General features: G+C 33.2%; 1 protein-coding gene across 1 annotated transcript; it reads left to right on the plus strand.

The window, feature by feature from the left end:
• Positions 1-39213: 39213 nt before the first annotated feature.
• LOC127703928 (uncharacterized) lies at positions 39214-52051 on the plus strand. Its single transcript, XM_052207971.1, has 8 exons — positions 39214-39593; positions 40148-40214; positions 41386-41601; positions 42083-42212; positions 43492-43683; positions 47427-47597; positions 48085-48169; positions 49861-52051. Exons 1-8 carry the CDS (start codon positions 39408-39410, stop codon positions 50911-50913), a joined length of 2100 nt encoding a protein of 699 aa, XP_052063931.1. The 5' UTR covers positions 39214-39407; the 3' UTR covers positions 50914-52051.
• Positions 52052-72089: the final 20038 nt, after the last annotated feature.

The following is a 72089-nucleotide window of genomic DNA, read 5'->3' on the forward strand; positions in this document are numbered from 1 at the left end:
AATCATTCAAGTTTTCTGGTGTGTACCATTATTTTTCCTTAAATATACATAAAGTATGTTTATATAAAGGCTTACTTCATCGATGAATACCTCTTTTGACATTTACCTTTACGTTAGCTATTTATGTATATGTATCTAAATATAAAATTACTCAGTTTTCTTGCCATAAAAAAGACATGTGAACACAATGCAGTCAAAATTTTAATGTATTTAATTATTTATTTTTATGGTTTTTCATATGTCGACTCAGGCTCGACCGGTAACCAAAGGTCGTGTTGCACACGGAACATCTGTATGGGTTATCTCCACTATGCGAATTCATGTGATCCTTAAGGCTGATAGAGTCTTCAAATGAACTACCGCACTTATCACATTTATGCTTCAGTGATTTTCCTCCCTCCGTTTCATTGTGGCGCTTCAAATCCTCCTCAGAATAAAACATTGTATTACAACTATCACATTTAAACTGGACGTTAGGCAACCAACAATCAATCAATCAATGCGGATAAATTACAAATATTGTTTCATTCAAAAAGAAGTTGGAATATATTATAAAATATAAAAATGTATAAAATTAAAATGATTTTAATTTTTCTTGATTTAGACTTGAGTTTTTTTAAAAATATACTTTAAATTGTTAAATATTTGAATTAGCTCTCGCAGCGATAAAGCCTTTTTGCGCTCATGTGTTGTAAAGCAAACACCAATCAATCAATCAATCAATTAATGCGGATATGTATTCAATGCCGCTGGGTTAATTGGTCACATATTTGCGTTAAATGGTTACAATGTTCCCATTTTTAAGTATAAATTTTGTTTATTTAAAAGTTCTAGAAAAATTACAAAAATTATTTTGACATGTTTTTAAAAAAAAAGAAAAAAACTCAAAACTGAATAGTGAATATTTGTACCGTGACTTTCTATCCAACATTCGACATACTCATCATGAGTATGTTGCTGGGATCTGATATAACGTTTGAATGTATGATACATATAACAATATTTTTACACAAGGTCCAAGGATTATGATAATCATATATACTTATATACTGATTTCCATTTTAAAATTTTGTTTGATGTTTAGGTAAAGAACCTTATTGGACTAACTTGGTATCTTAATCTCCAAGTCTAATTACTACCTTTTTGATACACAAAATATAGTGCATTGATCATAACATTCTATATCCTATCCATGAACATTTCCAGATATTTATCTATGTAATATATGCTCTAATATTCAGGGCACACAATGATGTTACACTTGTCAAGAAAATTACATAACTTTTGCATGGTGCGGGAATCTAATGGCTGTTCTAAAAATATAAATGATGTTACTGTTAAAGTCCTCTTAAAAATATGGAATTCCCTTCTTTTGTTTAGAATTGCTGATAAATCAACAACAAAATGTACAACCAATGCAATAATAAATTTTACTTCCCACTAATAAATTGAAGCAATTTCTACCCGTCTTCAGTGCTCCGTTTAGGTTAATTACAAGTCTATCTAGTATTTCATTTTTAATGAAGTAGCTTGATCAAGTGGTTGAATCTTTTAAAATGATTGATTGATTGTTGGTTGCTTAACATCCAGTAGCAAATATTTCATGCATGTTCAGGACGAGAACAAATGAACAATAAATACAATAGGTAGGTCCTGTAAAACAGGTCAACTGGGTTGCAGGTCGGGGGAATTTGGACTGCCACGGGAAAATGAGGGTGTATTGAATAAGAACAGAAATTAAGCCTTGCAACAGGCCACCTGCGGACCCCTCAAAGAGTTGTTGCAAGGGTTCTTAACGTGCAAAGAGCGTGGCACTCTGACTGCTTACTTATACATCCCGCACAGCCAAACAGACGTCCCAATTTGGCAAGGGTTTTACTGCCGGTCGGAAGAAGACATGTAGTGAACATATTTCAATTCCCCAGTCAACCTTGGGGATCTTGTTAAATTTAATAAAATTATCAATAAAGAAAGTGGCCAAATAAAAGTTACATCTTACGCAATTCACTTTAAAAGGTGGCCTATTCAATTTAAATTATAATACGTGTATTAATACAAACGCGTTCGATTTAAGGTTACTTCTAATACAATTATCTAAAAAAAAAAAGATTTAATGTTACATCTTATACAATAATAAAAAAGTGGTCGAATTTATTTAAAATATAGTAAAATAATCAATCAAGAAAATGACCGATTTTAGGTCTAATACATTTATCTTTAAAAAGCGGTCGAACCTCGTAAAATGTAATAAAATTATCAATAAAGAAGTGGCAGACTTAAGGTTACATCAAATACAATTATGAAGAAAAATTACCGGAATAAGGTAAAATATAATTCAGAAATAAAAAAAAATGGTCAAATTTATTTTAGAATCTTGGTAAAATAATCAATAAAGAAAAATACCGATTTAAGGTTATATCTAATACAATTATCTATAAAAAAGTGATGAAGTCTTGTTAAATGTAAAAAAAAAATATCAAAAGACAGATTTAAGGATACATCTTATACAATTGTGAAGAACAAAATGACTGGATTAAGGTAACATCTTTTACAATCATCGAAATAGTGGTCATATTTACTGTAAAATGTCATAAAATTATCGTTAAAGCAGTGGCCAATTATATGTTAAATTAAATACAATTATCTAGAGAGTCTAACGGACTTAAGGTGACATCTACAATTCCAATATAAAGTAGTTGAATCTTATAAAATGTAATAGAATTATAAATAAAGAAACTGACTGACTTAATGTAACATCTTATGCGGTTATCTTTAAAAAGTGGTTGAATCTAGTAACATGAAATGGAATTATCAATAAAATAAGTGGCCGGTTAATTTGGCATCGTTTACCAACTTAGTATGTAGTTTACTCCTTTCATTGTTATTGTTTTCTACAAGTTTATGTCGTACCTATTTGTTTTTAATAGTTCGTTTAAAGCGTCTGGCCATGTTGATTGTAAAGTAGTGAATTGATTCGGTGCACGTGCTATGTGAACCGCATTTCTCGTATTACACAGCGATCACCTGCAGATAATGTTAGGGTCAGATTTGTGATAAAAATAGAATGGCTTGTCGAAAGTTAATAAGGTGAATAGTTTTGTAGTTTGTGGTTTTGCTTAATATAAAAATGTATAAATTTAACATTTTTCTGCACATCCCTGAATAATGGAATACTATACAATTGGTACCGTTGATTTTATTACATTGTAAAGTGTATAGATATTTGTTTGTTGTAATCGTTACTGAAATATTGTTTGTTTACATGTCTTAAGGTAGATTCATGGTATACCGCCATCTTGGATTGTATCTCAGTACAAAATAGGTCTAGTTATTTGCTCAAATCTGCAAATTTGGAGACAGATTTGCAATTTTAACGGTTAGACTGTTTATTTATATAAAGAAAACTTGGTGATTTATTGTATTATTCAAAATATTTAAACAAATATCAAATTTTGTGTTTTTAGAATCATTTTTTTCAAGTAAGCCATTTAAGGGGAGATAACTCTATTAGTAAAAAATTTATACTGGACTGATAGGGAAATTTTTAATTTTTACTTGTAGCAAGAAAACAAGTTCGGTGACACCATTTTTTCTTTATTTTCTTAAAACATATTATAAAACCTATCTTTTTACAATTTATTTCAAAATTCTATCTCATAGAATTTTTGTTATGCACACAAATGTGTTTTTTCATGAACAATCTAACTAAATTTAGGCAATTTTCAACGACTCATTGCTTGGAAAATAGCACGGTGACCCATACTTTTTATTATATTTTTGAAAAAAGCATAGTAAAATCTTCCTTTTGGCAAAGTATAAGAAAATTCTATCTCAAAAAGTATATACTTATGATCTACCTTAAATGGTATACTATGCATCATAGTTAATGTGTGCAAGATTGAGAGATATTATATCGTTTCGTTTTAGGAGTAATAAATCGGGTTTTTATTAAAATATGTACAGTGGTAGTTGATAGGGCCAATATTTATATAATTTTCTCCAAACATTGACTAGCCAGTCGTAGTAAATTAAAAATAGAAATAAATACCAGCATCTATCGTATAAAAGTTTAGTGTTTTAATCTGGAGATAGACTTACATTTGTATAGTGATATAATAGTCCAAAAACTAAGTAAGAACAAATAGCGTAATATACTCAAATGCACAGTTTATCTTCTGATTAAATTGCCGATAGATTCGTGTCTGTTTTAGTAAGGGCGGTTTCGATCCCTATTAAACTTGGTGATGTTACCGGATGTTTAGTTCATTCTCTTAACACATGTTCTGTATTCTTCCGTCCACTTGTTTGAACTCGGTGATAGCCTTGTTACCACATTCAGAACACGAGTTTAGTTCTTTGAACAGCTCCAGTTTAAGTTTATCAGCATCTACGGTAAATTTGGTAGTAAACTCCTTGCAGGATGCGGTTAATTTTTCCATATACTGGTCGGATTCTTATCGTATAGCCTTTAATTTCCATACGCAGATGTCTTTAGCTTCATTCGATCCATAAAATGGTATAAAGTCAATGTTCGTATTAAACGATATGGGTGTTCTTGTTGATTCTTTTTTCATTGTGTATTCTAATGTAAGAATATGATGTCTTTTCTCAAAGATGTTGTTAATGGCTTTGATTGTTGCTCCGACTGTTGGTGTTGTATGTTGCATTGGAGATGTAAAGTCGATGTCAAAAAAGTTTACTTGGTTATCATTTTTAGTGGTATCCAAACTAAGCGATTCTGGCAAAGACATGTCCCTCTGGGTTAGATGTTCTAATGTAAAGTTTTTGTCACTTTGGTCCATGTTGAATTTTCCCAAATGTTCTACTGCTACTGCTGTTTCTTTTTCTGCTTGAGTAAAATAATAATTTTAAATACCTTTTAATGTCTGTCCTAAGTGTGTTTCAGATAACTGGCCACCTGGCATGCCAACAACTTTTGTGGTTGGAAAAACCCATTCAATATCAATTTGAAGCAACATGATTTTGTTTTTCCCTTGAAGCTGCCCTTTTTTGCAGTCAGCCACCTGACAGGGACATATATTGGATGCCCTTCCGAGAGTGGAACATAGCCCTCTGGAATCGTTTCTGTATCCTGATTCATTATCTGCACAAATAATAATAATAATTATTTCTTCAAGTTGTACTACATTTAAAATATTAAATACTACCAGTACATTAGGTTAAAAGATATATTTGGATTGCAGATTTCAGAATTATGGTCGTCTACATTTTTATGCCACGTATAAATGATTAATATGTCTTTAACTGTGATAATTTTTTTATAAAGAATTTTGTATTAATTGTAAAAATGAAGAAGTGAATGATTACCTATGAGAGAACTGTTCACAAGAGACCAATTGATACAGAAATTAACATTTATAGATCACCCTATGGCTTTCAACAATGAGCAAAGTACATACCGCATAGTCAGCTATAAAAAGTTGGTTTTGCATCATTATACAAAATTTAAGAAATAAATTCAATTGAACATCATAAGTATTTATTTTGAACATATTTATCATAAATGAATAGAAAACAAACCAAATATGAATAGCTGATTGATAGCCCCCCCCCAAAAAAAATCAATATATTCACAAGTAAATTATGAAACTTTTTACCTTGCATAGTCTCACTTATTAATACGCATTCCTCTCCTCGAAAGATAATGTCTTTCATTACTGTTTAAAGCCATTTTTAAGAGATTAGCTGGGCCTGGTTGTTAAATGTTGTTTTCTTGACTTTTTTCTGTAATAAAATTGAGAATGGAAATGGGGAATGTGTCAAAAGAGACAACAACCCGACCAAAGAGCAGACAACAGCCGAAGGCCACCAATTGGTCTTCCATGCAGCGAGAAACTCCCGCACCGGAGGCGTGCTTTAGCTGGCCCATAAACAAAAATGTATACTAGTTCAGTGATAATGGACATAATACTAAACTCCGAAATATACACAAGAAACTAAAATTCAAAATCATAAAAGACTAACAAAGGCCAGAAGCTCCCGACTTGGGACAGTAGAAAAATGCTGCGGGGTTAAACATGTTTTCTGAGATCTCAACCCTCCCCTATACCTCTAGTCAATGTAGATAAAACAAACACACAACAATACGCACAGTGAAACTCAGTTCAAAAAAGGTCCGAGTCCGATGTCAGAATAGATAACAAAGGAAACTAAACAAAATGACAATCTATACTGTTAAACGAGAAGACCTCATTTTGTGTGTCGCTTCTCTTCCTTCCCCAATAAATTAATCATCATGCCTCGGTGTCCTTTAGGTATCATGCATATTCGCATTTGTCATCCTCGCTTATGATTATTCAGTTTGGTTTATTTTGGGAGGAAAACGAAAATAAAGGCGTCCGGATATTGTTTCCGTCATCGGAATTCATTGAAAAGACTTCCGTTTAGGACTGCTTTAAAATTACACATAATTTTCATAAGTACTTGGGGACAGGACAATTATTTTCGCGTTTTTCTGTATACTATTTATACATATACTATAAATAAAGTGTATTTGTTATTTACTATGAATTCCAAGTTTACTATCAACGGCAGTACTCTCTATATAATATTTCAGTGACCGCCGTGGATAGTCTCCTAGTCTATATAATATATCAGTGACCGCCGTGGATAGTAAACTTGGAATTGATAGTAAATAGCAAATATACTTTATTTAAAGTATATGTATGTTCATAGTATACAGAAAAAAAAAAAAAAAAAAAAACGGACTGTGGAAAAAGGGGGAGGGCTAAAAAAATTGTCCTGTCCCCAAGTACCGATGACTTTTGATACCTTTCCTAAAATTCTCTAGTCATAAATCTTTTACAAAAATTCATCCTACAACAGTTTACATACTTTCAATTACGCTCGAATGCCCGCGATTTCGCGGGTGTGTTCTAGTAATACATAAATTATCAAAGGTCTACTAGCAGTTTACTGCCTTGCCAGATCCAGACCCCAATTAAACCGATTGCAAGATTATGTCTTTACCATATGAATATTGAGTACAATCCCATCCGTTATGGGTTTAGTATTATTTCATCATAAAATATGAGACCATAACCTGTAGCATGCCAACAACTGGTTTTAGAATAAAAAAGCTTATTTCCGATGTAAAGACCCTATAAGTGAATCAATATTAAAGCCAAAATATGCAATCTTTAATGACCTGACAACAGTATCGTAACTATATCCCTTCTTAATAAGTCTGTTTAAAGGTTTTGTTAGCTTTTGAGGTGAATGCCGACAATGTTGTGCTTTGTAAAGAATATTACCATAAAAATTGGATGCGAAATGCCTGAACGTATAAGATGTCTGCATGTTGAATTATATTTACGAATGATGTCCTTGTACCGATGATAACATTTAGTAAATGTTTTGACTAGTTTGTGATATCGAAAACCCTGGTGTAATAATTTTTCAGTAAAACACAAATTTCTCTCGCTAAAATCTAAAACGTTGTTACATACACAAGATATAAAATACATGAGAACCTAAGTTTTCCATCTATTAATATAAAAATATATTATATAAACGATTGAAATACAATTCCTAAATAATGGGGGGAAATAAGGTCAGTTGGATAACTACATGTGGAACAGTGACTATTTTTTGTTTGTTTGTTAATTATAATTATATATATAAGATGTTGAATAGATTTTAAAATGAGTGACAATTGCATATAGCTGGGTGTTTTGTCTGAATTATTAGCACTATTGACTATTAAGATAACAATTTGCAAACTTAAGTTGGTAAATCTTTCTTTTTATGATATAAGAAAAACAAATTAATGGAAAATCATGATAATTTAACATCATCAAAGTTGTCTTTTAATGAGGTCACAATGGCACTGCAGAAAACCAAAAAATGATTCTTTATTGACAAATTAGTGTTGTGCAGTGCAATTTTGAAAGCCATACAAAGGCATTTTTTTATTCAATATGAGATAAGCCTCAACATTCTCAAGTGTTGTTGAATAAACCTGAAGTGTTGTAGGATACAAAACTGTGTTAAAAAAAAATCCGAAATAATCCCAAGTAAAAAATCTTTGCCAAAATAAAAACAAATATGTCAAAATGCACAGTTGCATAAATGCTTTTAAATCCTAGTATATAGGAAAAAATTAGATACTGAAATTGGAAGAAAATGTCTTCCTTTTACTATAGGTAAGACATCATCAAAATCTTTGAGACTAGCATATTGATCGTCTTTCAGAATGCACTATCTACATTCGGTGTCCATTGCCCTTAAAAGGCTAGCACTGTTTGGTGTAGGCTCTTGAGACTGATATTCACTTTCAATACTTGAGATGTGCACCTCTGAAATGTTGTCACCATCAAAGCGAGTAGATCTTCCAAGGAATTGTTCATCGTATCCAGGCATGAGGCAGATGATTAATGACCTCTTGTAACGAAATCCCACAGGCTCAGGACACAGTGGTGCAACTGATGAAAAAATAGCAGATTCTGAAAGCGAGGATGACCTGGATGTTAATGTTAATAAACTAAAGAATATGAAGAATAGGAGATACATAATCGCATGTTGCCGCATCAATACTGAAAAAGTTATGTAATATAACCCATTATTCACAAGGGGAAGACCATTGATGGGTGCACAATCCATCATCTCACAAAGTTATATTAATTATAATTGTATTAGTCCCCTACCGACGAAGTAAATTCGAAGATGACTTTAGGTTTGCACTCCGTCCGTCTGTCTGTCTGTCCATCCGTCAGTCCGGCAGTTGTTCGCACATTTTCCGTCATGCTTGCCGATATTGATTTGATAATTGTATATAGTTTTATCATGACGAGTAACGATTAAAGTTGGAATTTTGATCCGGTCTTGTGATTTAGGTGCAGAGATAGGTCCTTGGACTTTGAAAATTCACTGAAATAGTCAGTTTTCCGCACTTTTTTCGTCTTGCTTGAAGAAATTGATTGGCTAATTGGTATATAGCTTTATTTTGACAAGTTACAGATCAAGTTACATTTTTTGTTCTGGTCTGATGATTTTGTTATGGTCCCTGGACTTAGAAAATTCACTTTCTTCGTCATGCTTGAAGATATTGACTTGATATTTGTTATATAGTTTACGGTCAGACATTTTATGAACATTTTGCAAGAAACAAAATCTACCATATTTGTTATTTTGAAACCCTTGTCAATGGACTACAATTTCCTTGAACTACAATGAATGTAGTTTGGCTCGATACAAAACATTTTACAACCACTGCGACATGTAATATTGATCTATTCATTTAGAAACAGGAACACGTATTAATATTTCTTTTGTAGGTATATCATCCCAGTTAGCAGTGAAAAGTGCAGGACAATCCTTTTGCAGATTTGTTCTACCCCAGCACCAAGTAAGACTCAGGGCGGTAGAAATTACAGGAATGAGAATTGAAAACGGATTTATTATCGAACGGAATTGTGTTACCAGTTGTTCATATCAAAAAATGCCTCGCTGGTTCTCTTTCTTAAAAAAAACTAAGAAAAGGTTTAGATAGGCCATAGTGTTCAAATCTATTGTACACCTCAATACAGAAATGTAATTTGCTTTACAAATTTAAGACTACAGTGATAGGTTTTATTAACACATTGTTTTTATTTAAAATGTCCCATCCTGATCGGAACTCACATTCACCGACAGAAAAATTTGATACGATGCTCACATGGCTGATGAAGATGTTGATGCACTTAGCACACTTGTAGATAAACATGTCAAATAACACATATTTGTTTCGCAATGTTGACTGTATTTTTATTTAAATGTATTTTGTCTTTTTTATGTAGTCACTGATGTCCACTTCGATCGTTTGTTAAATATATCCGCCATCTCAATCCAAAGTGTGATACACTTTTTGAACGGCCAAAATCAGCAGCTCAAGAGGGAATCTATGACAACACTCCGCTTGGACATAACAAGCTGGGCAACTACATGCATGAAATAAGTAAGGCAGTCAATCTATCAAGAGAGTATACCAACCATTCTTGTAAGACCACATATTTTAGATGAGGCACAAATTCCCCGTCGACACATTATAAATGTCACTGTGCATAAAAATATGTGGCTTCTGAAAGGCATACAGTGGTAAAAATACAAAATTAAACTTTTAAGAGTATTGTCAGAAACATGGATGGAAAGAACACTATGCAACACATCTAAAGTTTCAAAACCGGACACTTTGTTAAGTATTAAAATTGAGAATGGAAATGGGGAATGTGTCAAAGAGACAACAACCCGACCATAGAGCAGACAACATTGAATATTTGTGTCTTTCACAAACAAGTGTGATAGTCGAAACTGAAGCATTGTAAATTGCCTCATTTGGCTCTTTCAATTTACAGCTATTGCAGGACTCCAAAACTCAAAAAACTAATTATGATATTTCTTGATGATCAAGATAATAGTACGGATGAATTGTTGAAATCTTGACGACTCTGCATTCTGTTTTGAATGTTATAGATGATTAAAGTTACCTTCGCTCTCCTAACCTGGGACCATGGGAACATATAACTTGAGTCTGTATCGACCTTTCCGAATTAATTTTCTTGACACTTAATCTGAAACAATGATGCATCTTACAAATGATACACATTGATTTATTGTTGGTTGCTTAACGTCCAGTGGTAAATATTTCATGCATATTCAGGACGAGAACAAATTAACAATAAATACAATAGGTAGGTTCTGTAATAGAGGCGTCCGGGATTAAGGTCGGAAAAATTTGGACTGCCACGGGAAATGAGGGTATATCGGATAGGGGCAGAAATGTAGCCTTGCAACAGGTCACCTACGGACCCCTCGAAGAATTGTTGCAAGGGTTCTTAACGTGCAATAAGCGTGGCACTCTCTTTACATGAGACATCGGATTTAACGTTCCCATTCTGACCAGATATGGCTGCAAGTTTATACATCCCGCACAGCCAAACGGACGCCCTACTTTGGCTAGGGTTTTACTGCCAGTCGGAGGAAGACCAATAGTGACCATACTTCTATTCCCCAGTCACTCTTGGGGAGCAAATGATACACAATGGAAGCTGCTACTGTAATAAAAATCAACACTACTGTTGAGTCAATAATATTCGTTGGATACCAATTTTCGTGGAATTCGTATGTACAGGTTAACCATGAATTTAAATGTTCAACTATTTATAAATTTTCTATATGGTTTATATGCAGAGATTGGCAAAACCACGAAATCAAATATCGACGAAAATGCAATTTTCCGTCAATCCACGAAAACTGATACCCACGAAAATAAATGAATCCTCAGCAATAAGGCCAACGTACAGTTTAACCCCTCTTTACATGAAATTTCGAGATTTAAATTGAATCTTGTTACTTAAGCCTATATTTATTAATGAAGTTCCTGGCCATGGTTTACGGATAATTAAGACAAACTAATTAAAAATCAAATTATTGATTGATACTACCAAGATGAATGTTAAAGTGTAGCCACAAGTAGAAGACACTAGTGAGATAGTTCCATTGCAGATTGTCACAAAGAAGAATATTAAAGTGTAACCCCAAGTAGTTGTCAGTAGTGATATATATGCATTGCATATTGTCAACAAGACGAATGTAAAAGTGTAGTCACAAGTAGGTGTCACTAGTGATATATATGCATTGCAGATTGTCACCAAGAAAAATTTTGAAGGTGGCCACAAGTAGATGTCACGAGTGAGATGGATTCATTGAAGATTGTCAGGAGACTAACTGTGGGCTTCGTAATGTTGAAGATACATCTTACAAACGTGATATAAGTGACTTGCTTTAAAATCGTAATTTTGAACGGTATATGTTGAAATATGGAAGAGGAATAGAAAGAAACAAATACAAAACCAAAGTCATTGGGGATGTAAAGGTCCAGTCATCAATAAATACAATAGGTAGGTCTTATAATAGAGGACATCTGGGATGATGGTCGGGGACATTTTAACAGCCACTGGTAAATTATTGAATAATGGATAGGGACAGAATTGTTGCCTTGCAACAGGCTACCTACCTCAAATACTTGTTGCAAGGAATTTTAACGTACAAAGAACGTTAACTCTCTTTACACGAGGCATCGGATTTAACGTCCCATTCTGACCGGACGTGGCTGCAAACTTGATCCATCTCGCACAGCCAAACGGACGCCCCATTTTGGCAGTGTTTTACTGCCGGTCGGAAGAAGACCGACCAAATGACCATATGTCTATTCCCCAGTCACCATTTAGGGGTCTTGAACAGAAAATGAAAATACTTAATCAGAATCTGCTACTGAACTTGACGGTGAAAGAAGTACTGAATCAGTAGATTTACATGAGATATGGAGGAAATGTTACAAAAGAAATGAAAAAAATGGGGAAGGCAACCAATGCCTAGAAATAATTTTATTCATTAATAAAGGACACAGCAATAGCTGCTAAATTGTGGAAAAATCCTAAATTATTAGATGAATAAGATCTAATGAAGAAACCCCCAAGGGTGACTGGGAATAGAAGTATGGTCACCATTGGTCTTCCTCCGACCGGCAGTAAAACCCGTGCTAAAGTGGGGCGTCCGTTTGGCTGTGCGGGATGTACAAATTTGCAGCCACGTCCGGTCAGAATGGGGACGTTAAATCCGATGCCTCGTGTAAAGAGAGTGCCACGCTCTTTGCAAGTTAAGAGCCCTTGCAACAACTCTTTGAGGGGTCCGTAGGTGACCTGTTGCAAGGCTAAATTTCTGTCCTTATCCAATATACCCTCATTTCCCGTGGCAGTCTAAATTTCTCCGACCTTAATCCCTTAATCTATTACAGAACCTACCTATTGTATTTATTGTAAACTTGTTCTCGTCCTGAATATGCATGAAATATTTGCCACTGGACGTTAAGCAACCAACAATCAATCAATCTAATGAAGAAAGCAAATTTCTTAAAGATATGCACGGAAAAGGTGCCCTTGTTAAGTAAAAAAAGTAGTATGGGGGAGACTTGGTTAGCATCTGCAAATATATATAATTAAGCTACGGGAATTGGAGCAGTTTTGTCGCAAGTTCAAGAAGGACATGAAAGAGTGACAGGATACACAAGCAAAACATTTAACAAACCTAAACGGAATTATTGTGCAACACGAAACGAACTGTTAGGTTAAGTAAAAAAAGTAGTATGGGGGAGACTTGGTTAGCATCTGCAAATATATATAATTAAGCTACGGGAATTGGAGCAGTTTTGTCGCAAGTTCAAGAAGGACATGAAAGAGTGACAGGATACACAAGCAAAACATTTAACAAACCTAAACGGAATTATTGTGCAACACGAAACGAACTGTTAGCAATAGTTTACTTTATTAACTATTTTAGATTTTATTCGTCAATAATCCTGAAAGGAAGAATTGTAGCATATTATTATTGTCATAGTCTAAGCAGTCGTAGCACAATGGATCTGACTAGAACTTATATACAATGTTTGGTAGGTTTGGATCAAGACAGTGACATCTGTAAAGTCATGGTTACCATTCTTGATTAACAACAAAAGGTCTAAAAATTAAGGCATTCAGTTGAGCACATTCTGGTTAACATCATGTAACATATTGATCTTATTCTTTTTTACCCGATAAAAGTAACATACTATTTCTGATTTGACAAAAAATGATTCAGACAACAGTTAAACCAAAGTCAAAGGGATGATTTAGCAACATGATGGTCAATTTCATCTTTTTTTTTAACCCGGATTTGTTTTTTCTCAATCGATTTATGAAATTCGAACAGCGGTATACTACTGTTGCCTTTATATTTCGCAACTCGGTTTCAACATAAAATTTGGAACTGTATGTATATAAATAAAGGATCCAAAAATAGCAGAAAAGGAAAGGTCTGTGTGCTTTTTTTTTTAGATAAAAGCAGTTAAAATTTAAGTCAGGAAATGATTCTGTTTAGATTTTACATCCATTTAACATTGGTACCTTTTTTCTTTCAAATGCGATGAAAAACTAACAAGGATTATCAGATTTTCAAACTAAGATGACATTTTGAACTGTATGTAATCATTTTATGGAAAAAAAAGTAGGGATAAGAAGGCAAAATTTATGAGCATAAAAGAGTACAAAAACTACCATTTTTATAGGATAACTTCATACTGTTTAAATATGATTTTTTTTAATTTTAAGAAATTTTTATATATATTTCCTCCATACAATTACTTATATGAAACGTTCGATAAAAAAAATATTACATTGTAAACTACACAATGTAGAAATCAGTTGACTGTATGGTGCATCTTTTTCCCATGGACTTTCCTTTTGTTAGGCCAATTTCCCTCATTACCTTATTAGAATGAAAAGTTAATACCTCAGTATTGAAACTTAATACTTACTTTTATTGAATGATAAAATAATATGTTGCAATTTCAATTATAATTGATAAATTACAGGATGCTTTTCAAAATGATGAGGATTTTGCAGATACTCAGAATCCCTGCTGGAAACGGTTTATCTGAAGATGGCACGATAGGTATGTTCCCGCTACTCCAAATAAGAAATAAGTTGAAATGCATACAGTGTGATATGGTATTAAATTCTTATTTTATTTTTTCATATGTACATGCATATACTTTGTTGTCAAGTAACCATTATTGCAAAATAGATTTTTGATACTTCTTGTATAGTTTTGTTGTGTTTCTGAAATTATACCAAAACTTATATCCCAATTCATGGCTAAATTAAATCATTTAAACGGTAGTCTTGTATATATATATATATTGCTCTGAATGTTAGTCTCCAGCAAGTCGTCAGACAACAAAATTGCAACATGTATAAGTGTTTATGACCACAAAGGGACCAACGTTTTCAGCTGACAGCAGTGACAAGACAAAATGAGAACGCTGAACATATGGATAACATCAATAAAAACTTACATATTGTCAAAGTTGGCTCTGGTATTGTGAATGATTATAATGAAGCAAAACCATTTACCATACTTGCATAGCTTGCAAAGAGATATGTTATGTAAAGGCATGTCAACAAGAACTTTCAAATATAACAGAATTGATTTCGTCAGCATGATACTTGAAATTGGTATGGCTGTTTTGAATTTATTGCACATTAATTATATATTCATTATTAGCTTGGAAATTTTGACAAAAGCAACATGGCAGTTTTGTTTAAATTATTTCTCTTCATTTCTAGTTATTATCAAACAGGAATACGGCTATATCACATTCACCTTGTCCACTGAACAGTATTTATGACTTCATATTTGGAAAGCAGCTTTACGTATGTAAATTTTTACCTGCAAATGTTTCAAATCTGTCAGACACATTGAATTGCAGGTTGTAATATAATTACATGTGTGTGTTCTTGTTTACAAACTGTTATGTTTTCCTTTTTGATAATTTTTTTCATGAACTTGTTTTTCCTTGCATCAATTTTATTCAAAGTATTTAGATTTTTTGTTTATTTGATCACATATAATTGTGTGTGAAACACCATGGGAAATAAAATTAAGTTTAGCCTCCATGTTTTATAATTTTAGACATGTACAAGGAAACACTTAGCCCACAGTTGGTGTTCATAGCCTATTTTCAACAGGAGGCTTCAAAGTGGAGCATTGTTGTTTTCCCCAGCTCTGTTACAGTCAGCAAGAAATTATCAGAAGATAAACCTGTTTGTCAAATTTCTGAAACTTCCAATTCACTCATCAGTTTCCTATTTAAAGATGCAAAGAACCTATTTTATTCCAACAATTGACGAGATTTGGGCAAATGAACAAAATCAACTTTTTGAAGATTTTCATAATCAAAATCTTATTGTATTAGGTAAGTTCTTAATGTTATAATAAACGACTAAAAGGAGATATTGAGTATCTCTGAAATATACAGCAAACATACGAAATGAAAAAGTAAAAAATATGATGAAGATTTTTTTTAAATTGTTTCATGCAAATTAACATATCTTCTCATTTGTGGACAGCCTATTTTAAAGCCCAATTTATGGGCACATGTTTTTGGTCTGTATCTCATAAACTTAACTGCGATAAATATTCTGTTACCATGTAAATACTATACTCTACATGAATTCTATAAATAGTAATAAACCAAGCAAAACAGTAAAGCATATAGTATCTACATGCAGCAACTAAGCAAAGTAAGGTAAGCAAAATAAGCAAATTATTAACTAAATTATAAAACAACATAATACAACTCTTTGCTTACCTCAAGTGCTAATTTGAAGGTCACAAGACTAACATCATATGTGTTTGGCTACATCAAATAATAACCTGAAGATAAATATGTGAATTTACCCCCCGAGAGTGACTGGGGAATAGAAGTATGGTCACCATTGGTCTTCCTCCGACCGGCAGTAAAACCCTTGCTAAAGTAGGGCGTCCGTTTGGCTGTGCGAGATGTACAAATTTGCAGCCACGTCCGGTCACGTTAAATCCGATGCATCGTGTAAAGAGAGTGCCACGCTCTTTGCACGTTAAGAACCCTTGCAACAACTCTTTGAAGGGTCCGTAGGTGACCTGTTGCAAGGCTAAATTTCTGTCCCTATCCAGTATACCCTCATTTCCAGTGGCGGTCTAAATTTTTCCGACCTTAATCCCGGACGCCCCTATTACAGAACATACCTATTGTATTTATTGTTAATTTGTTCTCGTCCTGAATATGCATGAAATATTTGCCACTGGACGTTAAGCAACCAACAATCAATCAATACATATAAATTTATTACTAATGTGTTCCATGTCTACATTATGACTTCATAATATGAAGACATACCAAAAATAAGAAAATATGTTCCCTTAGATACTTAAACATGATAAAGGTTTAAAATGAATATTTAACTATTTATTTACTTCTTACTTATACACATGAAAACTCTTTCTTTCTACTAAATATCATTTCACTCAAATACTCCATTATAATCTATTATTTAAGATTATTTAATATTTTAATCATTTATCAATCTTTCATTATTTAAAGCATGTTATGGGTTAATTAATTGTATTTATCATTCATAAAGGTCAGATTCACACTACAGGTTCATTTCTTCATCCAACCAATCAATCTAACCAAATCTTGCATACTCTGTTAAAAACTCTAGGACTATTTAAATAATGTGAGAAAAGTATATACAACTGACCTGTAAAGTAGTAATAAAGATTCCCAAACATTCAGCGAGAAATATAAAGAAATATGCCAATATATAAACTCCAGAATTGTGAAATATAACAGGTCAGTAAGACAGCTGAAATAAGAGTGTCCAGAACACGAGAAATTCCCCTCCAAAAAGAAAATGTGACCAAAATCACTATTCATAAAGAAATATAGTCTTAATTAAGATTCTAAATATAGATGGAAATTACTACAACATATTCTACCTACAAAGAAACTTTTATGCAGGTGGAAAATTGTAAACAATAGTTCTTGTAATTTTTGTACACAAGAAGAGGATTATGATCACTACTTTATACTGTGTCCGTATTTAAAACTTTTTTGGAATAGAATAAATGAAGTTTTAAAGAACAGTAAAATAACTTTTAAGATAAATCTAAGACACTTGGTATTTGGATATAAAACTTTTGACGAAGAATATTTTGACTTTAACTATTTTTTAACGATTGTTGGCTTTTCAATTTACAAAGCCTATTACATATCTGATCAAAAGACAAAAAATGTCAATGTTTACTTAATTTTTCTCAATGAGTTCAATAGAAGAGTATGTTTGAAAATTAAAAGTAATATTTTAGCAACTATTAGAAAACATATGAATAGTCATATTAAGTGATATTATTTAATATATATTTGATGTACAAATGTAATATGTATTTTACAACTAATCACTACCCTGAGTGATTAGTGGATTGTAACAGGGAACATCAGGAGGAGCTTGGACTCCTGAAGGATATTGTAACAAGCCAATATTTGAAATAAATATTTAATTATGTTAAAAAAAAAAAAAAGATTCTAAATATAGAAATCAAGGTAACATAGACAAACAGGTAAACTGGTCAATATAACAGTATTCAGACTAAACAAATTAAATATAGGCTGTCCAACTATTCACATGGGAGATAACTCTAGAATACCGGAAGTTTGGATTTGAGCCAAATATCTCGTGAAATTCGTGTGGTAAAGTTGGAAAATAATTTGCAAGTGAAGAAAGACATATCGTAATAAGGTATTGATGGTAAAAAGGGAAATTCCTAATCAAAATTGTAGTGAAACAGTATGAAAACTGAAGAAACATGACCATATAAGAGAAGAAATTTTTAATTATATTAATGCTCTGAACAACTCTTTTAATTGTTTACAGTTAATTCTGACAAGTTTGATTTTATTATGAACTGTGATGATACCCATGTTTTATTAGCCAAGACATTGCATCTTATGTTTAAACGTAGGAAGATAAATTTGTAAATTTTTAATCTTTAACAAATGTATAAATGAATTTTAACGAATATTTAGAATTTTCAGTATCATATGAAAAGTTGTATTACTTAATTGTTCATTTTACATAATAGCATATACTTTTATTTTGAAAAGGATGAAAGTGTCTCATATGTCCTAAAGGCAGGAATCTAATATTGTTTTAAAGATTTTTATATTGTAAATGATGATGTATATTAGATTGTGACACTATAATAAACTATTTTCTTACTTATTGTTTAGTTTTTGTTAATTTGCAAATCAATCACTTTTAACATTTTTTTCTTAGCAACTTAGATATTAAGGTTTTAAACTCAAAGACAGCAAAAACAAATCCTGAAATCATGGCGCATCAACATATGACAAGCTAAAATATTGAGTCATAACACTTTAATATATAATATATAAATGTTGCTACTCCAGAGAGGTGGTAAAAATGTTCTCACTTGATTTTATCTATTTACTTTATTACTATTCATTTGTTTCTTTTGATATATACAACTGTATCCATATTTAATTCGCTTTTTACTTTTTTTATAGACACAAATCTCTGTTGTCAAACAGCCAACACAAAGTTTATTCTTCTGAAGAACATATTTTCAATTCACAAGAGACACACATTGCTCCTCTCATTCACAAAATAAGCCCGATTGCAAAAACATAATTATGTTGTTTATTAAAATATTTTAGCCAGTAGGCCGAGATTTAGTAGGATGGCAAGGGCACATCTATATGCTCCTTGGACTCTCAACTATCAAATCATTGGTTAAAAAAAATTTAGATCACAGATGCATTTTCATAATCAAATATTTTTTAAAAATTTTTTAAAAATATTATATTCTTCACTTATGCTATTTTTTTTAACAGACCAACTCAAGATATTCAAGCCAATGTCTCTGAAGAGACTAAAAAAATTAAATGAAGCAATCATGGTAAATCTGTCTTACAAATTCTTATTGAAAGTCAAAGTACATTAGTACATGTACCTGTAGTAAGACTGGACACTGATGTTTGTTCCCCAGCTTGTAACCAACTCAGACTCTTTCTGCACTTTACACATAAACCTGTCAATATAGATAAAAAGTAATGTTAGTACTATATTACATAATTTCATTCAACTGCATTACTTTGTTTTCTGGCCTAATCATGCTTATTAAGATGATGAATGTCCTTCGCTTTGCAAGCTATCACAGAATATGCATGTGTACTCATACTACATGTATTTTAATAAATATTTAAATTAATGTTGCTTGCAAAGCTAAGGACATTCATTATCTTAATACCCCCCAAGGGTGACTGAGGAATAGAAGTATGGTCACCATTGGTCTTCCTCCGACCGGCAGTAAAACCCTTGCTAAAGTGGGGCGTCCGTGATGTACAAATTTGCAGCCACGTCCGGTCAGAATGGGGACGTTAAATCCGATGCCTCGTGTAAAGAGAGTGCCACGCTCTTTGCACGTTAAGAACCCTTGCAACAACTCTTTAAGGGGTCCGTAGGTGACCTGTTGCAAGGCTAAATTTCTGTCCCTATCCAATATACCCTCATTTCCAGTGGCAGTCCTGAATATGCATGAAATATTTGCCACTGGACGTTAAGCAAACAACAATCAATCAATCAATTATCTTAATAAGCATGTTATAGTATATACAAGTTAAATTTTCTAACTTGATTTTGTTTATCAAAGATGAAGTTTTCAATTTCAATAACCAAAACAAAGAGCATAAATGTTGTGTACAAATTGTAATATTGTACAAACTATAATTTGTACAGAATTTTCTACAAGTTATCAGTGCTTTTTGAATCTCCTAACACAAATTGATAGTACAAGCACACAGTCTTTTGTTAAGCATATATCTGTTATTTTCTATGACTGCATATGATACAGTCTTATACTCAGCAATGAAACAAACAAATTAAAAAAAAACTATATGCCTTATATGAGGTCTATCAGTATTTTCAATAATTATCATCAATATTTTTAGCCTTCTGTCAGTACAATCACCAGTGATTGTCATAATTAGACATAAACAGGCTAGCAGGGTATGGGGCAGACACCCCCCCCCCCCCCCCCAAAAGAATAAAAATAAATAAATATTAGACAGGAATTTGGGTCATGTCACAAAAACAACAAACTTTTTTTGTTTGCCATTGTCCAATTGTAATTATGTTTATTAACTGCCCCTTGTTATAGCGTTATATCTGTCTGATTGTACTAATAAACCTTTAAACTTGTTACTAATTCCACTTACTTTTAACGTTGCAATTGATAAGATCAGAACCCCTACCCATCCCCCCCCCCCCCATAAAGGCTGAAATGACAAGTCCAGACTTAAAAAAAAATTTGGCAGCCCTTCCCTTAGGAAATGAGCCTTTTCAACCCCAATCCCTGACCATAAAGTAGGGAATTGAGAAACAAATCAAGAGGTCAGGTGTAAGAGGTCAGGTGTGAGAGGTCAGGTGTGGAACAGTTACATTGATTAAAGACATGAACCATATCCCACCTCAAGTGATGCCTATTGTAGAAAATTAACTGTATAGAAAATCTATAAACCTTACACAATTAGCAGTCTGATATCCACTCAGAAAATATGAATTTGGTCAACAAAAAGTTGAAAACAATTTTAAATAGTCTGTCCCTTGAAAATTGCCCCTCCCTCTTTTTCACTTGCCTCAGAAACAGATGCCTGTCCCCAAACCACCAATTTAAATGTGACAGAAATTATATTGGGGGACTTGTAGTAATATCATATATTTTATCTGATCCAACCGGGACTACACAGCCAAATGTTTGCAAAAGATGTAGACTTGCAGCTACAGTAACACCTTGTCTGTTTCCTTCTGGTTTCACTTTGCCCGTATGTTCCGGATGCGTTCATTTTGAAAGTCTTTTCCAATACACACCAAGAGAGTATCTATGATGTGGACACACAGAATAGCTATCAATCTCAGAAAATATGCCAACACGGTGACACATGAGATTACACTCCGTGCTAATATCATCATTGATATAATAAGAAGACAGGTGTGATTTTAAATTTCTCTGGCAATATTTCAATAACAGGACTTCTGTCTCTTTTGGAAAATAGGGTGTCAAACCACATTTGGTATTTGTGAAAGTTGAAAAGCTGCATACTAAAGATGTATCAGTTGAAGTTGCTGCCATCTAGTTGTTTACATTGTCATGGCTGCAATTGGAGTAGCCTCCCTTCCAATGGAGAGTACAACAAAGGGAAATAACTGTTAGTCAAAAGTCGTTTCAGAGGGTATGATAACCCTAAATTAACAATTTTTTTGACTAGATCCCAAAATTTTAAGTATTGAAAAATAAAGTTTTGTTGGTATTACTTTGTTGAAAATACAATTCATTCAGAATTAATTTAGTTAAATAAATTTACCTAAGGATAATTTTCCCTCAATTTCTATAGAAATGAACAGGGAAAAGACACAAAATCAAATTCATATTTTTTCAATATTAGATGAAATTGATCCATAATTTATGTTGCAAACGTTTTTGTTGTTGGTTGCCTAGGTTTAAGCCAATTTTTAAATTTTTTAAGACATATCATGAATCACAAGTTAACTGGCTCTGTCTGGATCTTACAAAGAGCTGTACTTAAAGTAACAGTAAACAATAGTCTTTAGTAAATTAATTTCCTGATTTCCTGTTTTTTTATACTCTTCTACAAGAATCATATAAACGGTATGATAGGTACAAAAAAAAAACAAATAAAAATATGCCAATCTGGCCCAAGTCGTACTTTGTTATTAAACATAAAATAACAATCTGATATATACTATCAGGCCGATCCGAAAACAACCGCAGACAATAATTAGTTTATTACAATCAAGAACGAAAAAGGGATTACACAAACTGATGCTCTCGTATATATTCCGTGTACTCTCCAAATACCATATTCACTTTCAAAATCATGACCAACTGTACACGTATCGCCCTCTTTGAAACATTTGATTGTAAAATATTTAAAATATTATAATTATGATTTTTTTATAAAATAATTTTTAACTTTCAAAGAGGGACTCCCCCAAGGGTGACTGGGGAATAGAAGTATGGTCACCATTGGTCTTCCTCCGACCGGCAGTAAAACCCTTGCTAAAGTGGGGCGTCCGTTTGGCTGTGCGGGATGTACAAATTTGCAGCCACGTCCGGTCAGAATGGGGACGTTAAATCCGATGCCTCGTGTAAAGAGAGTGCCACGCTCTTTGCACGTTAAGAACCCTTGCAACAACTCTTTGAGGGGTCCGTAGGTGACCTGTTGCAAGGCTAAATTTCTGTCCCTATCCAATATACCCTCATTTCCCGTGGCAGTCTAAATTTCTCCGACGTTAATCCCGGAAGCCCCTATTACAGAACCTACCTATTGTATTTATTGTTAACTTGTTCTCGTCCTGAATATGCATGAAATATTTGCCACTGGACGTTAAGAAACCAACAATCAATCAATCAATCAAAGAGGGACTAAAGATACCAGAGGGACAGTCAAACTCATAAATCGAAAATAAACTTGACAAGCCCATGGCTATAAATGAAAAAGAAAATCAGACAAACAATAGTACACATGACACAACATAGAAAACTAAAGAATAAGCAACACGAAACCCATCAAAAACTAGGGGTGATCTCAGGTGCTCCGGAAGGGTAAGCATCCTGCTCCATATGTGGCACCCGTCGTGTTGCTTAGGGAGCTACCATTTGATTTTTATGGGGGGGGCTAGGATAAAAAATGTTGTCCTGCATTTTGTTTAAGTTGTAATCTCTGTCCTGCCTTTTTAATTTTCACTCTATTCGGTCCTGCCTTTTTTTTTATATTTTATCCTGACTTTTTTTTACCTAAATTGTCGTCCTGACTTTTTTTTTTTTGCAAGTGTCTCATCCTGCCTTTTTTTTTACTCAAAACTCCTGTCCTGCCTATTTTTTTCAAATTTCATCCTAGCCCCCCCCCCCCCCCCCCCCCCCCAATAAAAATCAAATGGTAGCTCCATTATGTTATAACAAATCCGGTAAATAGTCTTATTTGGTAGGTCATATTCATGAAAGGGAAGGGGATTGTAGTAACGACGTAAGAAACTTAGGAAGCTTAGGATAAAAACCCCCATCGGCTGCGATTTATTTTGGCATCTTCAATCCAAGCTATTCGTCTTCAATTAATGTTGATTAGGTGAAATTATAATAAAATTGAGATACTCTGTTAGAAGCCATAACCTATTTCTTTTTAACATTTCATTGTTTCATGTTTGACTAAGCTCAATAAATTCAATATTCGGTCAAAGTTTCTAAATACTAAATTGCACTTTTTTTCTTTTTTTTTTCTTTCAGAATATCAAAGTCATTTCCCGTCAGAAGCAAGTTGCAACTGAAGGGAAATTCCTAAAATACACTGTATGGGGTCGCCTTAAGAGCCAATCCGCCAGAAAACCATGCAATATTCAGAAAATCGTCCAAATCAACAATCACAACTTGACAAATTTTTATACATCATCTTAATCCTTGACATAAAATAAAAGAATTTTACCACTTAATTTTCCCAGAACTGTATCTATTTTTAGGAACAGCCTCATTTGCATAATTCTGTAAATTCATAATAAAACCAAGGAAAAATCCAACCTTTTTATGCCTTTTAAGAATGACCAAGAAGCATATTAAATGGGGTAGTTGAGTTTTTAGAGTAATGTCAGCTGAAACCCATTCATTTTTACTATGTTATGTTCAATACAAATGAAAATTTAAACGATTTGACACATTGCCAGGAGCACGGACACAAATGCGGAGTTTTTCATATATGAATTTACATGGTTTTCATTTGCTTCTAACTTGCAAGACCCATTCCGGATATGTTTGAAACTTATATTGGGTTTAACTATGGGGTATGTTTTATATCAAAACAAAATACTAAGCTTGGCAAATGACTATTATATGTTCATTTATGTCTTGGAAGAATGGTGATTTTAGTCCCAAATTTACATATTTTAATTTAATTTTAATTAAATTCTAAACACAATTGGAAATAAAATAAAATACCATATAAAACAATTCAAAAGAGTATAATCAATTTGATAAAAAAAAGTAAATAAGACATTAATGTACTGCAAGTGCAAAAATCAATAAATTGTCTGAAACTTGAGAGTCCATCTTTTATGCTCTTCCTTGAATTGTCTCCCTTGGGTATGATCACAAACGTGTCAGCTTCCAGTAATGGTTTTTGCAGACGAAGGTTTATGTGAAGTTTTGCGATTTTTAATCTAGGAGGAGCATGTGGGCTATCCCAGCATTATACATCCACATATTACAAACTATTTAAAATATGGGAATACACTAAAGACCTAAATAACATTTCCAAAAAGAATAATTACTGCCAAGAAATTTGACAATTACTTCAAATTGTAGTTGAATTACCAGACAATAATTTAGTGATTAGAATAGTTATTGATTGGAAAAACAAGTCCAGGGACTACAAACAGTTTGTGGAGATTTCAATGATCAAAACATATCAATATTCTAAATCATTTTTAGTAAAAACAGTGATCGAGAGGAACCACCGTTGAAGACTGTATATCAATATGCTCGCAGCAGGAATTGAGATTGAGAGTGTCAAAACTGCTCTGGCGCACCGTCAATAATTCAACGACACTTGTCTAAGAATATGCTGGAAGTACGGTATAGGGAATTTTATGGAATTCATTGGCATAATACTAAATAGTCTAGCAAGATGTCAACATCCCGTCCAACCCTGATACTTCCAGCAAAGCCAAAGCTGACCAAGGATCTTCATCCTTCATAACTGGCTGTATAAAGGACGAGTTTTTCCAGTAGGAACAGGTACAAGTCTTACAATCAATTTTCATTGTTCTTTAAAGTCCATCTGAAATAAGTGGACCAACATTTGATACACTAGATTTAAAAAAAGGGGGGGGGGGGGGGGGGGGGGGTGGGGGGGGGGGGGTTGAGAAAGGTCGTGGATATTCATTTACACCTGACCTGGTTCTAAGACATCTTATTTATTTCCTATGGCAAAGTGCAAACAAATAATATCCCTTTTATATACATTTTTCTGTCTTGGGCAGGATAAAGGGACAACCATTTGATTCTAAAAAAGCGACGGGGAGGGTAGAATTGGTCCAAATCTTTATGTCCTTGTCAGCTAATGACAGAATATTAATTTTCAAGCTATTAACCATGGTACATTCCCTTCCCCCTAAGTAATATTTTTAGTTCTAACAGGAAGTTATTCAGCTCTTTGTCTACTAAAAAATTTTATCTCGTGGAAAAGCTCCATATATACAAATACATATTTTACATACATTGTACAACGTGCATGTAACACTAGACAACTTTATCCAGAAAACAATATATTTTAATGAACAAATAGGCCATGGAGGCTAAAAAAAATTTAAAAGCATTGGAAACTTTTGTAAAATTGTTCTATTTTAGGACCCTACATGTACATGTATGTAGATTAATAATCATGCTTATAGAGCATTTTTTAGAAGAAAAAAAAAACATTTAAACTACATGTACATGCACAGTAATGCTACACTACCCTACATTTCCTGTTTGATATATTTTACTTTATATAACACAAAATTGAAGAATCATGTTATAGTTTTGCACTTTTATTTGTAGGCTATGCAAGCAATGCTCAATTAAGAAACATTTTGAAAAAGTTTCAATAGCCAGGTCAAACTAAATACATGTGCATTATGTATAGAAGAAGATATTGGTAAGATATTTTAACTAGTTAATTTAACTGTTTGAATAATATGAGAATTGGTAATAATACAAAGTATACATGGTATATGTAATCACTTATATAATTACATGTACATAATAATACATGTTATACATCAGTTTTATTGAATAGGTCATGTAGGTCCTTTTAACTGGGTTTTTTGGTTGAAAAATCACTTATTAATTTGTACTATAGTGGGCGGCTCCTATAGTTTCAATGCAATATTATAACTAATGAACTGTTCATACATTCCATATCTAACATAAAAGAGGGAAATTTTTATTGGTACTTTTGAAGATATTTCACCTGTTATATTAATTGATTAGTTGTTGGTTGCTAAACGTCCAATGGCAAATATTTCATGCATGTTTAGGACAAGAACAAATTATAAATAGATACATTATTTGGATTCTTTGATATGCTAAATCTAATCATATATTTAAATTTAATTTTATATATTGCTATTGGGCCCAATTTTAAATTGGTCCACATTGATTTTCAAATGGTCCAAAAATAAAAAATTTTGTTTGATTTCTACAAAAAATGAATTCTTTGGGTTCTTTGATATACATATATAAAATATACATGATATACCGAATGCAAACATTTATTAAGATTTTGAATTTTGGTCTGGTTTTCAAATTTGTCAAAATTTTAAGGTCCAATTGGTCCAAATTTTAACTTAGTTTGATTTTAACAAAAGATGAACTCTAATTAGGGTCTTTGACACATGTATATAGAAATAATCAAATATCCTGAATATAAATATGTATTTAGATTTTTGATTTTGGTCCCAGTTTTCAAGTTGGTCCAAAATTTTAACTGTGTTTGATTTCAACAATAATTTTATAAATGATGAATCTAACCTAAATTTAGTTTTTGCATTTTGGGTCTTGTTAATATGAACTTGGTTCACATTGAGGTCCAAAGGGTTCAAAATTAAACTTATTAAATTTGATAAAAATTTGAAATTTTGGGGTTCTTTTTTGATATGCTGTATCTGTTAAACCATGTCTTTAAACCATATTTTTTTTGTGTTAGGAATCTATACTTTGTCAAATATTTAATCCCATTACAAATTCAGAGCTGTATCATGCTTGAATGTTGTGTCCAAACTTGCATGTTTTCTTCCACAAGATGTGTCCATCTCTGAGATAACTGGTGTAATCCATTAAAATGAAACGTTAATGAAAAGATGAGCATAATATGTGGATGATTATCTGATGTCAAATATTTTCAAGATGGCCACCAACATGACAAAGAAAGGCAAGAATTTTCAACATTGGTTGATTTCAATGAAAATTGTTATTTAGGGATAGTCATGATAGTCATGGTAGTTGACATGCTAAACAAAGTTAGGTTGTTTTTCTCCAAAATGGCAAACATTTTCAAAATAATCAACTTTGTTGAGTTCGATTTTAAAGAATATTGATATTTAGCTGTACTTTGACACAGAAAACAGATATAAATATAAAGATGGCCACCATTTTCAAAGATTGTCACCAAAAGCTATCAAATTTTCACCATAGTCTGATTTCAATGTGAAATTGTATTTAGATGAAGTTTGACATGCCAAGCCAAATGGAGGCAATTTTTATTGTTGTATAGATGACTAAGATGTTGAGGGGTATTTGGACATGCTGAAAAAGATTGGATAACTATTTTGCAAAAATGATTCCACCCTTTTTTGGCTTTGGTTCGGAGACTTTTGTAACTGCATCCCATACAGTAGTTGTCTATTTATTTCCTGGTATATGAAATATAAAAAAAAAATGTGGTAAAATTGAAAATGAGACCAAATGACATAGAAGTGAAGCTATAAGTCTTCATACGCCATACGGTTTTCAACAATGAGCAAGACCTATACTGCATAGTCAGCCATAAAAGGCCAAAAATAAGAAAATAAAAAAACAAAATTAACAGCCTGATTTATGTATGTATGTATTGTGGTTTTCAGATCTAGACACACAGCTAACCTTTAATTTTTGTCCACAAAAACTTAACTTCCACAGCAGTCAACATCAGATTGGGACACTGATAATTCTTCTGACCGAGACAATTTCAACCAAGCCATGAATATTCTCAGCAACGAAACTTTCCATCTTTAAAACACCAGTTAAAACTTCCATGGGATGATGTGTCAAAAAAAAAATAGCAGTTTATTTATGGAGGTTTTAATGTTATTGATTTTTACAAGAAAGTTGATGTACACTTGTTTTAAAGTAAAACCTGGCCGTATGACTTATTTCAATACTGTTATTTCCGAGATGTAGGGCCTAATTATAAGGTACAGTATTCTTAACAGCTATCCAGTGTCATTCAAAATTCTTTATTAATTTTACACTAGTATATATAGACTAAGTAATTTGTAAATATTTTATTTTAGCAAAATGGCGTGCATGCCATTAAATAAAAAGGCATTCAGTTTGGATATTTTACATGTTCTAGCCATGGCTGATTTTGAAATAGGGTAAAAAGGATGATTTTCAATGAAAAGAAAATATAGGATAAGAATCATAACAAGGTGTTAAGCATATATTATGTGACAGAAATATGAAGTGTCTATGTAAATTGAATGAAATATGTGTATCGTTACATATTGCTGCATATAAGGTGTTAACCTGTTGTCATATCATGTCTTCTTATGGTATTTTTTTAGATGCATTTTCATGTTTGTATCGACCACATTGCAGTAACATAGATATAGGTACCTGGGAAATCTTGCCTTGTAATAGCATACCAGACTCAAAGGGCCATAAAATATTTGCCATCACTAATTAACTGTCAAAAGCATCTCTATATTGTAGCTGTTTACCAGTTAAGAGTTTTCACTTTTAAACCATTACCTTAATAACTTTAGAAGAAGTGTCATACATATATATATAGATATTGATAAAAACTATCAATATGATCTGATCTAAATACCCAAAATTTTTTTGCTTTTGAAATGTGTGTTTTTATCGTTTTTAGGTGAACAATTTGTAAATGCGAACTATTTCAGCTGGGAGCCTCTAGATTTATAATGAATATTTGTATTTATGTATGATTATTTCTTAAAGTATTAAATGAAACATTAATTACTCTTTTTTCATTTGTTGTTATATTTATTTATAAGTCCAGCTCCTATCATATGTCACTAGTTACAAATTAGGCGGCAAAATTGAGAAAATTTGAATATGCAGATTACCTCATTTTGTTGTGGCATCTACTAGACACAAACATTATTTGCCGAGCTGGATATTTTTCTCAATTGGGTATATATAGATACACTTTGCAAATAGATATGTTGTTTTACAATAATAAATGGGTCTTGGAGTATTTTGGCTCTGAAAGATGACCAAAATCAGCCATTTTTGACATTTAGCTAAGTAAGACATATTGAAACAGTTAGATTTTACATACTAGTACATTTTATAAACAGCATTGATAATTTTATGCATTCACACACTTAAAGTGATGTATTACTAGGAACAACTATTAAAAAATTATTATTGTTGCCATATTTTTCATTTAAACCACCGAAATATGCCAAAAAATGCTTATTTTTGCGGTTTTTGAGCAATTTCATGTTAAAAGATGGCGGCCAAAAAAAAAAAAAAACCCAGAACGGTTCAATATCTTAAAAAAAAATGTGTGGTTATTTACATTACTAAGGTGCATTGTGTGGTTATTTACATTACTAAGGTGCACCAATGTACCAAATATGAACTCATTTGCTAAAAGTGACATTCGGACGGTTTTGCATGGTTTTCTGGCAGATTGGCTTTTAAAAAGACATTTTTTTTAATTCCCTCTAAATTGAAAATTGAACAAGCAGCATCAGTCTCGAACGGGGTTCGGATTTCACTGCAGAAAGTTGTCATCACAAGTGTATGTATTTAAAGTCGATATTTTTTTTAAGTTGCAATATAAACCAACCCATTATTTAAGAGTAATATCCACGGAAAAAAACATATATTAATCGTATATGTATGTTAGCCAAATGTGTTATAATACGAAAAACATAGTAACCAACATGCATGTCCATTTTGTTCAATCCAGATAAATCAGATTTCTGGGGTCTTTAACTTTATGTTCATTCACTTTTACAATAGTATTCAGCCACTGGAAACTAACGGTTTTTAAACGACGGGGACAGAAAAGAGATGTAGCAAGTGTTCTTCACGGCAAGAGACCGTGGTGCTGAACGGATTTAACGTCCCAATTCTGACCCGACATGGCTGCAAACTTGCACATCCCGCACAGCCAAAAGACATTCGACTTTGACAAGCATGTTACTGCCGGTCGGAAAAAGAGTAAGTGACCATATCTATTCCCCAATTACCCTTCGGGATTTAAGATTGAGGAAATCAATTAACCAGTGCTTGGACGCAATTCGCTACTCAATGCTATAATCAGGCTGACCATGAGAAAAAACTAAATTAATGTTAACAGTGGTTAAAAAATGATTGCATTAACTTGGTCCGGTTTCAAGTTCATGTGTTATGCCTTAGTTTCACAGGGTCAAAGAACCGGTTTTAGAATTCGGAATCATAAAACACATACATTTTATAGAGGACACAAATTTACATATCGTGTTGAGTTTTTGTTCCAAAGTTTCATGCATAGATTACCTTAGCCGTATTTGGCACAACTTTTTTTGAATTTTGGATCCTCAATGCTCTTCAATTTTGTACTTGTTTGGCTTTATAAATATTTTGATATGAGCGTCACTGATGAGTCTTATGTAGACGAAACGCGCGTCTGGCGTACTAAATTATAACCCTGGTGCCTTTGATAACTATTCATACATATAGTTAATGATAAAACGTCTTGTTTTATTGTTTCACTCTAGAAGATCCTGTAAACAGTTATCAAAGGTACCAGGATTATAATTTAATACGGCAGACGCGCGTTTCGTCTACATAAGACGTTTACTAGCATACAACAATAAATATCTATGCAAAAGTCATTTATCCAATTAATATAGTTATTGACACACACTTTCATTGGGATTAATTATTTCTGAAAGCCTGGCTTACCATCATATACATGGGAACAAGGCAGTGCTCGAGAAATTCCAAATTCGCATTTGATAATTCAATTTGTTGTTTCAAATTGCTGGAAAGCTGGTCAAAACAGTGAGCGAGCTGCTGATTCAAATTCGATTTTTTTGCTAAGATGTAGTTCATGATTGAGTGTATGACTTATATATCTGCCAATTGATACGATATTCCCGTGCTTGCATTTCCTATCATAATTTACTTGATAGAGGGTTGCTGCTCACAGGGAAGCTATTAAACCAAGAGTTTCAAATGGTGAAGTTGAAATCATCTACGTAAATTTTACGGACGCCATCACGAGTAGGTTGACCGTTATGGAATAACCGTTTCACAAATGATATCGGATATGTTACTTACGTCGTAACTACAATCCCCTTCCCTTTCATGAATGTGACCTACCGAATTAGACTATTTACCGGATTTGTTATATTGATTGATTGATTGTTGGTTGCTTAACGTCCAGTGGCAAATATTTCATGCATATTCAGGACGAGAACAAGTTCACAATAAATTCAATAGGTAGGTTCTGTAATATATTCAGGGATTAAGGTCGGAGAAATTTAGACTACCACGGGAAATGAGGGTATATTGGATAGGGACAGAAATTTAGCCTTGCAACAGGTCACCTACGGACCCCCCAAAGAGTTGTTGCAAGGGTTCTTAACGTGCAAAGAGCGTGGCACTCTCTTTACACGAGACATCGGATTTAACGTCCCCATTCTGACCGGACGTGGCTGCAAATTTGTACATCCCGTACAGCCAAACGGACGCCCCACTTTAGCACGGGTTTTACTGCCGGTCGGAGGAAGACCATTGGTGACCATACTTCTATTCCCCAGTCACCCTTGGGGGTCGGATTTGTTATAACATGAGCAACACGGCGGGTGCCACATGTGGAGCAGGATCTGCTTACCTTTCCGCAGCACCTGAGATCACCCCTAGTTTTTTGTGGGGTTCGTGTTACTTATTCCTTAGTTTTCTATGCTGTGTCATGTGTTCTATAGTTTGTCTGTTTGTCTTTTTCGTTTTTAGCCATGGCGTTATCAGTTTATATTCGATTTATAAGTTTGACGGTATCTTTCGTCCCTCTTTTAGATAATAATTCATAATGTTACAAAATATACAATCGCTGATAGAAAATGTGTCGGACGTATGTAAAAGTCTTAATATTTTAAACAATTCTAGACAGTTTGATGACATCTTACATTAACATCTCATGAAACTTGGAGATGTGTAATTCTGCTCGGAGGTGCGATAAGGGAGCATTACATTTTCTTGTATTCTAGATTGTTTCTATAGACTAAATTTGTACAAATTTCAACTGAAAACCGTGAATAAACAATTAAAAAAGTTATCTTCATCGATTGAATTGATTACATAAATTGGTATGTTATAAATATGAAAAAAGATAAAAAAAAAAAAAAAGGACCTACAGACAATGTTTATAACATAATCTTCATTGCCAAAATGAAAAGAAGATGTCAACAAAGCGGCTTGAGAATTGTATATCAAAAGATGGAGAGAATTACTAGTGAAAACAGGTAAAATTTATTAAGCACCAAAATGTATGAAACGCTTCTTTAAATTAAAAATCTAATGTGAATAATAACCTCATCTATCACATGTCTACCCTCTAAGAATAAATAAGATTTGAAAATTGTGTGGTTATTTACATTACTAAGGTGCACCAATGTGCCAAATATGAGCTCATTTGCTAAAAGTGACATTCGGACGGTTTTGCATGGTTTTCTGGCAGATTGGCTTTTAAAAAGACTTTTTTTTAATCCCCTCTAAATTGACAATTGAACAAGCAGCATCAGTCTCGAACGGGGTTCGGATTTCACTGCAGAAAGTTGTCATCACAAGTGTATGTATTTAAAGTCGATATTTTTTTTAAGTTGCAATATAAACCAACCCATTATTTAAGAGTAATATCCACGGAAAAAAACATATATTAATCGTATATGTATGTTAGCCAAATGTGTTATAATACGAAAAACATAGTAACCAACATGCATGTCCATTTTGTTCAATCCAGATAAATCAGATTTCTGGGGTCTTTAACTTTATGTTCATTCACTTTTACAATAGTATTCAGCCACTGGAAACTAACGGTTTTTAAACGACGGGGACAGAAAAGAGATGTAGCAAGTGTTCTTCACGGCAAGAGACCGTGGTGCTGAACGGATTTAACGTCCCAATTCTGACCGCACATGGCTGCAAACTTGCACACCCCGCACAGCCAAAAGACGCTCGACTTTGACAAGCATGTTACTGCCGGTCGGAAAAAGAGTAAGTGACCATATCTATTCCCCAATTACCCTTTGGGATTTAAGATTGAGGAAATCAATTAACCAGTGCTTGGACGCAATTCGCTACTCAATGCTATAATCAGGCTGACCATGTGAAAAAACTAAATTAATGTTAACAGTGGTTAAAAAATGATTGCATTAACTTGGTCCGGTTTCAAGTTCATGTGTTATGCCTTAGTTTCACAGGGTCAAAGAACCGGTTTTAGAATTCGAAATCTTGAAAGACATACATTTTATAGTGGACACAAATTTACATATCGTGTTGAGTTTCTGTTCCAAAGTTTCATACATAGATTACCTTAGCCGTATTTGGCACAACTTTTTGGAATTTTGGATCCTCAATGCTCTTCAACTTTGTACTTGTTTGGCTTTATAAATATTTTGATATGAGCGTCACTGATGAGTCATATGTAGACGAAACGCGCGTCTGGCGTACTAAATTATAACCCTGGTGCCTTTGATGACTATTCATACATATAATTAATGATAAAACGTTTTGTTTTATTGTTTCACTCTAGAAGATCCTGTTAACAGTTATCAAAGGTACCAGGATTATAATTTAATACGCCAGACGCGCGTTTCGTCTACATAAGACGTTTACTAGCATACAACAATATATTGAAATTGATGCCTGCCCTGTTTAAAGGAGAGAGAGATAAAATAGATTTGCCACAGATTTAAGTCAAAGGTGTCATGCAGAGTATGAATCTGCACTTTCAAAATGCAATGGAGATGTATTCCAATTCAAGAGTCCCATGCAGCGGACGCAATAGGTTTGTGCAACCAGGGAAACCACTTTTAATGTAAAGCAAATTCATTTGTTTGCATGTGACATCTTAACAACAATAGAGTCCCATGCAGTGGACGCAATAGGTTTGTGCAACCAGGGAAACCACTTTTTATGCAAAGCAAATTCATTTGTTTGCAAGTGACAGCTTAACAATTTGATTGAGAGAAGTAGGTATCTTTCAAGCTACTTTAAACTTAAATTGTCTGTAAAAGAAGAAAAAAACAAGGTTAAAAATTGTGCTAATTTCTGACTTGGTCCCAAAGAACTTGATAAACAAAACTTAAAAAAATAAAACCATAAGAAGGTCCTTACCTAACAGAGTAAAAATTTTCATGGAAGGGCAAACAGTGCTGTACATGCAGCAAACCATTGCCCTGGTGAATCTAGCATGGCTCTGTGGGTCTCAGTTGACTCTCCAATTTCAGATGATAGTAAGGTCCACAAGTCCCTATAAAAAGATATTTATGAAAAAATAAAGAATGTCAGAAATCATTCAAACGCAAAGCAAAAAGAAAACAAACAACTGATCCAAACCTTCAGTTATATTCAAAACGCCAAGAAGAAGTCAAATATAGGAAAGGTATGTTTCTTCGTGAAAACAAAAAAGTCTGTGGTAAAGAAGTAAAGGCCACCAAAGGTGATCACGACACTTATACAAAACCTTGTTGCATGGTCCAAAAGTAATTTTCATTGTTTATTTAAAGCAAACAGTATGGTTTTTGTCTTTTCGAGCAATATCCTGCAGAAAACCAGCCATTTCGCATCACGTTTGTGATGTGCGGCTCGTAAACCATATGATTTTCGTGCATGCATTTCTTATTATGACATAAGAGGCTGACCTCAAGCTGCCGGCTGAATTCATTTAATTTAGGCATTTTATCACGTAAAATTTCATTATTTCATTATATATCATGTAAGCAAGCCTATGAGTTTTTTCAATGAACTGTTGGTTATCAGGCCAAGTAACCCTTTTACGGCAATAACAAGTATCGGTGCAATTGTGTCCGCAAGGTAAAATTGTATAAATAATTGTATTAGATGTTACTTTAAATCGGTCATATTCTTTATTGATAATTCTACTATATTTTACAATGAATTCAACCAATTTTTATAGATAAAGAGTAGCAGATGTGACCTTGGACAAACCACAGCTTTATTGAGCATTTTACAACATTTTTAAGTAAATTTGACCTCTTTTCTGATAATTGTATTAGATGTAACCTTAAATCGTTCATTTTCTCTATGGATAATTGTTTTACAAAATTCAACAATTTTTTAAGATAATGTATTATATGTTAACTTAAATCGACCATTTTTGTTATAGATAATTGAATGAGATATAATATTAAATCGGCCACTTTCTTAATTGATAATTATATCACACTTTACAAGATTCAACTACCTTTTATAGATAATTGTATTAAATGTGGTCTAAAATCGGTCACTTTCTCTGATTGTTTTACTATATTTTAAAATGAATTCAACAAATATGTAATGATAGTTGTATTAGATGTAAAATTGAACCAACCACAGCTTTATATAGAATTTTAAAACACTTTTCAGGAAATTTGAGTAAGTGATACTTATATTTTATAGATAATTGTATTAGATGTAACAGCAAACCTGCTACTGCTTTATTGATAGTTTTTTCTACATTTTACAGTAAATTTGACCACTTTTTAGATTATTGTATAAGATGTTACCTTAAACCGGTCATTTTTTCTAGATAACTATTTTAAATATAACCGTAATCGGCCTCTTTCTGTTTTGATAATTGTATACCATTTTAAAAGATTCAACCACTTTTGAAGATAATGTATTAGATGTCCCCTTAAATCGACCATTTTTTTTAGAGATAATTGTATCGGGTGAAATATTCAATCGTCAACTTTCTTTATTAATAATTATATAAAACTTAACAAGATTCAACCACTTTTTCTAGATAACTGTATAAGATGTAACCTTAAATCGTCCATACTTTATAGACAATTGTATAAAATGTTACAGCAAGCCTGCCACTGGTTGATTGTTAATTTTACTGCATTTTACAGTAAATTTGACCACTGTTTTGATAATTGTAATAGATGTTACCTTATATCGGTGGTTTTTTTCTTGATAACTTTATTAAGGGGGTACACAACACCTAAGAAAGATAACTCTAACTCTTTGGTCTGTTTCATTGTAGCGTTTTAAAATTACATGCAATATGCAAGACTTTTAAAGATCCAGATCAGAATGTTTACTTGTTGCTAAGAGCAGACGATCAGGCTATTGTAATTCGTTAATCTTGTTAAAAATCTACCTTAATCTATAAATAGTTACAAATTTTTCCATAAATGAATCAGCAAAGAGACAAAACAGGCAAATTTCAAGGCAAAGTTAATGTAAAAAAGAAAAACAAGAGGTCCGATTTTTTCAAGTGGTCAAATGAAGGGAAGAAGAAGGACCCCGAAATAGTTGGCTTATTTAATGACCACTTCAACTACATTCATGACCACACAGATATAGCAGCAGAGGCTGAGATCACTGATCCACTTTATGGGAAACAACAGTCCTGGGTTGTGGGGAGGAGGATTGTTGAATTAGACCTTCTTGCAGTGGGAATGTACTGCTGTATTTGTAAGTCCCCTCTACACCTGTCCAATACAGTAGGGGAAAAGCTATTTGGTCTAAGGGGCATTATTATGATCCGTTGTGAACTTTGTGACACAGTGACAGATGTCCAGACAGGGAAAAGAGGACCAACTGGAAGTTATGATATCAACACAAAAGCAGCCATATAGGTAGGTTTACATTTAGTTATTGCGAACCCAATGATACTTTTCCACGGATTCACCTGCAAGTTACCTGTCGATTTAAACTTTTGTAAGTTCTTTTGTCCCATCTAATAAATACAATAGCTATTGTTCTCTGTGTACCTTTAAATTTCTTCCAAGAGAAATCTATCACTCACTGATTAATTTATCTGAACAAAAAATTGAACTGTCAAAAATGGAAATACATGTACAAATACTAAATAAGGACTCAAAAAAACTGCATGTGGTGTTGTTTGTTTATTTGATTTTTGTTTTGTATTTATTCAATATCAATAATTCATTTTTAATTGTTTCAATATAAACACTGATTCAAAAATTAAAAGTTGATTTCTGAACAAATTTTTTATATTTTCCTTATTAAAATTTGCTTTTTTTTGTGTGTTTGACAAATAAAAACTTGAAAATTATTGTGTTAAAATTAAGGTCTTGATAAATGTATTCTATAACTGAACAACAACAAAAACATGCAAATTCATTGGAACAATACTTTTGTCAGAAATAAACTTTTTATAATTAAATCAGTGTTTACATTGAACAGATTGAAAAGTTATTATTGATATTGATTAAATACAATATTGCATGCAGTTTATGCGTGTTTAAACAACTATTTCCCCCAAAAAAGAAGATAATTTTTTGGTCAGGTAAATTAATCAATGAGTGATAGATTTCTCCTAGAAGAAATTTAAAGGTCCCAGTGAAAAAACTACACAGAGATCAATAGCTATTGTATTTATTCAATAGGACAAGAGAATAGACAAAAGTTTAAATACCCTGGTCAAGAGCAGACCACTCTGTGGAAGACTTTCATTTGGTTGGCAATAATGCAATTTTTAGCAGAAACTATAAACAAACCTTATCAAGTTCAACCAGGATCTTCTATATAGCTAGTAGATTGTACCTGTATACTCCCCTCCATACTCAAAGCTTGAATGCAAAATCTTAAATCCAATTTTGTGCAAAATAAAAAACATTTCTAAATATCTTTTTTTGAACTTTGTTGTTAATGTTTGAATTTGAGTCTCACTCTGTAGAGAAGAGCAAATAACAGTAGTGAATCAATAAATTTTTATAAGCCCCCCCCCCCCCCCCCCCCCTGACTGCAGTAAGAGGGGGCATGTTCCAGTCATGCTACAGTGATCCCTAAATAATCCACCAAATTTTTCACACAAAAGGAGGGCCTAGGCCCCCTATATTTGTCTCTTAATAATTAAAATTTTTTTAAATTTTGGCCTTATTCTTGTAAGCAATAATTTTAAACTTCTCCCCATGAATTTGAAAATTAAAAAGTTAACTTCTCAAGCAAGATTTGTGAACAAGGTAAGAAAAAAAAAATCTTGCACAAGGTAGAAGAATTTGTTCAATTCAATAACATTTTTTTCAGGATTGTTTTAGATTTATAATTCATGGTTAACAATAATAACAATAAAAATAGATATCTTTGGTTTGATGAATGAAATATATTTCTTTTCAAACATTAAGCATGAATTTATACAAATGATTCATACAAAGACCACATCAATGTCTTCAATAAAGCAGAAACTATATACACCATATGCAGACAGCTCTTAATTGCCCTTATGACAAATCCAGTGCAAAAAGTATACATTGTATTAAAATACCAAATATGCTCTAAAATGGAGCATTTATAAGGGAGATACAACCACTGACCAAGCATTTTAAACCAAGGAGACTATAATTAAATTATCTACTTTCATATGCGTAGATATGGATATTTCAACACACTGATGTATCCAAGTACACCGTGAGGCAAAGCCCAAGGGTGTACAGGGTACTGAAAGGTGTTAAAATATCCATATCTACGGATTATAAACGTAGATAAAGAATGTTTCCCCAGTCTTAGTCAGAAAACAGTAGTTTTAAGAGAAATTGGACCACAAAGTGTAACATTTTTTAATTATTTAAAACTATTTCATTGAAATTTGAGAATTTGACATTTTAACTGCGCTAACCAATCCAAATCCTAGAAACATAAAGTCAGGGATAAATTTATTTAGTCACTCTCAAACAGTAACCTCCCACTACTATGCCAATGGTCAATATCATTAAACAACATTTATACAGGTACATGTATCAGAGCATTTTTATTCAACAAACAAATATATTGTCCGCTCTATGGTCGGGTTGTTGTCTCTTTGACACATTCCCCATTTCCATTCTCAATTTTATATATATTCAAAAGCCTTTGAAAATATCTCATACCTAAAAATAAAAATTTTGTTTAGAGAAAAACATGCATTATTCCTATATCTTTATTCACTTACATCTTCATGCATTGCAGGAATGATACATGCAGGAATAGGACCTACCCATCTACAAAACTTTCTTGCTGAATGTAATTTGCCATCTATCAGTGAAAACACTTTGAGGAAGAAGGAGAAGGAGCTTAGTAAACAGATTGGGGAAGTTGCAAACAGATCTTGCAGAACTGCACAGGAAGAAGAAAAAGCGCAGAGTAACAATAGTAATGTAAGTTTAATAAATAATGTGTTTAATTGATTAAGAAAAATAAATTTTATTCTAATGCAACATGGTTTGTAACGTTTAATTTGGTTGAATAACGTCATAAATTTTAATGGTTTAATGAATTTGCTGGATCCAAACCCGTTCTACATCACAACAGAAGAACAAACATATAAAAAACTTTTTTTCAGTCATGTTTACTTACTATTTACTGCTAAACTCTAGACCAAAGAGTATAAAATATTGGACACTATGAAAATAAGCCAGAATTCCTCTATGATTTGCACTTATATATCTGATTTGATGTTCTTATATAAAGTTACAGACTATAAAAAGGATTTTAATTGCTCTTTTTTATAAACATATTTTATTTCTACAAATATCCAATATTGCTTCATATATCAAAATCATATGTTCAAAAAACTTTCTACCAATTAATTTAAAAAAAAAGGAAAGAATATAATTGTCATTTACCCTGTCTTACATGCTGCCTATAGACTTTCTTTCAAATCTTATTTACATGTATGCATAATACTAGAAATAAAATTATATTTTGGTAGGTTGAAGCTAGTTTTGATGGTGGTTGGCAGAAGAGAGGCTCTGGATGGAATTACAATAGTAATACAGGTAAGAATTAATATTGGTATGCATGATGTATACCAGTAAAACCAGTAAAAACCCAACTTAATAAATCCAAACAATCTAGCAAAAATTTACTCTTAAACCTCAAACTAATATTGGAACAAAACAAATTAACGTGTTTTTTTTGTGTATTTAATAAATATGATTTACCTACAGAAAAGTAAACCAATTTTAGTTAAAATATGAAAGGAATATTCTTGTAATTGTATTATAAAAATCAGAATATATACTAGTAGTAATAAGTCAAATTAAGCCAGTTTGGTCCATGGAAGTATCTTAACAAGCGGAAGACAAAAAAAGACAAATCCTACTTTTCGCAAGAGTAACCTCCCCTGTGCCATTGAACATTTCTAAGAACAGAGGTTAATGGGCCTAAATCAGGACATCTGGATTTTAAATTTACCCTTGATTCAGGAATTAACGATTAATTTCTCAGGATCTGGGAAAGCCAGATATTTTATTTTTCAAGAAAACATGGTGAAATTCAGCCTTTTTCCAGTCTATTAAAAATGAATGACACCCCTCATACCTCCCCCTTTTAGGAGATTTTAATAATATAATTTGGTGGTTTCCTATGGTATGATTTGTTAATGCAATAAGTTTGAGGTCAACGTTTATTTTCAGTGGACTATATTAGTTTCAATGTTCTTTGAACCTGTGTAAACTGTTAACTTAAATTAATATATATATATAACTACAAATTAAATCTTCAGCCATGAAGGGGTTCACTTTAGATGGGTTCATAAACTGTAATGATGTTCCTAAATAATAGAACTGAATGTGTCGGTGAACTACAGTAATTGCTACATTAGTATTTTAATTTTAATCGTATCTGTGTGTATGTCACTCTGTCCATCCAGAATCTGGTTAAAGTTTTTGGTCAAGTTAGTTTTTGATAAAGTTGAATTACATCACATCAACTTGAAACTTAGTACACATGTGTCTTGTCATGTTATCTTTCTAAATTGTATGCCATATTAGTCTTCTGACCCACTGAACGTTGTAAATGATACTGTAAGCAGGGCAGCAGAGTACAATGGGCACATACATTTCTTGGAAAGGACTTCTTTTTGCCTCTAACAAAAAAGAATTATGTAAGTGATGCTCATTAGGAAAATGTTTGATCACACAATTAGTACATTTTAACTTTCTACAGGACACTCAACCTTTATTGGAAAAAAATCTGGGAAAGTACTGTCATTTGATTTGAGGAGTAAAACATGTAAGACCTGTGAGTACCACCAATCCAGAAAAGAGACTGTTCCAGATCATGACTGTCAATCGAATTGGCATGGATCAAGTAAAGCCATGGAGGCTGATATGGCTGTAGCAATGGCTCACAGGTTGAAAGATGATGGATGTGAAATCAAAGGTTAATAATATGTTAACAATAAAGCAACAAGAGTTATGTTATATGATGAATTAAGCCAAAAGGTGACACTAAGGTATTGCCTTTCTGGTTTTGCCAATGACTTTTGTGTTCACAAATGGGATAAGCTAAAGTTTAACATGAACCAGTAATTCTATATCAATGAAAGATGATATCCACTATTATAATATGCAGTTGCAATAACATTAGATCATCTCTGATTTCATGTCCATTTCATGTCTATGTTAACGAAGCGTGTTCAATTGACTGTTAAATGTCTATACAAATTCAACGTTAAAGTTAACTCAGTAAAGCATGAACCATTAACTAATCATAAAAATAGAACCTTGTAAGCACAACTAAATCTTCTTAAAATTCTCAATGATTAGGGTATGTTCATCATGTTTAATGAAAATTTCAATTTGCCAAAACTTTTCTGGTCCTAAAGTTTGTTTCTTTATGTATATTGCATATTCTGTTTCAGTTGTGCATGCTGATAATGATGCATCAACAACAGCAAGACTTCAAGTTGAGTTTGACAACATTTCAAAAAAGGACGACCAGAACCATGTCAAAAAAGGGATATCCACAAGCTTGCATAATATTTCTAAAAGGTATATACTTCTGTTTATCAACAATTTTGAAAAAAAAACCAATTACGGTAGTAGAAATGTTATGCATGTTAAAGAATGGTCATTTGAAAGCGTCTAAAAAACAACAGCACAACAAAAGAGTGAAGTTTATGCCCACGGAGAACAATTTATGAGTTTTCAGTGAACATTGAGGAATCATCACACTCAGAGGTAGATGGTGGATGGCCCATAAACAAAACTGTATACTAACTTAATGAAAAGGATGACTCTAACTGTATTATATTTGGTAACAAACAAAAGAACAAACATTTAAAAAAAACAGACATGTGGTTTAAAAACTAGTCTTGTATGGACAAATCAGGATTTTTTAACATTAAATAATTATATGAACATCTTGATTTTTTTTTTAACTACAATAATATAAAATAACACATTTATATATATTCAACAATGAAGGGGATTAAAAAAACACTGGCATAATTTCATCTGCTTATTTGATTTTTCTTATTAATTTTTTTAGTGCATTTGAATTATATATAATAAACTGCAGTGAATACCAAAAATATATGTATATTCCAACATCAAGACTTTGAGCTTTTAAAATGTGCCTTTTTTATTATACCTACATTGATATGCATAATTTTTAAAGAGTTATCTTCCTATTGCATTTCTGGTTGCTGTCTGGTAATTGACTGCTCCATAGGTTTACATGCAAAACGGCTGATCTTTGAATTTTTTTGAAAATGAAATGCTACATAGAAAAAAAATTTCATGTGCATATCATGTATGTATTAATGTGAAATAGAGATTTAATCTAAAAAAGTGGGGCTTGCCACACAGAATAAAAAGTTAAGTAACCCTGTAGTCATAACTATTTTTTTCTACTTTCTGTTTGCTTTTTTTACTTGGTCGCACCAATTCCAGTAAACATGATAACCTTCCACTTTCCTGGTTACAGGTTTCTTTTTAAAATAAATGTTATAAATTATTCTGCATAAACTTTAAATCAAACAGAAAAAAATGAGTCCCAAAACTGGAGTTTTAATACAAAACTAGTACTTCTGTAACAAAATTGTGTGTTTTTTTATTATTAAGTTTGGTGTTAACTAACAAACGAAGAACTAATCAAGAAACAGTAAGCTGATGACCCTTTTAATCATTTGCTGACGAGGCTAAACTAAAAAAAATAGCAGGCTGTAAGTCAACTTAGTGATTAGCACACCAATTTAAATAAACTTGTTGCAACTTGCAGTGTAATATGTTCTCTGCATGCACATTTATTGAATAATTTATATTGCAGTTACAGGGAGTTGCAGAAAGATGAAACCAGGCAGTACATTTTGAGATGTTTTATGTATGCAATAAAAGGAGGAAAGACAGAAAATGACATCAAAAGTAATCTGGAAAGAATTGTGCCACATGTTTTTGGTAGTCATGAGAAATGTGAAGATGTTGACTGGTGTACATATAACACAAATCCTGAAAATTTCAAGTAAGCACAATAACTCTTTATATTAGTAAGGATTATCAGCAAGACAAGATCTACTATTAGGCAATGAAGGAAATAGTTTGACATCTCCTAATTGGAGTTATTGCCCATTATTAACCATTTTTCCATTTTTGCGTTTGCTGTAAATGATAATAAATTATATTAGATATATAGACATTTTAAATTAAATAAAATGCTCCGTAGGGTGCACCTTGATACGACCACAGAGGTCAAAGCCTAAACAGTTGGGACAAGTATGGACACAACAGTCAAGCTTGATGCAGCTCTGAATTTGGATTGTGATGAAATATTTGACACAGCATAGGTTTCTGACACAGAATGAATATGGTCTAAAAACTTTAAAATTTTAAATTGGACATTTACCTATTATGGTCCAATATCCAAAATCTAAATACATGGTCAAATTCAGCATACCAAAGAACCGCAAGAATTCAATTTTTGTTAAAATCAAACTAAGTTTAATTTTGGACCCTTTGGACCTTAATTTAGACCAATTTGAAAACGGAACTAAAAATTAAGAATCTAAAAACACGGTTAGATTCGGCATATTAAAGAACCCCAATAATTCAATTTTTGATGAAATCAAAAGTTTAATTTTGGACCCTGTGGACCTCAATATGGACCAATTTGAAAAAAGGGGCCCAAAATCCAAAAACTTAATACACGGTTAGATTCAGCATACCAAAGAACCCCATATATTCAATTTTTGTTGAAATCAAACAAAGTTTAATTTTGGACCCTGATTTGGACCAACTTGAAAACTAGACCCATAATCAAAAATCTAAATACATGTTTAGATTCAGCATATCAAAGAACCGCAAGAATTCAATTTTTGTTACAATCAAAGTTTAATTTTGGACCCTGTAGACCAATTTGAAAACAGAACCAAAAATTAAGAATCTAAATACACGGTTAGATTTGGCATATCAAAGAACCCCAATAATTCAATTTTTGATGAAATCAAAGTTTAATTTTGGACCCTTTGGACCTCAATGTGGACCATTTTAAAAAAAGGGACCCAAAATCCAAAAACTTAATACACAGTTAGATTCAGCATATTAAAGAATCCCAAGAATTCAAGATTAAAACCCCATTGAAATTGGTCAAGGAATATGCAATTTATACAAAGTATAAGAAAAGTATTGTTTTCGGCCCCTTTTTGACCCCTAATTCGTAAACAGATAGGGCCACAACCCCCAAAATCAATCCCAACCTTCCTTTTTTGGCATGGAACCTTGTGGTACAATTTCAGAAAGATCCATACACTTACACACAAGTTATTGTATGGAAACTAGTAAAATGCTTATTTGGTCCCCTTTTTAGGCACTTAACTCCTCAACTATTGAGACCATAACCCCCAAAATCAATCCCAACCTTCCTATTGTGGTTTCAAACCTTTTGTTTAAATTTCAAAGAGATCCATACACTTAAACATATTAAACTAAAGTTATTGTCCGGAAACTAAGTGTCTTCGGACGACGCGGACAACGACAACATGATACCAATATATGACCGCAAAAAATTTTTGCGGTTGTATAAAAAAATGATGAGCCAGTCAACATCTAATAACAAGTCAAATATGGCCGATATATAACGGAAGATAGAGAGAAACTAAACAGACTAAAGGATAATCAACAAAAAAGAGATTTTTGTCATAAATTCTGTTCTGGTATCAGGGGTGTGTAAATGCTATGCCTGACTCGCCCGACTTGTACATTTGAACAACCGGACAATTAATTTTCTTTGTCTGGGTTGCCCGTGGACAGAAAAAATTACACTAGACAGAATTTAATTTAATCAAAAATATAGAAGTATTTTCACAACTTACTAAGATGTATTATTTTATGTAAAAGAAACCAATGAACAACACATGAAAAACATTTATTTAACTCAAAATATCAGTTTTCATGACGACAAGTAGTAAAATATAACTGGAAATAGATCGATAACCAAAATTTAAAAAAATAAGTATAGGAACCGGGTCTCATAAACATTGCGTTATCTTTGTCCAGAGACCTGGGATCGTGAATAAGGTATCATCCACTATCTAACAGAAGTGTTATTTTAATTTTTCATGATTAAGTTCTATCAAGATGGATAAATACCTGATAAAAACGCGTAGACCGGTTAATTAAGACAAAAAGAATGAAAATAATATTGACTTGTAGAGTTAAAAACGGAAAACACAGGAGGAGAAAGAACGGGAATATGAAAAAATAAACAGCTTCGCCATGAGCGCATGATATGCCCTTCGTCTTGTGTGTGAATTTTTATGCAATAATCATAAATAGTTTCTGACATACGGCGCAACATGCAAACCCCCCCCCCCCCCCTTTTTTTTACAAAAAACTCAATATCTCTAAAATAAAATTTTGAATCAAAATCAAAAAGTATACAGATCTTTAGATTAATATAACTAAGAAGTGTGTAAAATTTTAAGCAATAATCATAAATCGTTTTAGAGATACGGCGCGACACGTGAAAAACCCCCTTTTTTAAAAAGAAAAGTCAATATCTCTAAAATAAGATTTTGAATCATCACCAAAAAGTATACAGATCTTCAGATTAATATAAATAAGAAGTGTGTAAAGTTTTAAGCAATAATCATAAATTATTTTTGCGATACGGCGCGACATGTGAAAAAAACCACACACCTGTTTTAGTTACTAAGTCCCGTAACTCAAAAAGTTTTAATTTTATTTTCACCAAAAAGTATACAGATCGTTTGACCATCATAAGAAACAACAATGCTAAGTTTCATGAAATTTGAATAAGTCGTTCTCAAGTTACAGTGCGGTGCGACATGTTTACGCCGGACAGACGACATTTGTATACCATAATACCAGTCAAAATTTTGACGGGCGTATAAAAAGGCAAGCGAGAATTCCAGACGTCGTGGCTTACAGATTTCCCCTGGCTCTCCAGTAAAGAAACTGAACATAAATTAAATTTTTGATTAATTTGTAGAAAACTAACCCACAACTTGCTGATCAAAAGTCTTTAAACTTATTTGTTGGCAAATTAATAGATAGAAGGGACACTTTGGTGACTCATCAATGCTCTGCAGAACACCAAACTTGTCTGATGAAAGAAAACAGTATAATTAAACACTAGGTGTATGGGGGAAATGGATAAAGCATTGCAAAATTGCTCTCTAGATGTCTTGGTTTTTTTATGTTGGGTTTCTGTCTCATTGATATTCATATGATGTTAACCCTAGACCTCCTATTATTTAAACACATAAACAAATATATCACAATTAACTTCATTTATATTGTGATACAAAACAGTTTTAAGAATCATAGAAGCTAATACAGTAAAATACTTATTGGAAAATTCAGGGCATGTAACTTTTTATCTGGACAAGTAAAATTTTCAGTTTTACTTGCCCAGGGACAAGTGCTCACAACAAATATTTCCACACCCCTGACCTGTCTATAATTTTGGGGATTGTCCTTTGTTGATAAGGCCTAAAAAAAATATGTGTTTCAGGTAACCCGACCTAACTTTTTTATGGCGTCGGCAAAAAAAAAAAAAAAAACCCTACCTACCAACCTTTAAAAGGGTGTTACTGGATTTTTTTTTTAGGCCTTATGCACACTGACCAAGGTGAGCGACACAGGCTCTTTAGAGCCTCTTGTTAAACTTAACATAATTTTACTTATTGTCATACTTGCAATGTTCATAAAAAGATGCATGATTAATGTTTTTTTTTTTGTATCTAGGTACAAAAGTCTGCCAAATGGGAAACCACTAACATCAGATGGATTAAAGGAGGAGTTAAACAGCTTAGTCAGAAAGATGATAAGTAGGAGTGAGTCCATAACTGATTTAGGATCAACACAAGCCAATGAAAGTTTTAATCAACTTGTATCTGTAAAGGCACCTAAAGCAAGGTATCTACAACAGTATTCACAAAGGGCTAATGCATGACTCTGACATTTTAATATGTGTATGCAATTGGTTCTATGCAACTTCTCCTTAACAAATGGACCGATACTGATGAAACTTTACTAATTTGCACTTAAAGACCTGAGGATATAAATGAAGGAGTATAATCTTTGTCTGAAATATTTCAAGGGAGATAATTGAACTTACTTGGTTTAATGTGGGACACATGTGGGACAGAAGATTTCTTTTAGTGTTTGAGTCGACTCATAGTTCTTAAGTCTGCACTGCTGTACATACTTAAAATGCTTTGCAATCTACAGAGCTCTTAATTGTGTGTACTCTTAAGAATATTCATATTCATTAATAATCTTATTGCATTCATTCAATTTGTTTTTCAATTTATATCAATTAATATATAGTTTAAAATATAAACAATAAAAATTAGAATGATGTTCAAAATAAATTATCAATTAATCCATCTTTCTCTTTCAGACATTATGGTGGATCATGTTCCCTTCAAAATAGGTTATCAGCAGCAGTTCTTCAGAAAAATGAGGGATATGGTTATTTGTCGAAAGTAAGTTATTGGTTTTAAAGTTTTTAACAGTTTTTACAATCATCATTTGTTGTGGTTTAATTATATTTCCTCAATTATGGAAGAGACAAATATTTGTTTATATCCTTTACACCTATATGTCACAAAGTTTTTTCAACTTAAATCCTCTGAAACTACTTTACAGAATGTGAGGCCTGGCCATTAAAAATATTTATTTGATATAGCCTACCTATGCTTGTAGGTTTGGATTGGCAGAAAGGGATTTAATTGTTTTGTATTTTTGGCCAACAACATAAGTTTTCCCGACCATCATCCCTGATGGCCTCTTTTATTACAAGACCTACCTACTGTATTTATTGTTAACTTGTTCTCGCCCTGAACATTCATGAAATATTTGCCACTGGACGTTAAGCAACCATCAATCAATCTTAAGATGTCTTATTATTTTATTTAAATATATCGCCTTTCATGATCACAGCTAGCAAAAGAAACGGAAAATTTTACTAAGAAATACATAATGTTATATAAAAAAAATTGTTTGCTTATTTATTACCAAAGTCAAAGGTGTATATTTTGCAATATCTGTCAGTCAATTGATCTCATACAGATTGCTGAATCAAGGTCGACATGCTAAGTTTTTGTCTCGCCTTGACGGAATCAAAAAGCGAGACATAGGTATGCTGTTTTCCGCGGCGTCGGCGTCAACAATGTATTAGTTTGTGATTAGGTCTAGTTCATGGTGAACCACTAGTGGTAGGTCAATCATATTTGGTATGCAGTTGTATTAGCATTAATTGGCACATCTCATTTCCATGGAGATTATTTGGCCCAGCCCCCTCAGTCAAGGTCTATTGACTTTGAAACTTTTCATAGTTAACATGTGTTAGTTTGTGATTAGGTCAATTTATGGGGAACCACTAGTCGTAGGTCAATGATATTTGGTATTCAGTTGTATAAGCATGGGCATATCTCATTTCGATGGAGATTATTTGGCACCGCCCCCTTAGTCATGGTCTATAGACTTTGAAAATTTTGCTAAGTTTACATGTATTAGTTTGTGATTAGGTCAGTTCAAGGGGAACCATTAGTGGTAGGCCAATGTTGATTGGTGTTCAGTTGTATAAGCATTAGCACATCTCATTTCCATGGAGAATATTTGGCCCCGCCCCCTCTGTCATGGTCTATTTACTTTGAAACTTTTGCTTAGTTTACATGTATTAGTTTGTGATTAGATCAGTTTAAGATGAACTACTAATGTTAAGTCATTGATATTTGGTATGCAAATTTATTGGCATTTGCAAGTATCGTTTCCATGGAGATTATATAGCCCCCACCCCTGATCATGGTTCATTGACTTTGAAACTTTTACATAGTTTACAAGTTAATGTTTGTGTTTAGGTTTGTTTAAAGGGAGCGACTTATAATAAGTCAATGGTATTTGGTATACAGTTGTATTAGCATTGGCACATCTCATTCCATGGAGATTGTTTAGCCATGTACCTTCAGTCATCGTTCATCGACTTTGAATATTTGCATAACTTACATGTTAAAGTATTGCAATTTTAATTTCAACATTTGCATTATCAAAATTTAAAAAAAGGCGAGAAATATCTCTGTGATAACAGTTTATGTTATAATATGTGGTATTTTGCTAGAAATTGACATTGTACTGGTGTATGAGATCGATCATGTAAGTTTTTTTTATCTTTTAGGTTAATGTAGCAGCCAGCCTTTCTCCTGGTGAATTGACTATGTCAATTGCATCAACTCGAGACAAGAAATGTGAAAAAAGAAAGATAAAGAAACAGTCAAAAGAATTCAAGATTGCCAGAATTCAGAAAAAAAGGAAGCGCAACATCAATTCAAGAAAAGATATGGTAAAAGAGGGCAAAACATATGAACAGCAGTTAGAACTATCAATACAAGAAGACCCTGACCAAGGAATTGACATTCCACAACCTCTGAAACTGGATGGAACTGAAAGTGATGTGTTCTTTGATCTTGAAACCACCGGATTAGGCAGAAAAAGTGATATAATTCAGATAGCAGCACTGACGAATATGAAAAAGTTTCAGAAATATGTTATTCCCCGAGTTGAAATAAATATTGAAGCCAGTAAGGTTACTGGGATAACATATAGCCATTCCACAAACACATTGTATGTCAGAGGTCAAAAGGTGGAATCTGTAACACTACATAAAGCATTTCTAGATTTCATTTCTTTCTTGAAAGAATGTAACAACCCAATTCTAATTGGACATAATATTTGCAATTTTGACATTCCAATCATAAATGAAAAATTAAAGGAATGTAAGCTTTTTACAACATTTTCAACTATTGTAAAAGGATTTATTGACACTTTGAAAGTTGCCAAAAAATATATTTCGAATACAGATATTCCTAACTTCAAACAGGAAACCCTTGTGAAGCACTTTTTAGGAGAAACATACGTAGCTCACAATGCTATTGAGGATGTTCAGTCCTTGCATAATTTGTATGCAATGAAATTGGTACACCACATCAAATATGATGATTTATATGCTTTTGTTTACCACAAATGTCTCGATTCTTACTCTGATATTTTAAAGAGCAAGGCAGTAAGTAGGCTGATCTGTGTAAGACTGGCGAAAGAGGGTATTTCTCTTAAACATCTTAAACTGGCTGCCTCAAGAGATTGCAATGGGATAAAATTTGTATTTGAAGACCATAAAGTTCCACAGAAGAGTGTGAAAGCCTTCAATGAATATTTGAAAGATGAAGAATGAATAACAGTTATATTGACATAATGAAGAACTTATTATCATATAATTATTTGTTAACTTGAAATGTCATTAATTGAATAAGAATACCTGGTAATTAGGGTTCAACAATAATTTGATCTGTCCATCAACCAGTCCGTCCATCCGTTTTAAATTTTGTCTCTAATGACTTATGTACCTTCATGATTTCAAAGATTATACTTGTAAATATAAAAAAGGAGATGTGGTTATATGATTACCAATGAGACAACTCTTCACAAGAGACCAACTGACACATATATTAACAACTACAGGTCACTGTACAGCCTTCAACAATGAGCAAAGCCCATACCACATGTTTATTCACAAACACCAGAGGATGTGTCATACTGATGTACTACTGTTTAGGGTAAAAGGCAAAGGTTAAAAACTAAGTTCAAAGTTGTGAACCCTATGCTTTGCATGTGGTAAAGATCTTGTCTTGATTTTCAAAGTCTATACTTTGCATGTATGTTCACTTGCATCAGACGGTCTGTGATTATAAATTATATGTACAACTAATTAGGTCAAGGATTAAGGTCAAAGTCCAGAACTCTATATGTATGGTCAAGATGGTCTATAACTTGAGAATAGTTTGAAGTAATGCAAAGGTACACGCATGGTTATTCAGCATGTCAAAAGGGATGTCATGATTAATGGGCAAATCTTTAAAAAAAAAATCGAAATAAATTACTGATGTCAAATGTGGGATAGCTGAATTGGTCTTTGAAAAATATTGTGTTTGTTATACTTGAGAACAGCTGAAAATTTAGTGACCTTACATGGCACGATTATATATATGCATCACATTTGAAGGTGTATCTCAAATAATGTCCAAATAATCTTTGTCAATGGTAACGGTAAAAAAATGTAATTGATCAGAGATGGGTACCCCAGGTACTTTGATTAAGGTCTTCCTCACTATTTAACATTGGAACCTTTACAGGGGGAGGGCAGAGATAGATTCCATCTCCTTGATGTCAAGTTTTATTTGGTCCATGCTACAATTATCCCCGTCTTTCTCTTTCACCATGTATGACTGGTTATGGCTATCAAACAGTATTTTTAAAGATAATTGAAGACAGGAAAAAAGTTGAGGATGACAACAAATTTATTGCTGCATTTTTGAAGGGTCTGTATATACTACTAGGCTTTTGACTGTTTACCTCACTATTCACTTTTATTAAGATAGATTGAAAACATAAATATGACCTCTTAGATTTTTTGCAGTTATGGTTTAAAACCAGTTCACTCTTTTTTCTGTCATGCTTGAAGATATTATATAGATAGTTTTACCATGACAAATTAATTACGATGATTTTTTTCTGTTTGAATGATTTTCTGCAGGATTATTTTCTGCAGATTCGTGCTTCCACACTTAAGAGAGTTCATGCTAATAATAAGTTTCTGGTATTATTTGTCATGTTTGAAGATATTAACTATGACATTAGTTACAGATACAGTTTTAATTTTGTTCTGGTCCCATGATGTTTTCTAGAATTTGGTCCCATAGTTTAGGTACTGATGGCCTAGTAAATTTTCTTTTGTATTTGTTTACCTGTAAATCAAAAGAAATCATAATGTCTGTTCATCTGTCTATTAATGTTATTGATACAACTTCTTCAGTAAAACATTATTCGCAAGAAAAGTATTACATAATACCTTTTAGTATTAACAGATTAGGTGTTCAATATTTGCACCAGGAGATATTTGGACTTCTTCCTTTTGAATTCAAAAAATATTACTAATTTACCAATGAAGTTCCAGTCCAGTGAATTTTCAGCAATATCTTGATCTGTATTGCTTTTTTTATGCCCCATTTATGGACATCATGTTTTCTGGTCTGTGCGTCCGTCCCTTCGTCCGTCCATTCGTTTGTCCGTCCGTCTGTCCTGCTTCAGGTTAAAGTTTTTGGTCGAGGTAGTTTTTGATGAAGTTGAAGTCCAATCAACTTGAAACTTATATATATATTTTTAGTAGACAATTATTTTGTTCTCTATGATATGATCTTTTTAATTTCAATGCCAAATTAGAGATTTTACCCCATTTTCACAGTCCACTAAACATAGACAATGATAGTGCGAATGGGGCATCTGTGTACTATGGACACATTTTTGTTTTAGTTGGTTTTAAAATTTTTAAAATCTTGAATGATACATTTTTTAATTGTAATTTATTTAGTTTGTAAGTAGTTTTTCTAAAATCTGCCTCAATAGAAACTTATGCCTTTTTTGAAATTGTATGGAATTGCAAGTAATTTTCTGTCTTGATAGCATATAGTTTAGGTATTTTGTATGCATGGAATTTTTTATATGTCGTAATATGTGTCTATATTGTTGTATGGGTGATTTGTATAAATCATTAGAGATTGTGTGGTATTTATTTGATTACTAAATATCAACTCTAAATAAATCTTTGAAGTGAATTGTATTGAATTGATTTGAATGAAACAGCCAGATATCTCAAACCTACCTCAAAAGACAACAAGTCCATAGCCAGGTCAAGTGTTTCTTGCCAAAAATACAGTTATCGTCCTTCAGGTCTAAGTTCAAGGTCACATGAAGGTCATAATTGTAAGGGGACACACCACCTCATCATGATACATCCATATGCCAAAGATGTAAGGCATAAGTCAAAAGACAAAAAAAAATGGTGACCTGGTCATGTTTCTTGTGAAAAATGCATTAATTTGACCTTGAGGTCAAATTTGAAGGTCACACAAAGATAATCATGGTATAAGATGCTAAACTTCTTAATGATACATCTACATGCAAAATATATAAGGCCTAGATCAAACAACAAAAAAGTTATGGCCTATATGTACTATCAGAATGGAACTTGCTCTAATTTATTGAGGGGGGGGGGTTATGTTTATCTTGAATTAAAAACAATCTGACGGTTAAATCCCTCTAATTTTTTGCGAGAATAACAGACTGATATAGTACTACAAATCGTTAGTTTTTGAAAAAAAATAAACGACACATATTTTTTAAATCAAATTTTTTATCTTAAAATATTTTACCAATCACAGTCATTTTTGGTTGCTTCATCTTAGACCCCCTTTTTTATTTCAGACTAAAATTTGAATTTAGAAACAAAAACTTATAAGTAAAGGGTATCAATCAACTCAAAATTGCCTAATTCATCACTATCAATTAAGCTTTTGATTGATTGATTGTTGGTTGCTTTACGTCCAGTGGCAAATATTTCATGCATATTCAGGACGAGAACAAGTTCACAATAAATACAATAGGTAGGTTCTGTAATAGATTAAGGGATTAAGGTCGGAGAAATTTAGACTGCCACGGGAAATGAGGGTATATTGGATAGGGACAGAAATTTAGCCTTGTAACAGGTCACCTACGGACCCCTCAAAGAGTTGTTGCAAGGGTTCTTAACGTGCAAAGAGCGTGGCACTCTGTTTACACGAGGCATCGGATTTAACGTCCCCATTCTGACCGGACGTGGCTGCAAATTTGTACATCCCGCACAGCCAAACGGACGCCCCACTTTGACGAGGGTTTTACCGCCGGTCGGAGGAAGAACAATGGTGACCATACTTCTATTCCCCAGTCACCCTTGGGGATAAATTAAGCTTTTGTCAATTCAGGCTAAATTTTCAAAAAAAATAACATGAATAGCCCTATACCCATATTTCTGGAACTTCAAAAATCGACCGAAATTAGCATGTGACCCATGCCATATTTGGGTGACCATAACTTTTTTTACCAACGGTTCAAATCCTTAAAATTTTTTACATGATGCTCAGCTAGGCCTAACTTATCAATGATGTAAAAAGAAGAAAAATTAAACGACAGGTTTTTTTGGGGGTATAGTGTTGGGTACCCCCTTAAATCGGCTACTTTCTTTATTGATAATTGTATTACATTTTACAAGATCCAACCACTTTTTAAAATAATGTATTAGATGTTAACTTCAATCGACCATTTTTTATAGATAATTGTATTAGATGAAATATTCAATCAGCAATTTCCTTATTGGTAATCATATTACACTTTACAAGATTCAACCACTTGTTCTAGATAAGTGTATTAGATGTAACCTTAATTCGGTCAATTTCTTCATTGATAATTGAATAACATTTTACAAGATTCAACAAGTTCTTAATAATGTATTAGATACTACTTTAAATCGGCCATTCTTTTCAGATAAATTTATTTAGATGTTACCTTAAGTCCGTCACTTTCTTTTTTTGCAATATCTTGTGTACATTTCTACTTTGAATATAATTGTAACTCTGCAAACTCTTAGGTTTTTCATTTCTTCTTGTTATCAACCAAACATTCCAGCTTTATAATCCACACAATGTATAGACAAACTAAATATTCAAGTCAGATTTATAAATTGATTTAGCAAACATGTTAACAAATCCTTTTTATTTGTTGATGCATACGCTCTATGGCTTTGGTCTAAAAAATCTAATTGAAGTAAACCTGTTTTCAATCAATTTTCGTTCGTGGTAAATCAAAAAATGGGTTGGTCGAGACAACAAAAAACATATGTTCTACCTAGTCTTTGCCATAGCTACGATTCATTATGATATAAGTCAATAAGTGTGAAATTTATGCTAGAAACCTACTTCTTTATAAATAAGAGTTTAATTAAATTAAATTGATAAAAATGAAGATGTTTTATATTAAATTTTCAGTAATTTGGCAAGCAAGAATAAGGCGCCACCAAGACTTGTTATTGTACAACATGCTGATAAGGCAATAAGCAACTGCTTTTTAGTGGTAAATGTTTAAGAGCTAAGTGCAGGAAATAATTTGAGATGCAAATACTGTTAATGGTATATTATGTGTTTGATTTAACTTATCCAAAGTGCCACCAGCTACTTGGATATTTACAGATGGTCCTGTTGCAAAGGAATTCCAAAGAATGCATATGTAACATCTAATTGGCATTTAGACAATTGTGGTGGGTCTAGTTATTGCTCTTGTATGCATCAACCACAACTTGAAAAAGCTGATGTAACAAAATCTTTTTGGAACTAACAGCAAGCAGAAGAGCAAACAACCATCAAGAAAAATGTCATGGGGATTCCAAAGTTTTTTTTGTAGTGGACTGTATAGACATGCTAATTGAAAGTTACTCTATGTCACAAATTGCTTCAGAGTTAAGGAAAGACAACTTGCCTTCATCGGTTAGTGGTCATTCTGAAGAAGACATTGATCAATTGAACAGAACAATATAATCCATTAATTTAAACAGTGGCAATACAAGCCTTGACGATACTATACCACTTGAATATTCAGCTCCTGTTTCTAAAATATATGATACCTTCAATGAAACATCTCCTGAGTCTTTGTATAGTTTACTAGAGGAAATTGGTATATTAGCAGAATTAAAGGGGGATAGCAACATAAGTATGCATCATTTAGATGATGAAAGATTGTCTTTAGACCTGTCTTAACTTCAAAGTCACTCAACAACACTTGAGTCTTGAAAATGTCGAGCTCGCTAATCTTAAAGATGAGGCAGAAGAAAATATAGAGGGACTACTAAATGCCATTCTGCCAACTGATTTTTAATATTAACTTTCAATACTTTGATTTAAAAAATTTTCCTTTTTTTTTAAACTGTCCTAATTAATATTTTAAGTTAAATTTTATTGACAACTTAATAAAATGCATATATATACAGATTGAAATTATTAGTTATTCTTATCATATCACTAACTCTCCTTGAAATACTAAAAAATGATAATGATGACCTTAACACCTGTTAAACAAATTCCAGTGTCAGTTGCTGATGGTATATTTATCTTTTTAATACTGGTTAATGAAATCATAACAGTGTGTGCTGGCTGGTCATTATCTCGTATGACACGCCTACATAGTTAATTAATATTCATGACTTGAGAGACAAGAACAGCACGTGTAGCCAAACAGAGGGAAGTTATAGATTTGTAGCATAACTGTATATATGTATTATTGTAGTTGATAAAATAGAAGAAATATAGTTTTTGATTGATAATAATCCGAACGAGTATTACACAGATCTATCACTGAGGACTATATTACATGATACGAACTTCGACTGAGAACTTTGAATGTCAAAAATATTAATGGTTTGTTTTGCTTAACTTTAGTTGTACAGATTTAGTTAGACGCTGGAGTAAGTTAAGACTTCGGATAGTACATTTATTTTGTGAAGAAACCGTTTATAAGCCTGTCAGCTTTATTCACTATTAGCATGTCGTTTATTTGTGTATTTCTCTGTCCTGTATGTTCTTCTATTTATTTTTTGTTATAGTCTTGTCATGTAATGTTGTCATTTTAGTGTTAAATTTAACATTGCCATAAAAGCAGGAGGTTTTGCTAGCCACAAAACCAGGTTCAACTCACCATCTTTTTCTAAAAATTTCTGTACCAAGTCAGGAAAATGGTTATCTTATAGTTCGTATAAGTGTGTGCTGCATTTTAGTGTTTCTGTTGTGTCGTTGTTCTCTAATATTTGATATATTTCCCTCAGTTTTAGTTTGTAACCCGGATTTGTTTTTTTCTCAATCGATTATGAATTTCGAACAGCGGCTTACTACTGTTGCCTTTATTTAACTGCGCCCCCAAGGGTGACTGGGGAATAGAAGTAATGTCACCATTGGTCTTCCTCCGACCGGCAGTAAAACCCGTGCTAAAGTGGGGCGTCCGTTTGGCTATGCGGGATGTACAAATTTGCAGCCACGTCCGGTCACAATGGGGACGTTAAATCCGATGTCTCGTGTAAAGAGAGTGCCACGCTCTTTGCACGTTAAGAACCCTTGCAACAACTCTTTGAGGGGTCCGTAGGTGACCTGTTGCAAGGCTAAATTTCTGTCCCTATCCAATATACCCTCATTTCCCGTGGCAGTCTAAATTTCTCCGACCTTAATCCCGGACGCCCCCTTTACAGCACCTATCTATTGTATTTATTGTTAATTTGTTCTCGTCCTGAATATGCATGAAATATTTGCCACTGGACGTTAAGCAACCAACAATCAATCAATCAATTTATTTAACTGCACCTCTTCATAATATTAACGACAAATTTATTTTCCATTTACCTGTGTGACGTACAAATTATAATTGTGACTTAATGTGCGGTCACTTGCTGTCTTACAGTGTTGACATGAATATCAGTTATAAGGTCATTTGAACCAAAATATGGCCGAATTATTAAATTGACAACCGAGAATGCCCATACCAATAGTTCCATTATAAATGTGTCAATGTTAGAAGAACGCCCAAGTGTAAATGGAACAGTTTTAGTTGTGAACCAGAGTCACAAGAATTTGTAACAGCAGATGTGAAAAAGACATTCAATCATTTTTTTTAATAATGGATGAATTCATAAAATAGACATCATTGGTAAAATAAAAGTACAAATAAGCATGATATAGATAACAGTACATGTACCATGCTTATTTTTTATATTGTGACTAATGAGCACTATCTAATAAGGAAAGAATTTTGTTATATACATTGTAACATGGTAAATAAGTTTTCATCTGAAATACAAGAGAGAGTAAAAACAGTAACATCAGACAAAGCTACTATTAGCGTTAAAGCATAAGTTATTTTACTACTACATGTACATGTATTACGTTCTGTGATAAATTTTGACAAGAGCTACCGTTTCAGAAAAGGCTATTGTTTAAGATGAACATCAGCAGAAGATGCATTGTCAGACATATTTGTTTATGGAGGAAGTTTAGAAAAACTGAATTATGGGTAACTAAAATAGCATCAAAACTATAGTTAAAATTTAACGACTGGTTAAGATATCCTAAAGCTCTCGTTAGCTAACGCTACCGTTAAATCAAGTTGAACAACAGCATTTTAATTCGATTTAAAGGGCTCGTCCATTAAATCGCGTTATAAGAGGAAAACCAGCAATAGTTCATTAGCGAGTCAAAGCAGACGCGCATGTCTAAATTTATTACACTACTTATAAATTAACTGCTCTTGCACTCCTCATCACAAATTTTGCAAACGCTATCTTCAAGGATTTATATTGATTTAAGGTCAGATTATTGAGTTAATTTAGTATACACATGATTACTTGATATTTAATTTTAATACATTCAATCGATTTTATTTGTTTATGTTTATTATATGCCTATATAACGAATTATGATGTTTAATTTAATTCAATTTTTAGTTTCATTCACATTATTGCTTTGTCTTTTATTGAGGCATCTAATGCTGATGCTATATATGCTAATTACATTTTGTTATGCAGATTATTCTGGTAGTTTCCTATTATAAGGTATGTAATTTATACTTAATATTCGATGCGCGCTGTGATTCAGCTAATATTGCTAGACAATACAATTATCCATGGTACAACATATTTTTATTTCATGTTGTGAATTATTTCAGTTTAATATATTAAACTAGGCTTCCGTTAAGAAATATTTGGTAAATATTTTAAATTGACATTTGATTAATTGATGTATTATCAATTTTTTTCCGTCATAGATATTGCGTTGTTCATTTCATGTTTACTTTTATATTTAGTTGTACATATATTTTAAGATTGACAACTATTTTTATTTAATTTTTACTGTGTTCATTTATTGGAAGGTTGGTGATGCCTATTGGAAAAACTTTGCGAGGGGGAAGGAGTTAAAAGAAGTAGAACAGCCAGTGTTACTGAGACTGACAGGACAGCTGCATCGTCCCAAACAGAACATGATGTAGTGCCGCCCCGGATGCAAATTCCAACATTTAATGCACCAGGACAATCTACCATGTCTAACAGTTCAGTGGATTTTCCGAATAATGAAGAGTCCGTAATGCCTGTGTATTCACAAAACATCAATGAGCGAAGTACATTTCAAAATTTTGAATTTAACGTCAATTCTGTACATGAAATTCCCAGCATCAGCAATGATTTGGGTAATAATGTTTCTAGCAATATCAGACAAAAAATCTTAAATAGTGAATATATTGATCTAGGTTGTTTATTGTCGAACCCAGTACCTATTGATAATTCTATTGCCAAATTCATATAAGGCTAACTTTGCCTGAGGTAGTTAATACCTTAGTTCCAGTATAATTTCAAAATTTATAAACGGACAACTTTAAAAAGTTTGTTATAAATCATGCCAGTACCGAAGTACTGACTACTGATCTGACGATACCCTGTGGGACTGATAGTCCACAAGCAGAGGTATCGACTCAGTGCTGTAAAAGGTGAAAACAACACAATACAAGTTGGAAGCGTCCGAAGCGCCGATAATTTGAAAGTCAAGGATGTATAAGTATAAAAAAAAATTGCCAATTCCATATACGGCTTACTTTGCCCGAGGGAGTTAAAACCTTAGTTTCAGTATAATTTCAGAAAAAAATGAAAGTTCAGCGAAGATTCAGATAGTTGCAAAAGTATGAACCAGAAATGGTCGAAACCCTGGAGTATATTCGTGAAAGCGAGAAAGCGAATAGTGTCAAAACAGCAGGTGACATGAAGGACGCAATAAATGCATTGGGAGGCGTTATGGGTTGTGAAACAGTACACGTTTAGATAAATTCTGGAGAAGATACTAAGACCAAGAACACATGGAAATGAATACACCCTGCGAGTGAATAAGGGACAACATAAAAGGGAAAAAACAAATAAGTAACATATATTAGCTAAATCATAACAGACAGTGACAACAAAAATCAATTTAGGAATTCAGAAATACGTAAATTTAATATTTTTTACATTTCAGGAATAATTTTTTCGATGAAAAGGCAAGAACAAGAGAGAAGGGAAAAAGAAGGAAGGACAAATTGGTAGGGACAGAAATGATATATTAAAAGGAACACTGGGGGTCCGGTGGGAAACGGATAGAAGGAACGAGGGAAAATGCTTATGACAAAAAAAAGGGAATAGAGTAAAGCTGAATGAAGCAAACAAAATTAAAGAACCTTAGAGAGCGCGCTCACATACCCCACGTCCCCACATTGTCACTGGAGAAATAAAATAACTGTAAGAAAAAAAAATTGTATAAGATTGATTGATTGAGTGATTGTTAGTTGCTTAGCGTCCAGTGGCAAATATTTCATGCATATTCAGGACGAGAACAAGTTAACGATAAATACAATAGGTAGGTTCTGTAATTGGGGCTTCCGGGATTAAGGTCGGAGAAATTTAGACTGCCACGGGAAATGAGGGTATATTGGACAGGGACAGAAATTTAGCCTTGCAACAGGTCACCTATGGACCCCTCAAAGAGTTGTTGCAAGGGTTCTTAACGTGCATAGAGCGTGGCACTCTCTTTACACGAGGCATCGGATTTAACGTCCCCATTCTGACAAATTGTATAAAAAAAAAAAATTGAATCATAATTTCCATATTATCTACAAAGTTTCATGAAATTCTGTTGTTTGGTTTCAGAGGAGTTGCGATGACAAACTGTTGCAGAGGTAAATTGAATCAAATAAGTTCAAAGGGGCGTAACTCCTAGAAAAAAAATTGAATCGTAATTTTCTGTCGATATGCACATCTACCTAGTATGTCCTTATTATCTGAAAAGGTTTCATGAAATTCTGTTGTGTGGTTTGAGAGGAGTTGCAATGACAAAAGGTTGCAGTAGTATATTGGGCAAATGAGTTCAAAGGGGCGTAATTCCTGGAAAAAAAATTGAATCGTGATTTCCTGTCGATATGCACATCTACGTAGTATGTCCTTATCATCTACAAAGTTTCATGAAATTTTGTTGTGTGGTTTCAGAGGAGTTGAGATGACAAACTGTTGCAGTAGTACACTAAAGTAAACAAGTTCAAAGGGGCACTTCTAGAAAAAATTGAATCGTATTTTCCTGTCGATATGCACAACTACATAATATGTCCTTATTATTTAAAAAGGTTTCGTGAAATTCTGGAGTGTGGTTTTAGAGGAGTTGCGATGACAAGAAACAGGACTGACGGACGGACGGGTCAAAAACATTATACCCTCCGCAACTCGTTGCGTGGGGTATAATGATTTAACCTTCGACAAATTAACCATTCAAGTTTTCTGGTGTTTACCATTATTTTTCCTTAAATATACATATTGTATGTTTATATAAAGGCTTACTTCATCGATGAATACCTCTTTTGACATTTACCTTTACCTTAGCTATTTATGTATATGTATTTAAATATAAAATTACTCAGTTTTCTTGCCATAAAAAAAGACGTGAACACCATGCAGTCAAAATTTAAATGTATCTAATTATTTATTTTAATGCTTTTTCAAATGTCGACTGAGGCTCGACCGGTAACCAAAGGTCTTGTTGCACACGGAACATCTATATGGGTTATCTCCACTATACGAATTCATGTGATCCTTAAGGCTGGTAGAGTCTTCAAATGAACTTTTGCACTTATCACATTTATGCTTCAGTGATTTTTCTTCCTCCCTTTCATTGTGGCGCTTCAAATCCTTCTCAGAGAAAAACATTTTATTACAACTATCACATTTAAATTCTCTCTTCCCAGTGTGGGTTTTTAAATGCCTCTGGTGATTAACGGGACTAGAAATGTGAAATCCATATTCCAAACACTGATATGTTCCTGTATGTCTGTGCCGGTCTTCATGTTGTGATAATCCTGTCTTTGTCTTTGAACTGTCTCCACAGCCCGAACAAACAAACACTGGCATCTAAATATAACTTGTCATTGTTAAAGAAGTGACAGATAAACCATTGCAATGAAACCCTTCAATCATGAGCATCACACTTATTCCACTCCAAAATATTATGATCCCCAATTTTAAGTGAAAACATTATTATGAGCAAGCAAAAGACAAAACAAATATTCTCGATCCATATTTCCCTATATAATACCTCGTAGTGTTAGGTAAGAAAAACAAAATCTTATTCAGACTAAAAACCATGCCCGATACCTCCTTGAAGTACAACGGTTGCTCTCTTACAACAATTCATTATTTGAAGAGCGGACGGCGTCAATTGGCGATTTGATGGTCAAAATACACTTTACAGAGTAGCACTGTCTAATAAGTACATAGATGTATATTTCATTACAATACGTTATTCTGATTGGCTAACAGAAATCTGAGTCATTCTGAATTCAACATTCATAAACACCAACTTCTACAATAAAGTGCACAGGTAAATATAAGAAATACTTGATAATAATCGTTTTTTCATGATCATAGCGAAAATTGTAATAATAAGTATTGAATGCTTCTTTTGGTAATGTCATAGGGTTGTAAAAGTGTTGACCGTGCGCTTCATACAAAATGTACTTTGGTCAACGCTTTAACACCTCAATGATTTTACAAAAAGAAGCATATGATTTTTAATTAAAGTAATCGCATCATATAGAAAATAGATTACTACATGCAATGTGTGTGTCAGCATATTTTTTTTATTTTAATGAGACCATTAGTATCTTTTTTATTTTATGTAACCGTTAGCATAAATTTGGTAAATAAAAAAACCCTAATAAACACGAAACGGTGGACAGGGATAGAGGGGGCATGCAAAAGAAATAAGGGGAGGCTTTTTGCTTGGTCTCTAGTTTTCTATGCTGTGTTTTGTGTACTGGACTATTTTTTTGTCTTTTTCGTTTTTAGCCATGGCGTTGTCAGATTATTTTCGATCTATGAATTGAATCTGGTATCTTTCGCCCCCGTTTTTTTACACTTTTGTGCACCTTTGTTTCATAGAAAAATGAATTGGAACCAATTTCCCATCAGTGATTCTCTTATGAGGAGTACCCAAAATTGCATCCATGCTCTGTTCAGTTATGTACTGGTAGTGGTATTTGACTCGGTGCCGATTTCAATCGACCCGCAGGTACCAATTTTACCAGATGCCGATTAGACTAAAATTCAAGAGAAAAAACGAGTGAAAGGGACAGGGGCTGGGGAAATGGCAGGTCGAGGGAGACAAATACCCACTGTACCCCACATAGCATGCACGAAACTGGTAAACTATCACTATTTTACGTTTACTTTCACATTATATTTATTTATTTGTCGAACAAGATTTGATGTGAATGATACAGCGTTATAGCATATCAACGGAATTATTAATATTGATTAATTTATTGTTGTTTGCTTAACGTCCAGTGGCAAATATTTCATGCATATTCAGGACGAGAACAAATTAATAATAAATACAATAGGTAGGTTCTGTAAGAGGGGCGCCTGGGATTAAGGTCGGAGAAATTTAGACTGCCACCGGAAATGAGGGTATATTGGATAGGGACAGCAATTGTGCCTTGCAACAGGTCACCTACGGACCCCGCAAAGAGTTGTTGCAAGGGTTCTTAACGTGCAAAGAGCGTGGCGCTCTCTTTACACGAGACATATGATTTAACGTCCCCATTCTGACCGGACGTGGCTGCAAATTTGTACATTCCGCACAGCCAAACGGACGCCCCACTTTAGCAAGGGTTTTACTGCCGGTCGGAGGAAGACCAATGGTGACCATATTTCTATTCCCGAGTCACCCTTAGGGGCTCGCACAAGGTAAAACATGTAATTAATCATTAATTCTTTCATTGCATTTTCAGAAAGCGCAGCAGATATACTACAGGATATTATTTTACCATCACATTCTACGCCATTGACACATGCAATGACGAAACCTGTTACAGACGAACTGATATGAACTTTCAAATACATATTGACAGCAGCTATGACAAACACACTTATGTTCCTATGATACATACAGGGACACACACAGTGACACTACCTTCGACAAAGACATTATCTTTTACACAGACAGAGACACACACAGTGACATTTCCTTTAAAGACATTACCTTTGATACAGACATAGGCTGACTTATTTTCACAAACAAACCTTAAAACAAAGATGAACCAGCAGGCCAATAAAAAAAGTCTTGGAAAAAAAAGAGTAAAACAAGGTATTGTAGTTCGAACTTTTATTTAATTTGTGTGATCTTTAAACTAGCAAGAAATTAACTAAAAAGATATTAAAGCATATGACCATCAGAATTAATAAGATGTAAACTAGATTAATAATAGGATGTCATCCAGGAAAAAACACAAGGTATGTTGGTACATTGAATCGAATTAATGCATTTATAATACTCAGCATACAAAAGTATTATTTGTATTTGACATTATAAGCAATAGTTGAATAAATAGATGTGCTTTAAAATTTAATAATGAACTACACCTGTTTTATACTGTGATCTTTGTTAAAGTTTTATTTCATAAGATTTAGTAGGTATGTGCAAACTTAGAAAACCTAGTTTTTTTATTTATTATTTCATTATGATGTCAACTATAATATGTTAATCAAATAAGAGTTTTGAGCCTAATATCATGTTGAACAGTTTTTTTTTTTAATTCAGTTAAAATATAATATAAACAAAACGTAGCCATATCAAATGCATTGTTACTTATTCCTTCTCTCATGAATTAAAAAAATCCAATTGCTTTTCTGCAATGATCTAATAAATTCAGCATGGTTTTAAGAACTAGATAGAATCAATAAATTTAAATGTTGTCTAAGAAAACAACAAAACTGATGGTGAATCAAATTTTACATACATTAATAAGAGGGTATTTTATAAGGTCTTTCTAACTTTCATTGAAAAGACCTTTTTTAATTGTTTTTATTATATTAATATTGTTGGTATTTTATTTGACGAAATAAAGATACAGGAGGATTTAGTGTACGATAACAACACTTGAGGATTGACATTAAGGAAATTGTAATCTGGACTTTATTGGCATTGATTGATTGATTGTTAGTTGCTTAACGTCCAGTGGCAAATATTTCATGCATATTCAGGACGAGAACAAGTTCACAATAAATACAATAGGTAGGTTCTGTAGTAGATTAAGGGATTAAGGTCGGAGAAATTTAGACTGCCACGGGAAATGAGGGTATATTGAATAAGGACAGAAATTTAGCCTTGCAACAGGTCACCTGCGGACCCCTCAAAGAGTTGTTGCAAGGGTTCTTAACGTGCAAAGAGCGTGGCACTCTCTTTACACGAGGCATCGGATTTAACGTCCCCATTCTGACCGGACGTGGCTGCAAATTTGTACATCCCGCACAGCCAAACGGACGCCCCACTTTAGCACGGGTTTTACTGCCGGTCGGAGGAAGACCAATGGTGACCATACTTCTATTCCCCAGTCACCCTTGGGGGGTATTGGCATTGAAGTTCTGATCTCGGATAATCTTATAGGAAACTACAAAAATCGCATGCTAGTGATTATAGTGAGAGGTGTGACCAGTAATTTAAAATTTCTCCTAGCTGGGTTCGCTACAAACAGTATTACTGCTGATTTCTTATACCCTATCATTTAAAAGGCCGTTTCATTGGTAGAATGTGTTGCCAAGTTTAAAGATTTATTTCGTACATGAGACGGAACTTCAGCTAACATACTGTTTTTATTTTTCAACTTCACAAGATAGATAATTCCGAGGAACTCGTATATATCACCCTCAATCCACATGATAACAGCAGAAATTTGTATTTTATCTCAGATGTCCCCTTTTTAATTAAAACTGCCAGAAACTAATTCAGCAACTCTTTCTCTCATAGAAACACCAGACGACTATGGAAAAATGGAAAAGACATCTCAAGGATGCACATTGTGAGACTGTTTTTAAAGAACACTTTGAGTTGCAACTATAACGTACCTGTCAAAAGTTAACCAGGAGGTACATTGACCTTGCAGCATTTATCTATATGAAGGTAAACTTGGCTGCTCAAATTTTACGTTGTAGTGTAGCCAACACCTTGGAACACTTGTATGAAGACAATGTGTCAGAAACTGATTTGTTTATTCGAAACTTTAATACTTTTTTTCCATTGGCTGAATGTGAGATATTTGTTTGAAGGACGTAATAAAAGGAATCCTGATCTGTAACCCATCACAGACGGTGATAATCCACGACTAATTTGGTTATAATCAACATTTTTGGATTATTTGACGGAATGGCAGCAGTCAGTCATGCAAATACCAAACCTGAAGCTGTCACAGAAATTATCTATGCACCTAAGCGCACATACCCTAGCCGGTGACTGAACTTTCCAATTAGTGAAACAACCACCTACACGACAGGATGAGTATAGATTGTAGGACAGCAAGTCACTAATCAATAAGTGACAATTATTTTTTGGTACGTCACACAGGTAACGGAAATTAAATTTGTCGGTTACAGTATGAAAAGGTGCAGTTTTTATCCACCATTTTCTACGCCTGTACCACAGTTGATGTCTATTCGTTTGATTTTGATATTTTTAATTAGGGACTTTCCGATTTCAATTAACCTCGGAATTCCGTGTTATTGTGATTTTACTTTTAATACGAGACGATTTCTACATGAAAAGCAAAGTATTATCCGACTATTTACAAGAGTTGGGGCATTACCACTGGTTAAGATGAGGTTTACATATAATTAATCAACCCCCCAAGGGTGACTGGGGAAAAGAAGTATGGTAACCATTGGTCTTCCTCCGACCGGCAGTAAAACCTTGCTAAAGTGGGGCGTCCATTTGGCTGTGCGGGATGTACAAATTTGCAGCCACGTCCGGTCAGAATGGGGACGTTAAATCCGATGTCTCGTGTAAAGAGAGTACCACGCTCTTTGCACGTTAAGAACCCTTGCAACAACTCTTTGAGGGGTCCGTAGGTGACCTGTTGAAAGGCTAAATTTCTGTCCCTATCCAATATACCCTCATTTCCCGTGGCAGTCCAAATTTCTTAGACCTTAATCCCGGACGCCCGGTTTACAGAACCTACCTATTGTATTTATTGTTAATTTGTTCTCGTCCTGAATATGCATATTTGCCACTGGACGTTAAGCAATCAACAATCAATATAATTAATCAATGTAATACAGATCGAAATTTACTATAATTGCGGATTGGATTGAAATACCTTACTGACTAAATATTAATTGAATAAAAAGAAATAGAAATCGAAATTGTAATATTTACATTTATTCCCATTTCAAGCTCTTGCCGATTCCCCCTTAACACCGGACAGTGTCCCTTTGTTTTGTTTCCTCGTTCGCTATCCGTGTCCTCTGTTGTTGATGATTCTTTAATGTCTCTGAAAATCACAGATACATCTAAAGAGAAATTCGTCTTTACCATGCTTTGTATTTACACGTGTTTAAACATGCCACGCCAGTGGTGTTCTCGGAGTGTTTGCCATTCGCAATGAAACAATAAACATCGTAAATATGTAATAGAAAATCGGATGACTACATACAACAACAGCGAGGAGATACCAATATACGAATAAATATTTGTTATGGTTGTAATTATTATAAATTTGTTATTACATGCTTGCATGCAGCTGTTGTGGTCCTGTTTTGGTCCTAATCCATTAAATTACATTATTATTCATTGCTGGTATTTATCTGGTAATCCCGTATGATACTGTACTGTACTGAGATCCAAGTGACCTTGCCAAATGAATGATGTCATGTTCGTTTTGTCTATCTCAACATAAGCTTATCAGAGAATCCATACAATGTCAAATTATTTTTACACGGGTGGAATTCGTCTCTTTCTCTGTGTGCTCACTCGAGTTTGCAAGTATACCACACCGAGTAATTGATACAATATGGACATCTTCGTCTGAGCTCTTTAAGTTTGAGTTACATTTAACACTCTGGCAATGGTGAGTTTCTACTACTACTAGTGTTGGCAGGTATTTCAGCTTTGTGCATCTGGTTAGGAACATTTTTATTAGTAGGTGGTGTTACAGAGATAACAGTTTCTGTATTCTTTGTAATCTTCTGTGGTTGTGGCGTGCTAAACGTATTATGATTCCTTTTTTCTGCTAAATAGGGGGAATCAACAAAAGATAGCAAATTAAAAATGTATCTATAAGATGTACAATTTAAACTGTTTCAATATAAATGCAAAGATGATAATCAGTATATATTTTTTTCTTCTTGAACATGCATGAAATACATGTATTTGCAACGTGACGTAAGGCAAGATACATTCAATCGATTGATTTATCTTGAAAATGCATGAAGTATAAATTTTGCCATTTCAAATTGAGCAAGCAATAATCACTTTGTTTTTAGAAAAATGCACATGTGGTTTCCATACATGTTAGTCAGCTAAATAAAAATACATTTTCCTACAAACCATATTTAATTTTTTTTTGCCCTAACACAATGCTTTCAGTTGCTGTTTTTCAAAAGATGCAGCATACATTATGAAATTTGTTGTTATACTTGTTTTGAAGTTTAACAAGAGTTGTCTTACCTGGAAAAGTAAGATAAAGCGATTAATTACAACGCTACACACAACAAATATGATATGTTGTTCGGAAGTTTCCATATTTTCTGTTATGCTAAATGGTTTACAACAAATATCCTGTTTTCAGCAGATATATGTTATTACATGCATTATATTTCCAATACTTATATAGCAAGGAAAACATGTCCATCATTTATACAACAAAGAATCATTTCAATCGCATACAGAGGAAATAAACTATGATATGTTCAGGTCATACCTTCAAAGAGACCTACCCCCAAGGGTGACTGGGGAAACGAAATATGGTCACTTGGTCTTCTTCCGACCGGCAGTAAAACGCTTGCCAAAGTGAGGCGTCCGTTGGCTGTGCAGGATGTATCAAGTTTGCAGCCACGTCCGGTCAGAATGGGGACGTTAAATCCGATGCCTCGTATGAAGAGAGTGCCATGCTCTTTGCACGTTTAGAACCCTTGAAATAACTCTTTGAGGGTTCCGTACTTGGCCTGTTACAAGGCAAAATGTCTGTCCCTATCCAATATACCCTCATTTTTCAGTGGCATTCCAAATTTCCCCAACCAGCATCCCGGATGGCCTCTATTACAAGACCTACCTATTGTATTTATTGTTAGCTTGTTCTCGTCCTGAAGTTATGGGACTTTGTTTATGTTTTAGTACTTGTTTCAATGTCACTTTTGGAATATAAGTCATACTAGAATAATCCAAGAGCATCTTCAAAAAAATTAAGAGAAACCACAAAGATACATTGCAGCTGCAAGTATACTATTGAATATGTTAAAATGATTTGAATTACCTCTCGCCACGATATAGCCTTTTTGTGCTAATGCGGCGAAAAGCAAACAACAATCAATCAATCAATGAGATTCAAAACTGAACCAACTATCTTAAATTCCACAATTTATTTGAGTAAACATAGATTTTGACATTTTAAAATTGGTTGAAAGAGTACTGAATGTCATTTGGTCTAAATGAGAGTTGTCGCAATGGCAATTATTCCTCGTCTCCTAATATTTTGTTATTATTAAAAGTGGATTTCAAACTTTCAATCTAAATAACATGAATAATTTTTTCAAAGTCTGCAAAAAATTTAGAAAGAATGACCACATCACTGGATTCCTTTTGGATGTAAGTGTTCTGAATATTATTGCCTTGTTTTACTCTCAATAACTATAGAAAACACAAAAAAAAATAATAATGTTATTTGAAATTAAAATTCATGTTGCTCTCGAATAGTCAAATTGGACCTGAGCCCTTTGTTCAAAATTGACTGGAACAACAAAATCCTAACTAGACAAATTTTAAATAACCTGTTGACCTAATAATTTTTACATGTTTATGTGTCTATATAAAACAAACCTTATCATCAAGCTTCAAATACTATTTGCAATCGTTGTAAGGTACAATCTTCCCAATCTTTGCCCTTTCACTTGTTTGCCCAAAACATTTGAAATTTCTTCAGATCGTCTATATCTTTAGCTCCCGCAGGTGCATACTTATCAAGGCCTTTCAAACTTTTTCTTAAAATTGCCTATAATATCCTCATGTATGACCATCACTTGCAACATCAGAAATTCCTGGTACCCTAGATAAGTATGATACTGTTCTACAACACGAGAGCGGACACTATTTAAATTTATTTGAGGGTCTTGATAAAGTTCTCCATTTGATAGTTTTAATTTTGTTCCCAGAAACGGCGAATCAGTCATTACACTTGAAGACGTATCAAAATCAATACAACATATAATTTGATTTTTAGACAGCCCTTTGGGGGTACATAGTGAAATTTGTACAGGATGTCCTTGTCCTTTTGCTATAGTTTGTTAATTTTTGAATATAAGTCCTAAATTCCTTGAAAGAGAAGTTATTTGTAAATACTGACAAAATCTGCCTCTGTGTTACCCGATCAGATGATCATTCAACAGCTGTTGATAAAATTTTAAGTGTTTTGACCGAGGATGTTGATGGAAATGAATTCATTACTGAATAATTTATTGTTAACTTGTTCTCGTCCTGAACATGCATGACATATTTGCCACTGGACGTTAAGCAACCATCAGTCAATCTATTAAGTCATCCACTCAAAGAGAAGTTAGCGAGTTCATCAAACCATTAATGTTTTTTTATTTGTTCCATGAGCCAAAGTAACATGATACAAAGATTTTATGAAATCTTGTGTTCTGCACAAGTGGATTTTGCAATAAGTAGTTACTTAAGATACTAAACAATCCCAGCACTTGGTTTAAAGGATAAAAAGTAAAATCACTTCAATACTGATCTCTGAGGAAAATTCAAAACGGAAAGTCCCTAATCAAATTTTATTTCCCACTGAACATCTTGTGCATTCCGGAGCTCATTGATTCCAATTGGTGTAGTGTTAGATGAAACATCCCGTTACGGGTCAGCAACTTATCCTAGTTGAAAATGATGGAGCTGGTTCTGTTTAGAGTTGGTTGTAAATAAGGTTGCTGGGATATGAGAATTGCTGTATCAGGTGGTTGAGAATCGTGTAGGGTTGACTTTCTTGACTTTCTTGACTTGGTTGCATTTGTGATGAGTGGATAGAAGTTGTAGTTTGTTGAACTCTCCTGACATATGTTTGTTCAAAGGTGTGCAATATGTTTGTTAGTCCCCTACCGACGAAGTCGAAGGGGACTTTAGGTTTGCACTCCGTCTGTCTGTCTGTCCGTTCTTCTGTCAGTCCGGCAAATCAGCTTTCCACACTTTTTTTCTTCGTTCTTGAAGATATTGATTTGATATTTGGTATATAGTTATCATGACAAGTTATAGATCAAGTTCAAATTTTGTTCCGGTGTGATGATTTAATCCAGAGTTATGGACCACAACTCTGGACCATATCTCATAGTGTTAGAGTACAATGTTAAACCATATTTCTGTACAAAGGGAGATAACGAATTTTTTGAAAGACATTCTTTGT

This window comes from Mytilus californianus, unplaced genomic scaffold (genome assembly GCF_021869535.1).
Source record: "Mytilus californianus isolate M0D057914Y unplaced genomic scaffold, xbMytCali1.0.p SCAF_56, whole genome shotgun sequence".
Lineage (NCBI taxonomy): Eukaryota > Metazoa > Mollusca > Bivalvia > Mytilida > Mytilidae > Mytilus > Mytilus californianus.

Coding starts and splice junctions, on each gene's coding strand:
- LOC127703928 (XM_052207971.1), top strand. CDS start 39,408: ATGATACATGCAGGAATAGGACCTACCCATCTACAAAACTTTCTTGCT. Junction 40,215..41,385: donor GAATTACAATAGTAATACAG/GTAAGAATTAAT, acceptor AACTTTCTACAG/GACACTCAACCTTTATTGGA. Junction 41,602..42,082: donor TGATGGATGTGAAATCAAAG/GTTAATAATATG, acceptor ATTCTGTTTCAG/TTGTGCATGCTGATAATGAT.